The following is a 60,948-nucleotide window of genomic DNA, read 5'->3' as shown; positions in this document are numbered from 1 at the left end:
TAATTATTTCCTAGGTAACATCTTGTTGGAAGTCCTTTCTTTAGAATAAGTGCTTTTCTGGGTTTTTTTTTTTTATACTCATGTATTGTTTCAATTTTTTTCCTCAATGAAACTTGTTGATAGATATATAGACACACACACTTTTAGCCTCTCTTTTTTTCCTTTTCCCCCTCTAAATACGTTTTTTTGTTATTGTTAGTGTTAAGGTTTGTTAGTTTACTTTGAACAATTATAAAAATTATACTTAATTAAGCTTCATCATTTTTATCATATCAAAATTAAATTTAAAATTTTATTTCACTTATTTTAAATTAATTAATAGACATTAACATCCAAAGTAAGTATTTAATGAAAAATCAAAGTTAAAACTTAAAAAGTGCAAAATTTTGAAACTTAGGGACCAAATTGAAATCAAATTCAAAACTTAAGAACTAAATGTGTTACATTTGAAAACTTAGGGATCAAACGTGGACTAAAAAGGTATTTTTTTCTAATCATAAAACACATCTACCTAATTATATTTAGGGATATTTTTCTAAGGGCTGACAAGAAAAATAACAATTTTTAAAGTTTCATTTAGAAAAATGACAAAAAGGTTTCAAAATTATAAAAATAGCAAAACGAGTCTAGATAATAAAAAATACTAATTAGTAGATGACCAAATATCCTAAAGACAACCAAATTGAGTATAAACGAAAATGCAGAGGGATAACTTAAAAAATAATTCGATACCACAAATACACTAAATCTAAACATTCGAGAAGCAAAAATTAAAAATCACCCACTTGTAGTAGGTGTGTTCAAATAACTCAATAATGCAAACAACCCGGACTACTCAACCCAAATTGTAAGGATTGATTGGGTTAATTTTTAAAAATTTGGATTGACTCCGTCCAATCCAAATTAGTAATAATAACAATAATAATAATAATAATAATAATATTATTATTATTATTATTATTATTATTATTGAAAGTTTCATTTTAGGGTTTCTACTTTTAGCCGCAACTTCCTTCATACAAGCGTGGAAATTGGAAAGATAGCTTCTCCTTCGTGGTCTATTTCGTTCAACCTCTTTTTATTTCTTTCTCGTTTTCTCTCGACCTTCGCGGCTCTCTCTTCCTCTTATCACTTGTCTCTCTCACCGTCGTCTCCCAGTCATCATCGTTACGATCTCTGTCGTCACCATCGTCTACTTTTTTGCCGTCTTTCACCATCACCATCGCCTCCTTCGTTGCAATCTATCATTGTCACCGTCGTCTCCTTCGTTTCTCTCAACAATCCATTTCTTGCTCAGTTACCGATAGCACACTCTAGATCTCTTCGTTGTTACCATCGCTGCACAGTCATCGATCTTGAAAATCGATTTTTATCTTCTTAAAAAAATATTTAATAAAAAGAAAAACCATCAAATAACCCAACAACTCAATCTAACCCAACTCGAATTGAGGGTTGGATTGGGTTAGAGACCTTATTCAGATGTAGCCAATCCGATCAATCTAAATTTTCGTTTTGATCTAAAAAGTCCTCCCACCAAACCTAACCCGAATACACATCTAGTAATAGGAAGTTTCATTCTCTTCATTCTATGTGATTAGCTTATTTAAAGAATCTCGAAGATCAACTTCAAACACTATCAATTTCAAAATCAAATTTAAATATTATTAATCCCAAAACGGTATCGTTGAGAACGGTATCCAAAGCCAAAACGAAAGAAGGGAAGGAGGAAGAAGGTGAAGAAAGTGGGGGAGGGGGGAGGGTTCTGTGCGGCGCTGTAGCTATAAGTTATTTATTTATTTATTTTTAATTTTTAACTTACAAAACTAATTATCTTGACCCTCAAACTTCTTTTTTTACTCTTAAATTCCAAATATTCCAATACATTAAATTAAAATTAAAAGAAGTATATTAATTACCATAACATACCGTTGGAGAAAATCAAGAAGATATAATATTTTATTATAATCAATAATCACCAAAAATGATGATTAAAACATCATAACTTTACATTACAAGTACAATATATATAAACGTAGATTAGTTAAATATCATAGTTTCATATTACTTATTAGCACATCCAGATATTGATGGAGAAAAATCAATAAGGTACAATATTCTGTTATAACTAGGAATCACAAAAATTATGTTTATTTCATATGTATAAATAAATAAAGAACAAACACTTAGGTCTCCTTTGATAACCATTTTGTTTTTGAAAATTAAGTCTATGGACAACTTTTTCCTTTGTTATCTATTTTTCACCAATAATTTAAAAAACAAAGTCAAATTTTGAGAACTTTGTTTTTTTTTTTTTGAAATTTGGCTAATGAAATAAGCTTAATTTTAAAAAACAAAAACAAAAGAAACCAAATGACTACCAAAACGGGGCCTTAATAATGGTATAAAAATATCATAATATAATATAAAATAAAGCGTGATAAGAATATAAATAACAATATGTATAAACAAATGAAAAAAATATTTAGATAAAAATTGAATATTATAACAAAAATCTAAAGAAATTGAAAATAGTTAGATAAAACCAAATATGTAAAGAAAAGATAGATAACTAAGAGATATTTGGAGAGAAAAATCAGTAAGGATTATTTGTTTAAATGAAAAAATATTTATCCTTTTTTTTTATTGAATCAGTATGTTTGAACTTTGAATTTTACAATTACACTATATATATAAGTGTAAGTAACTCAAACTTTAACAATTATAGTGAGGAAAAACCATTAAACAGAAGTTTAATTAGTTATAGAGCCATAACAAAAATTGAAATTGATAAACAAAAAAAAAAAAAAAACAAAAAAAAACAAAAATGTATAAATTGATGCTTGCTTATGCAAGAACAAACACTTGAAAATGGTTAACAATAATATAATAATATAATGATGTAATATGTAATATCTTGAATTTCAAGTGAATTTAAATTAATTATTGAATTTTAGTTTTGGTTTTTAAAGCTAAATTTGAAAAGATAATTAATTTAGATTAAGTTGATAAGAGAAATTGAAATTAATTTAGTAGCATTTGGGAATTAATTTGATTGTGGTTTGTGTTAGGGATTTCATCCAAGGTTCTAGCTAAGCCAAGACAAACATTAATTTGCTCGAGGTAAGTGATGTTGTTATCATAGTGCTTTTGTGCTAGGTGCCCTATTTAGAATTATCAAGTTGTTATTAGATTTTAGAAGCATGATTTGGACTTGGCTTGTGTTAGTTTCTATAATTCATGAAAGTTGAGCATGTGAACTTATGATATTTTGTGATTTTTGTGGAACCCTGTTCATATAGATATAATATATGTACGCGTTGCATGTTAGACAAGTAGAGGTGATCTACCCGAAGGGATGGAATTCCGGAAGCGGAAGCATGTGAATGCATCGTGTCTCTAATTTTGTTTTACAGAACTTTAAATATGCAGAGTGAAGGAAACAACAGGATAAACAATAGACTCCTATGCATGCTTCTACTAAGAAAATACAAAGAGAAAAGGGAAGGGATATCACATACCTTTGAAGAGTCGTCTTCTCGCTTCCTCTCCACAACAAGATCACGAACTGATCTCCTCTTCTTCTCCTGTTCACAGCAATAGAACACAATGTACAATGTAACAATGACACCATCACATTCCTCTTTATTCTCAAGGTGAGAATCAACAAAGAGTTATGGGCTTCTGTTTGTTAATTTTTTGTATAAAGGAGAGTTAGGATGCGTTTTTCCTTGAGAGAAGATTGCAGGGAAGATTAAGGAGCAAGATGAGAGAAAAGAGCATAGAACACTTTTGTATGAGATCTTGAATATCACGTACAAAAGCTTCTCCCCAAATAACTCCCTACTCCATCAAAATAACTCCCTAAGGAATTATTGTTTATTCAAAATTCAAAAGCAATTTTAATTATATTAACCAACTAATATAATTAAACTATACATTGATATTGTTGGGTTTTATGCCTTAAAACTCATAGATAGTAAAAGTTATCAATTGACCATCATCAATAAAGAGTTATCGATATTAATTCAATAAATGTTATTGATTGTAATGTATTCTATTTTGTCGTAATAACCCTAAATCCAATAAACCAACATCCAAGGATACCTTATGTGTCTTGAACTATATGTGGAGACATACAGGGATCAATGTTCAAGAAACAATTTAAAGGGTCTATAGTATAGAGATAAGATTGGGTACCTTATCCTAGTGACATTATGGATACGACCCACTTTATATTTGACACAAACGCAATGATCCAACGCGTTCGTGCAGGTGACACGTGAGTGGGGGATCCTATGAAATGAGCTTGCATAGGATAGGACCATGAAATAGTAACCACTAGATATAACAACATTAACTAGTTTGGTTCCTATTTCAATTGTATGACCTAGGCAACTTAGTTTTAATCCTGATTGTATCATGAACTCTTGTTCACGAGAGATTGTTCTTTCATTTGTATGAGTGAGAGTGGTCAGTTTTTCGACTCAATAAGCCTACTATTTTGAGGACAAGACTGAATGAGGAGCTAAAAACATACTAATACAAGATGGAATTCACTCATTCCCGACTTTAGGGTAAGTAGATGAGCGTTCCTTTAAGTGGTATTTTCGAGACTTGAGTAAAGAGTCCTACCATCTCATTGGTTCGAGAGGGGTTTCTGTTTATTGGTTGGATCATAAATAGATTGTTCACTAGAGGAGCACTGGTACTTAAGGATACAGAGGTAACCCAAAGGTAAAACGGTAATTTGACTTAGTTGGTGTTATGGACACCCATGAAGGACTAACTTGCTATTATTGGTCTATATTCGTGGAAATATAAATATATTTGTAGTGAGAAGAGTTTAGTTGTGGGTATTTAGTGGAGTATACCCACAGTTAACGAATATTGATTAATTTAATTAATGAGTTTAACCAATTAATCTAATATCGTTGGAGCTTCTGTTTCACAGGTCCACTAGGTCCCCTTGTTAGCTCACTAAAATATATCAAAGTGGAATGATTTGAATTGTGCAAATCAAATTGAGGAAATTGTATATTAATGTGATTAATATGTAATTGATTATGGATGTGAACTATAATTTAAATTAAGTTAGAGAGAAGTATTTGAATAAGATTCAAATATTTAATTCAAGGAATTAGATTCATAAAGAATTTATCAATTAAATTAATAAAGAGGTGGTGCAAATAAGTGTACGATGTTGATTTACGTTAATTAAATATATACGTTAAATTGGATTTAATGTATAGATGGCTATTTAATTAATGTACTAATTAATTAAATAAACGGAGCATGAGGATAAATTGGAAAAGACATGGAGAAGGGGTTGCCCCTTCTCCAATATAAATTCTTCCTTATGGCCCTTTTAGGGCAAGAATTCATTTGGTGAATTTTAACCTAGCCACCAAAAGAAAATCCTCTCTACTCTCTCAAAAGAAATCTATCTACATCTTCCTCTTCTAACAGTTGGATACCATATATCCTTCTATTGGAATCCTTGAGAATAACAAGGTTATTCTCATGATTATGTTCAAGTTCGATTTAGAAGAAGTTCATGCCAAGATCGAGAGATTTTTTCATGGAGCTCAAGAATCTTCAAAACTAAGAATGGTTCTCTCTTAGTTTCCTTTCTCCAAAGCATGCTATTTCAAATGTTTATCCTTCATATGTTCTGTTTTAGAACACTGTTTTTGTTTCTTTAAAAATCGATTTTCCAGATGCAAGGCGTTCACACGCTTTCACTCGAGATTCAATCCTTACATATATCTCATATAATATATAAACTATAGTTTATTATATCACATATAATAGAACCTATAATTTACAATCTCTCAATATAACATATAGTATTAATATGAATCATATTCATATTAATTTTAACCTATAGTTTTTATATAAATCACATTCATATAATCAATATTTGAATCATATTCAAATATTTGTTTCTTTTATTAAAACTTTATATTATAATATATCACATACATTATATTAATTTTATCACATACAATTAATTCTCTTTAATTAATTTGAACAATTCCAATTAATCCAAAATTAATTTGATTCTCGTTAATCCTTATTGAGCTAATAGGGAGACCTTATAGGCCTATAGATTGAAGCTCCGATGATAAGAAATTAATTAATTAAACTATTTAATTAAATTAATCAACCTTCATTAATTGTCGATCACTCCACTTAAAGACTGACAGCTGCACTTTTTGTATTATAGATGTATTTCTGTGTTCATTGGATATAACTAACCAATAATGTGTTGACCCTTCACAAATTGCTCGTATACAGCTGGGTCAAAATTACCGTTTTACCCTTGTAGTTACATCTAACTCCTTAGGTACCATCGATCCCTCTACTAAATAATTAGTCCTAGTCCAACTATAACTAAACCTCTATCGGGCCAGGAGAGGGTGTGACACCATAAAAGATCCGGAATCAACCCTTAAGGGAGCAATTTATCTACTTACTCTAACAAAGGGAAAGAATGAATTCCTTTTTTTGTAGTTGTGTTTCCAACTCCCTAATCAGACGAATCCCTAAAATGGTAGACATATTGAGTCGGTGAATCTGGCCACCCTCACCCATGCAGATCAAAGGACCACCCTTATAGGCAGGAGTTCATAACTTACTTAGGAATAAGGTCAAGTCACCTATGGTTATCCTGGTGAAATGTAAGTCTCGTCTAGCAACGGTGTTATAAAGAGAGACTATTCATTTTGTTGTCTGATCTTATACAAACTCTTTGTATATGATACCTCCGCTTGCAGTCTTCACATGAATGATTAGGATCAGATCATTTGTAACACTTTACAACAATTGTAACAATTATAAAATGGGTCGTATCCGTAGTGTTACCAGGATAAGATACCCAACCTTATTCACATATCACAGACCATTCAGGTTGTTACTTAAATATGATCCACCTGTATATCTCCACATACATCCAATAACCTTGGATCTTAATTTATTGTTTTTGGGTTAATACAACTAAATGTCAAATAACACTTATTTTATTACATAAATAATATGTTTGTAAAAATACAGTGTACAAACTAAAAGACCATGAAATTTAGGGCATTAACTCCAACACTATTGTCCCATCACATCCCATGTTATGATATTGTGACCAAACGAGTTCACTTCCATATTTGAAAATGTGTCATCAGGCCACTAGACATGTGTGAATTGACAGGATCACTTCCATGTTATGATAATGTGCACTCATGGGTTCATTTGCATGTTTTAATGGTGTGTCATCAGGTCACTAAACATGCATGATAGGACGAAACAAATTATCCACATAGATGGCCATCCAGGATCAGTTACAATATGCATGTCCCACAAACCCAAGAATTCACTGTATGTGATTGCTTAGTCTGATCCCAGTAATGGGGTCATTTACTAAGTATTTTATACTCATCTAGGTAAGAGTAAGGACATCCCAACGAATGGCAAGGGGAAACCGTGATCATGCCATATAGGATTCGAGAGTCACTTCTGCCCAGTTTTACATCTTCAAGATATTTGATATTTTGATTTAGAATTTAATGTTAGATAGAAAGTTTTATGTTTCTAGCGTTAACTTTATGACCATTTTAGGGGACCCCGAACAAAAGCTTTATTTGTTTATGTATTTATTTATTTTATAAATTGCTTTGAAATTGTCGTGTTTGTTTACATAAATTTTACATCAAAGGTCATAATGTTTTTTTGTTTAAACTTTCATTCATGAAGTAATGACATTAATTAGAGATCTCAAAAAGTCAGGTCGTTATGGTTGGTATCAATGCCTGAGTTTTTAGGCTCTGTAGATTGACTTACATCGTAAGTCCAAAATGTCTCTCATGACTCACTAACGGATTCTTCTTCATTGCCAGGTACATTTGATCGGTAAAATATTATGAAAAGCTTTACATTGAATTATTTGTTTAGTTTAATAGCACAAGTTATGTTCCACTACTTGTTTTATGCCTTTATGGAAGTTAGCATGAGATGGTTATTATGTTATGACTTAATAAGAAATCGATGAATGTTAAACGTCACTTGATACTATTTGATCTTATGAAAGGACTGCTAAGAAATAATAGATGTTCCAGTTCAAAGATCTTAAAATATGATGAAACTATGTAGTGTTATGATATAACAATGAAGATAATAAATGATGTATCTGTTTAAGCAAAAGAATAAAGTAGACTAGTTGAGAATTCACTAAGGAATGGTGTTACATTTTGTATTAGGTAATAAAATTGGTAGTAGAACGAATAAATTCTCTCACAAGGCACGTACTCAGGTATAAGGTTAAAGTTGCTTTATAAATAAGAGAAAGAGAAGAGACTATAACTCTATTAAAAGTTAGTAAATATTAAAGTCAAAATGTTTCAAGAGGAATTTTGAAAGGGTCAATAGGTCATGATCATTTTTGTGGTGTTGAAGATTGGTGGATTGAATAAGGTGTTGTGTTCTACTTCTTTGTGTAACGTGCCTAAAAAAGAAAAAAAAAACTATTTCTAGTGGAGTTATTAGCAACAATAGATGTTCAAGAACTATTGACATGGAATGTTGAGAATTCATTAGTTAAGAGGTGAATCGTAGAAGGTATTAGCATGTTTTAAGAGATGTTGACTTTTGTGCGCAAGTTGGAAACATAAACTAATAAGACCGTTAATTTGATTGAAGAAGGAGAATAATCCAGCTTGATGTAGATAAAAGTTGTACAATCATTGAAATAAGTAAGCTAGATCTTCCAAGATCACCATTGGCACAAGGGATAAACTTGGTAATAAAGTTGAGTTAATAGCAAAAATTTGCAATAGATGGGATGAAGTAGCTTAAGTCATAGAAACGTGAACTATTTAGCAAAGTTCTTTATATGCCATTATGTTTCGCTTTGGAGTACACCAGTTTTGTTTATTAAGAAAGAAAGATAGATACAAGCAACTATGTTCCAACTGTTATGAATGGATTATAGTAGTATAACCATGTCACAAAGAACGTAAGGGATTACCAGGGCCGTTAAGAGTCGAATCCATGTCCGAATCCTGGACTTACCGAGCACTATAGATAGCATCTTTTTTCTTGCATGGGCAATTTTTTTACCAACTCTATAGAGTATGGACATTCTCAATATAGATGTATGAATCAGGAAGGTTTTTATCTTAAAAACTATCTTCAAGGAGTGGATACAGTTATTATAGGGTTATGGTGGTGTGTTATTTAACTGATACTCTATATGTAGGAGTATATCAGCATGCAGTGGAAGCAACAAGGATCAATAAGCATTCCAATTCATTAATTTTGACTATAACTAAAGCATGCTCATACAATAATAAGAGGGTTTCAAGTAATACCTTTGTATAACCACTTTGAATCACAAATTCAGCTGCAAATCTTCTCCAATTCTTCTTATGAACCACCTCAAGATCTTCCCTACTATTCTCTTGGAGCTTTAGATTGAGTTGTAAGCTTGAATAAAGGGAATTTGGAGTACACACTGCTGCACCCACTTGAAGAACACCTTCTTCAACTCAAATTTTTCTATAAAAATTCAACTGATGCATGCCTCAATTCCACTTCAAACTTCTCTATTTATTGCAGAACATTCATGCAAAAAAGAAGGTTGCATGAGATGCAGCTCATACTCGGTGAATTGAAGCAAGTGGGATTGTCGTGAGCAACTTGAAGGTGTTAGTGGAGAAATCCACCTTTTCTCTTTTTTTGTGTGTGTTTTTCCCAATTTTGATTTTCAAAATGATTTCTAAAAATCAATTTTGTTTTTCAAAATTGAAAATATTTATTAATTTTACAAAATTAATTCATAAATTAACTTTACAATAAAATTAATAATAAATAATTAATTAAACAATTTAATTAATTCTAATGAATTTAATATCAAATATTAAATTAATTTTACACAAATTCCACCTTCAAGAATTTAATATTTAAATCATATTTAAATATTAATTAAATTCTCCAATTTCGTTTAATTCCAAAATTAAACGCATATTTATATCTCATATAATTACTCTTTTCTTTAATTCTAATTTGAATGTTTCAAATTAACTTATCACGCTACTCTAAAACTAATCCATTTACGAGCTAATAGGGGGACCTTGTGGACCTACAGATTATGGGCTCCAACGATCCGAGATTAATTGGCTAAACTCTTTATACTAAATTAACCCCCATTCGTTAACTAATGGGTCACTCCACTTAACCCATAATTGCACTCCCTTCACTGCAGATATATTATGTCCACTTGATATAACCATGATTAGTAAGTTAACCTGTCAAAGGTTGTCCGTAATAATGGTTGGGTCAAATGTATGTTTTACCTCCAAGATTACGTCTTGTTCCTTAAGTTTCTACTTATCCTCTAATAAACAATTGGTTTATGATCCAGTCACTAAACCAGATCCCTCTCAGCCCAATGAGAAGTGGGGCTATATGTTCAAGACCTGGATTTAGTACTTAAGAGAACAACCTTTCTCCTATCCTTAAATCAGGTAGACATGAATTTCGTCTTGCACCTTATGTCCCCAACTATCTACCCGACCTTATGTCACACCCGCATCAGATTACCCTCCTAACCTGGACGGAATGGTGACTGCAATAGTTACCAACCTTTTTACTGGCTCTTACTGCCTATCTTACCTGCAAGTAATACTCAAACCCTGAATACATACATATTAACTCAGAACTTAACACATTTACATTACAGAGTTTCATAGCATCGTTTATAGATGGATATTACAACCTAGTGAGCCCCATCAAGAGTACTAATCACTAGACAGACACATGTATACTAACTAATACAGGTCTTCAATTACGCTTCCTTCAACTTGTTTCTTTGAGTGGCAGAGTAGCAGCAGAATAGTCCTTTGGGAACTGACCGCTACCTAAAAAAGAAAAACATTCGAAAACGTGAACTAGAAACCCAGTGAGTGACTTAATAAAAATATAAATCTCATGCTTAAAACCGAAAGCTTGAGAACATAATACTGAAACTAGAGTATACCAAACAAACGTGTACATATAACCTTTAAAACCACCATTAACATCATTATTCCTCCATTGAGAATGAGCATACATCGCTTTAGCTCCCAACGTCTGTTATCGGCTAAGAGACCCATACCTCGGCCTCTCATTCAGACCTGTCTACGTGCTCACGGAGTTTTCTATGTACCATCAACACCTTAGGTACATTTATTCAGATTCCTTCCTTACCTTTGGTATCTGGCTCACTCAAGCTATCAAGTTCTCGAAAAGTATTTAAAGAATAGTTCTCAAATATAGCATAGAAAACTCTTTAGGATACCTTCCCTACCTTCAGTATCCCTTTCAGTATATTTAGGAATAGTAATGCATGTACTTTGACAATCTTAGGTATTTAAAACATAGTACATCAAGCTTCATACGACCTTCGCTTTAACCCTAACGCATGCTTCATACTTTGCGAAATAAGTTGGTTTAAATCATGTTGAAGTAGCTTGTAAAACTATTAACATGTGTTAGATATGGAAAACATACTTGGAAAACTCATACATTAGTAACATCATGCGTTGATAAACATTCATAAGCATTAACATTTCCAAATTATCCTTCTAGCCAAAAAGAAGATATGACTACCATTATCCTTAGTTGAGAGTGAACTATTAGATCTAACCCTCAATGCCAACCTTAGTCAGGGAGAACCCTTTTGCTCAATCCCTCGACGTCGTATTACCTACGTGCATGTGGTTATAACTGAGTACCGTCATACCTTAGGTACTTGACTAGGATACCTTCTCATTGTCCTTCAGTACCCTTAGGAAACCTTCTCATTGTTCTTCAGTATCCTTAGGATACCTTCTCATTGTCCTTCAGTATCCGTCATATAACTAGTCATAAACATTTAGTAAAAGGATACCTTCTCATTATCCTTCAGTATCCATCATATAACTAGTCATAAACCTTTAGTTGAAAGGACATCTTCTCATTGTCCTTCAGTATCCGTCATATAACTAGTCATAAACCTTTAGTTGAAAGAATACCTTCTCATTGTCCTTCAGTATCCGTCATATAACTAGTCATAAACCTTTAGTTGAATACTAAGGCTTAGTGCTCAAATCATCATACTAGTTCATCCATCATACTGGTTCATCATAAAATGGAGTTACTTAAACATACTGATAGTATTTGGACAAGATAACATATATAAATCATGTCAATTCCATGGAAAACAGGCTTTACTTAGCATGAGAAACAGTTTCACAAATATGTTGCTTGGCACATCATTTAAACACTTAGTATGAGAAATATCTTCAAAGAGATCATAGTTTCTAAATCATTAAAACAGTAAGTCATCATATAGTCACTCACAACTCGTTGGCCTCTTAACGGATTATACGCCTCTTCTAGCTCCTCTTGGCCTGAAAGGACATAATTCTCAGTTAAACTACTTAGAATTCTTAGTAAAATACCTCAATTAATTTATTTATTAAAGGAACTTTCATCAACAAAGATAGCTTTACTGGCGAGATCCCCATGAGCGAGGACAGTGAGATCATCTAGAGCGATATCAGCAAGATCCTTTAGAGCGATACCAGCGAGATCCTCTAGAGCGAGACCAGCGAGATCCTCTAGAACGATACCAGTGAGATCCTCTAGAGCGAGATCAGCAATACTAGCGATACTCACCTTACCAGCGATACTTAGCCCAATTTCTAGTGAGATCTAGCCCAATTTCTAGCGAGATCCTCATCACAAAATTAGCGAGATTTCCTTCATTAGCGAGATCCTCATCATAAAATCTCGCTATAATCTCCACGGTGAGCTGTTTGTTTGTTCTTCCCAAGCAGCTGTCTGCTTATGCACATATTCTCTGTTACAAATTTAAAAATTCATAACTCAAAATCCAGACCTCTTTTGAAGAAACTTATTTCTACAAACATGTTTAGAATTGAGTTAGAAATATTTCCTTAAAATTAAGCTCAAAATTCCCCGTCGTTTAATCTGAAGATTCAAAACTTCATCGTTGGCCCCAATTCAAGCAGCTACCTGCTTGTTCAACAATTTCCAGTTCAAACTTCAAAATTATATAACTCGATTTCCATGCCTCATCTTAAAAAGTTCTATTCTACAAATTTGTTGATAATTGAGTTAACAATATTATCTAAAATTTTAGCTCAAAACGCTTCGTAATTTGTCCTAGAACTTCAATTCTTCACTGATGGCCCAAATTCACCCGAGAAACGAATCCTTTATCTTTATTTTGCCCCTCCGACTTTATTCCAACGAGTTTTCCTTCCAACAACCTAGCTATAGAAAATAGACACACAGAGCTTTCGAATGCCATTGGAATTACACAAAAGTAGTTTGTCCAAAACCGACCCAATGAATTCGACCTTCTTACTTATATTACCGCACAAAATCCAACATGAACCCTCCTTGTGCCACCTGGCCCATTATTGGTGATGAAGGCTAGGATTTAGCAAAACTCCTTTTTCTAACTTCACTCACAATATTACTTCAGCACTACATCTTATTAGATGACATTATCTCATTCATATATTTATTATGCATTTCATCATCAAGCATGACCTTCCTTAGCCTAGCCGAGTTTTGTCTTACTTTTACACTCAGGTACCTAAGAGCCTATTTCTTCTTGCTTCCTTCTTCTACCCTTCCTAAGGCATGGCTTCATTTAGCTCATTAGAAGACATCACATTACTTACTCTTACTTGAAGTAATTAGGGTTTGGGTTTTACACCTTACCCCTAAAATAGAAGGCTTATTGAGCCCGCGCTATTGAGCCAACCCTCACCTATGCAAATCTTAGGATAATCTCAAATAAACAGGAGTTCATAGTTAGCTTAGAATTAAGATCGAGTTACCTAGGTCATCTATATGAAATAGTCAGTCTTATACAGTAAACAACGTTATAAAGTAAGAGTGACTTATTTCTTGATTCGGTCTTATGCAAACTCATTGTATAGGACACCCCCGCTTCTCATGTTAGTACATGAATGAATCTAGATCACTTCATTTGTAGTATCTTTACAACAACTTGTAACAACTACAAAGTAGGCCGCATCCAATAGTGTTACCAGAATAAGGTACCCAACCTTAATCATGTACTATAGACCGTTTTGGCTATTTACTCAAACTTGATCCATCTCTATGTCTCTACATAAAGTTCAAGTATTCATATAATAGCCATGGATCTTAGTTGATTGGATTTAGACTTTTACGTATGCAATTTATAGAATCAATAATAAGTTTATTGATTATAGAATATGTTTATCTTTTAGAAACTGCAAGTTTTAGGACATAAAACCCAACAATACTCCCACTTGGACTAAAACTCCAGTTGATCAATATATACAAATGTATACAATGTTGAGTTACACTTAGAGAACAAAATGTATAAATACAATAAACTAGGACAATAGATACCCATAAATTCTTCCACTTGCCCTAGTGATAAATATCTTGTAGACCTAGTCCTACTAGGTGATCCTCAAACACTTTAGCCGAGAGGGCTTTGTAAATGGATTAGCTAAGTTGTCTTGTGAGACTATCTGCGTGACAATCACGTCTCCTCTGTGTACAATCTCCCTAATGACATGGAACTTCCGTTTGATGTGCTTTCATCTTTTATGGCTTCGAGGTCCCTTTGAATTTGCAATTGCTCCACTGTTGTCACTATAGAGGGTGACAGGCAAGTGCATATTAAGAATTACTTCCAAGTCAGTCAGCAACTTTCTGAGCCACACTGCTTCTTTTGCTGTTTCACTCGCAGCTACATACTTAGCTTCCATTGTGGAGTCAACAATACAACTTTGCTTGATGCTTCTCCACACAACAACTCCTTTGTTCAGAGTGAATATTGATCCCGAAGTTGATTTCTTAGAATCAATATCAGTTTGGAAGTCAAAATTAGTGTATCCAGTAAGGATCAGATCCTCAGCAATATACACGAGCATATAATCTCTCGTTCTTCGAAGATACTTGAGAATGTTCTTAACGGTAGTCCAATGATCATATCCAAGATTTGATTGAAATCTGTTGACTATTCCAACAACATAGCATATATCGGGACGAGTATACAACATTGCATATATTAAACTCCCTATTGCTGATGCATATGGAATTCGTTTTATATCCTCAACCTCTTGAGGTGTCTTAGGACTTTGTTTCTTAAACAGATGAATTCCATGTCTAAAAGACAACATTCATTTATTGGAATTTTACATTTTATACCTAGACAACATCTTGTCTATATAAGATGTTTGAGACACTGCTAATGTTTTGTTCTTGCGATTCCAAACTATTTGGATCCCAAGAACATACTGTGCTTCTCCCAAATCTTTCATTTGGAATTGCGTAGCCAGCCATCTCTTAATGTCATCTAGAAATTCTACTTCATTCCCAATGAATAGAATTTGTCAACATACAACACCAGAAAAGTGACAGTTTTGTTAACGATTTTCTTGTATACACAAGGTTTGTCAATGTTTGTTTCAAAGCCATAAGATTTGATCGCAGTGTCAAATCTCATATTCCAAGATCTAGATGCTTGTTTCAACCAACAAATGGATCAATTAAGTTTGCAAACTTTTTGCTCTTGACCCTGATCAATAAACCCTTCTGGTTGAGACATACAAATACTCTCTTCAAGATAGCCATTCAGAAAGGCTATCTTGACATCCATTTGCCATATTTCATAATCATAAAATGTAGCTATGGATAAGAGTATTCTAATTGACTTTATCATGGCAACCGGAGAGAAGGTTTCTTCATAATCTACCCCTACTTTGGGTAAACCCTTTTGCTACAAGTCTTGCTTTGTAGGTCTGTACCTTACTAGCTTGGTCCTTGTAGATCCATTTGCAACCGATGGGTTTTACCCCTTCAGGTTGATCTACAAGATCCCAGACAAAATTGAAATACATAAATTACATGTCCATGGCGTCAATCTATTGGTCTTTATCCACATCATTCATTGTTTGTTTGAAAGTTAATGGATCCTCTAAGCCATCATCTTGTATGATGACTTGAGTTTCAATTAAATCCATGTACTGGTCAGGCTGTTGCACGACCCTCCCACTACGATGAGACATTCTTAACTCTTGATAAGGATGTGAAGTACCAGTTCCATCCTTTTATGACCATTTTAGGGGATCCTGAACAAAAGCTTATTTATTTATTTTATAAATTATTTTAAAATTGTCGTGTTTGCTTACATAAATTTTACATCAAAGGTTGTAATGTTTTTGGTTTAAACTTGCATTCATGAAGTAGTGATGCTAGTTAAAGATCTCGAAAAGTCGGTTCGTCACATAATATTAGATAAAACTTGATAAAAATACACTCTAAAAACTTGAAAAAAAAAAAAAATCTAATATGAAATAAAATGTGATAAGAAGGTAAGATGAAAAAAGATAAACATATAAACAAATGAAAAAGATTTAGATAAAACTGAATCTTGTAACAAATAGTTAAAGAAATTAAAAAAAAATGATTAGATGAAAAATCAGTTTTATAGACTAAAAACTAGAAAAAAAAAAAAAAAGAAAAAAAAAAAAAGATGAACAAATATAAAACTAGATCTAATACGAAACAAAACGTGATAAACATGAAAACAAGGTAGACTAAGGAATAAAAAAAACACGTAAATGTATAAAGAAATGAAAAAACATTGAGATAAAACTTATTTAAAAAAAACAATAAATGGTTGGATAAAACTAAATATGCACAAAAAAAAAAAAAAATATCGATATCAAACAAATATTTGGAGAGAAAAATTAGGATTATTTGTTTAAATGAAAAAATATTGAGAATCTAGGATTGTATTTATTTACCGTTAAAAACTTATAACTCAAGGATTTACAATTATACTGTGTTTAAATGTTAGTAAATCGAACTTCAATAATTACATGTATATGTTACAAATCCAAGGCAGCTCACCTGACCTCCATTGATTTTGCTAAAAATCTTATTAGTTTTCACTTTTTCCATTTTTCCAATTGAAACCTAAATAGGAAAATTGGATAATATAGCAAAATTTTTGGTTTTGTTTGAATATTTGGCACAATTCAAAATTAATAAGATTTTTGACAAATCACACATACTCCAAGTGTAGATTGAATATTGTATTCCAAAAAATACCCTCGAAATAGAATCTAACTAAATTTTTTTAAGAAAAAAATCTTTATGTATCTAAATCTGATATTCTAGTTTTCAAAAATTCCTTCATTTTCAATCTTCTTTCTTCTCTTGCTCTCCTCCTTCTTTTCCGTCTTCTTCCACATCCCATATAACACACCGCCTATCATGAAACCGAGACCCACCAATGCAGGTAATATCATGACTACGTTTATTTATCTTTAGATTCTAATACCTTAGGGTTTCTTTCTAAACTCATACCTCATTGCTTATAGATTTTTCTTCAATTTTCTGTAGATTTTTCTTAAATTTTCTATAGATTTTTCTTAATTTCTTTCCTAGATTGTTGATTATAAATTTGAGATTTTTTTCAATTTTGTTGTCCTTTAATCTTAGTGATTTTGTTTTGACATGAACATTAGGCAGTTTCACATGGCCATGATTTATTTTTCTTATTTTGGTTCATATTTCAATTTTTAAGAAAATACGTGAAAATTATGCTTCTTTCATAGGAGTTTATAATATTTTAAATCGTAAATGATTGGTTTGAATATTAAAAAATTTTCTAATTTTACTTATATTTTTAAATTTTCCATTTTAATCTTATGCTTTTATTTATGTTTTCTACACATTGAGTTGTAATAAACTCTTAAAATATAGTTTATGATTTTTTTATTTTATTATTTTTTTGGCAAATGTAAATCTAATTTATGCATATAGAATATTTGCAGAAGTGTTTGCAATATAATAACACTATATTTCTTATATTTTTTAGAGTTTGCAATTTCTATAATGTATTTGTTATATTTTCTAGAGTTTACAATATTCCTACGTTATATTTGTTATATTTCTAAAGTTTGCAATATACCTATACTATATTTCTTATCGATTGCCTTTGAATAATATTAGTTTTTAAAAATAATCAATTGCAAATTATATGCAAATACTTTAAATACCCATTAGTTTTGTGAATTTAAGTTAAAAGCATATTTTTCTTTTTTTCTTTTTTTAAAAAAATGTTAGATTTCTATTTCATGCCTACTAATAGATGGTTACATGATTGGTTTAGATTTTTTCTAATAATTTAATTAAATAGTTTTAAAATATTATATATGTTTTATTTTTTTTTCCTTTTAATGGCAATGAAATTAGGTAGTTAGGATTTTAATTTTATCTCTTACTAGTAAGTAAGATTTGATAGGGTTGTTTTGGTCAATTAAAAATTTAAAATTAATAATTTAGAAAATATTTTTGCCATTTATCTAATTTCAAAACTTTTTTTTGTTATTTATTAAAATGAAATTTCCTATTTTGCTATTTGTTTTGTTAGATCTTTTAAATAAGTTGGGTCAGTTTTGGGCCACTCGTAAATAGGCGTTCAATGGGCCAATCATCTACCAATCCAAGGTGAAACATTTTGGGCCACTTGTAAATAGGCATCCAATGGGCCACTATTAGTCGTTGGCCCAAAACGTTTTTCCTTTTTAAAAAATATCGTTAAAAGCTAGAGAATGGGAGAGCAGAACCATAAAGTCACAATTAATTACATCAACTAATCACTTGGAGATTTTAAACAAAAGAATCTCAAAGATCTTATGAACTAGAAGAGCCAAAACTATAAAGTAAAATTAAAACGATTCTCAAAGCCAAAGCAAATCAAACAATAAAACGAGCTAAAATTTTTTTGACGTGATTATAAGAGTTAACAAATGAAACATTACTTTCAATTTAGATTAGATTTTAATTTTCAAAATAAGTATAATTTAACTCATATAAACTATGTGTTATCAAGTTTGAAGTAAGGAACTTCTATCTATTGATTCTCCAATTTTATACTAAATAAATAAATTAAATTTAAGTACTCACCAATAGGTATTTGAATTAACCATGAAAGATACTAAAATAATAGTAGAAATATATATATATATATATATAAAGAGAGATGATATAATCTTCTATGGTTGGAGTCTTCTCACAATAGAGTTGTGTATTTCATTTATTTATTACAATTAGAAATTCAAATATATAAACAAAATTGATCTTCATTTAACAAGGTATGGTAAATTATTTAGAAAATAAAATGTTGGTGCCTAGTCTTTAAGAAATATATAAATTTGATAAGATAAAGCTTAAAAAATGAATGGTCAAAAGTTAAGTTAGAGCTAAAATTGATGACGACATTAGGTTAGCCACCTTTATTTCTCTGACTTAACAATTAAGTAATATCTTTGGAAACTTTCCTAGCACATTCTTGAGTTATATATATATATTATTATTGTATTACAAATTTCTTAATTGTTTTGTAAATAACTCTTATATCCCTAAATAAATATTTCTTTACAATCTTTTCAATGGAGAAAGTAGCCAATATGTGATTGACAAATTCAACTTTTTTAAAAGCAATATTAATTGATCTATTTGTTATAAATTTCAATTTTATATTTATTGGAAATTTAAACTTTCAATTTTATATACAATAAATCCATGAATTAAAAAAAAAACAAAGTTAAAGTATTAAGTTTAGGTCTCTTTGATAACCATTTAATTTTTAATTTTTCGTATTGGAAAATTACTATTTTTTCTTATAACTTATTTATTATAAATCATAATTTTCACATTTCCTAATTAAACACTTAAATTCTCAGTTAACTTCTAGAAAAAAAGAAAATTTAAAAATTATTTTTTTAAATTGTAATGATTGGTTTGATTTTGGAAAACAATCTTATAAAGCAAATAACATAACAAAAAAAAATTATGGGTGAAGATAAAGTTTACCAACTTAATTTAAAAAAACGAAAAACAAAATGGTAATTGTTAGAATCAAATAAGCACAATTCTAAGAATTTTAGAATTAAATATGTAATTTAACTGATTAATAACTTTTTTAATTAGAAGTGTAATTATATTGAGAAAATATTTAGGTGTTAGTCCGACCGTGCCTATTTATTTTATGTCGCCTTTATTATTTTTAATAAAAAATTATCATGTGACAATTTTTAATTTTTTTTTTAAAAAGTAATTAAAATAAATTTATTTGTGCATATGGAGAAAGAGACTATTAGAATTAAGTTATTTGGCTGTGTTTCAATTAAAATTTTGTAAAAGCGCAATTTAGATAAGTTTTGACGTTAAATAACAACCCTTGGATTGCTGGTACATTTGATCTGGTGACGAAGATTAATCTGACGGATGCAATTACGTCACAGTGAAATTACCGATTCTCAACTGACCACGTGTAAGAAACTGATTGCTAGCCTTCCAACCAAAGCCTTCCCACCACCAGCCATAGGCGATACGTTTACTTGGAAAGTGTGACAGACGGGTGATTTTAGGCTACGTTAATTCCCGAACCTTCTTAATTGTTTAAGACTCTTAAAAGAGCCCTTGACGAATAACAGGAGAAAATATGGACTTCTATTTTGGCAATGGTTCCGCTTTGTTCTTCCTCAGTCTGCTGATTCTTTCATCCATATGATTCTGATTCTGATTCTGATTGATTGAAAATCAAAGGATTAATTCCTGAAGATAGATTTGGAAATCTTGTTTTCAATCACAGTTCAAATTTTGCGCTTCGATTTTTGAGTTCGTAATTCGGTTAAACCCTAATCGTTCTTCGATTTTTCTGGTTGTTTTGCTTATGGGCTCTGATTCTACTACATCTCTTGCTCCGGGGTTTCGATTTCACCCCACTGACGAGGAAATTGTGCGCTATTACCTTAGGCGCAAGGTTTCTGGCAAATCTCTTCGTTTTGATCCTATCTCCGTTACTGAAATATATAAATCGGAGCCTTGGGACCTTCCTGGTAAGATGCCTTAGATTTTTCATTTTGATTTTTGTATGTTTTGTTGGGAATTCAGGTGATGGAGGTGTTATTTGTTGGGAATTTTGTTTTTAGGGAAGTCCAAGTTGAAGACCAGGGACTTGGAGTGGTACTTTTTTAGTCCTTTGGATAAGAAGTATGGTAACAGTTCGAGGACGAACAGAGCTACTGAGAATGGGTACTGGAAGACGACTGGGAAGGACCGGCCGGTTCGACATAACTCCCGAGTGGTTGGAATGAAGAAGACTCTTGTTTACCACAGCGGGCGGGCGCCTCGTGGGACTCGAAGCAATTGGGTGATGCACGAATACAGACTTACGGATGAGGACTTGGAGAAAGCTGGGGTTGTGCAGGTGAGGAAATTTGGTTTTCTCTTCTTGGGGTTCTTGTGTTTATGTACTTGCTTTTCTTATGAGTTGTAACTGAATTGTTTGGGTATTGTTTTGGATGGGCAGGATGCTTATGTGCTTTGCAGGATATTTCAAAAGAGTGGTTCAGGCCCTAAGAATGGAGAACAATATGGAGCTCCATTTATTGAAGAGGAGTGGGAGGATGATGAAGAGTTATCTCTGCCTGGGGAGGAGGTTGTGGCCAATGAAGGGGTAGTGGATGTCGATGATGATATGCATTTTGAAGTGGATGATATTGCTCAGGTTTGTGCTATGTTCAATATATCGACATTCTATTTGCTACTCAATTTCGCAGATGGATTTTCGGGTATCAAATTCTTGTGTTGCTGTAATGAAAAAGAAATATAATTTTTGTCATCGGTAAAGTCGCAAAGGATTATCTACACCGGTATCCTCTTACTGATTGCTGACTGCTGCTTAGTGAGTTTGAAATGAGCTCAGATTTTCCTTTAGGTTTTTCTAGTGAACCCTACAATTAGAAAATAGGGTGGTCCATTATTTGCGAATTGAATATGAAACATATGTAAATGGAAGGGTAAGGATCAAGAATGAGTGGAAGCATGATTATGAACTAAATTGCCTTCTCAAGGTGTACTCTATCCCATTAATAGTGAATTGAAGAGCGCTTTGAGAGTCATGTTTTCAGCAAAACCTTTCTTTCTAGCATTTATAGGAGGAGAAAAAGTTATTCAACATTTTAAAAGGGGCTTAAGCATTTTCCACCCCACATTATTTTTATTTATTTATTTATTTTGGGTATAACAAATGTGGGGCATGCAAATTTTACCTCAATCTCAAGGAAATTAGTTATGTTAATTACCATGTGCTATGTTTATGTTGGCAGCCTTTAGGTGAAAATTGTAATGAAAGAACACTCAACGTATTAGAAGAAAACCACTTCTAAATTCTTGAATCATGTTATGATCTGTTGGGAAGTGTGTTGCTTTAACTAATTTATTCCATCATGTCCTTATGCATAGAACTTTCAAGCTAATTAAGATGTTTTTTTCTCCTTTTTGGACAGCAGTATTTTGATGGAGAGCTTCCATCTGAATATGCTCAACCTCAATCAAATTATCTTCAAGATGCTACCAATCATGTTGAGCTACCCAATGTGCTTGTTGAAAATGATAATAAACCAGAAGTATGCGCAGGCAACACATTTGAGCTACAGCAAAGTGACGATTTCTTTCAATTACCAGAGCAATATGGGATGGGTGGGAACTCCGAAAAGGATGGGTGTTTTGCCGAATCAAGTGGTAATTTTGCTGAATCAAGCGACAATTTTAAGCACGAGGATATTGATTACTTACTTGATGAGCCTTATCCAAGTATTCTGGATGATTTTGCCCTCAATGAGGAATTATTCCTCGAGGCCAATGATCTTTCAAATCCAGTTGAATCTGATCCAACTGGTGTCGACGTGCTTGAAGAGTATCTTACATTCTTTGATGCAGATGACAACTTACAGCTGGCTTTTGACCCGTCAGATATTTTGGGTAGTGAAGAACCTATTTCTGGCCAAGCAACTCTTGAAGAGGTAATTTTAGCTTCCAAGTATTGCTGTTGTGATCTTGGGATTTCTAATATTGATTTTTTCTATCTAACTTCAATAAAACTACTAAATCTCTGAACAGAAAGTGAATGGGGTAGCAGAAGAAGAGTTCATGGCTACAAAACAATCGTCCATGGCATCCATAAATGATGCATCTACTTCAAAGCAAAACCCTGCGGCCATTGAAACAGGTTCAGGTAGAAATTCTCAAGACAAAAATTTAAACATTAATATTTAGAATAGAATCATGATGTTAGATACTCTTTTGCGATAAAATACATAAAGGAGATTTTGTTGTTTCAGATTCAAAATCACCATTCTTCAAACGTGCCAGCTACATGTTAGGAAACATCCCTGCTCCTCCTGCATTTGCTTCAGAGTATCCATCAAAAGATATGGCCATTAGGCTGAACTCAGCAGCACAAACTTCCAGTTCAGTTCATGTAACTGCTGGAATGATCCATATAAGAAACTTAACATCAAGTGGCGATCTCGGGAATACCTTATATGGAAAGAACGCAGATGTCAACCTCAACCTCATCCTTTCTCTTGCCCCCCGTCGACATCAAGGTGAAAGTGATGACATGATCTCCCAGTTGCCATTATTTGGTGCACAATCTGAGAAGAATGGAACTATGGGGCCAAGAGGCTTCTTGTTCTTCTTTCTGCTTTTCTGGGTCCTAATACTTTCAGTGAGCTTTAAAGTTGGGAGTTGCATATATTCACATTGATGAAGAAAGAAGAATCAAGCATTAGCTGTGGTAATGAATAAAAGCTTGACTGGCTGCAAATCTCCCTCTCAAGCAGCCAAGAACAGCAATCTTGCATATTTGTTATCGCCACCGAAACACTATTTAAACCGAGGTGGACTGGAACTTGCCCCCCTTCTCACCCCCGCCCCGATCTCCAGGGTTTGCCTTTTTAACTTTATATTCTTTTGTTTACAGAGCTGTTTGCACACGATAGTTGGATGGGCGGTGAAAGGCTCTAGCAATAGCCCCACACACACTATAGGGAGAAGGGAACATTTATACTGCGTATATATTACTTTAGGTTATATTTGGGTTTCTTTTTGGTGTTTTGATCTCAAAACCCCTACTTTCTTTAATCGTTATTATAGATATATATGAAAAAAGGGAATAGAAGAAGCTTTCATTGCCTCTGAATTTGTTGATTTTTTTCCAGCGGGTGAGGGATGTGGCCATTAGGTTGAATATTATTAGACCAGAATCTGTTCAGTTTTGGTTGATTTAAATCTAGTTTGTGGTTCAGCCTCATCAACTGGTCTAAAAGCTAGGTTGGTTTAAATCCAAACCAGACCCAATCTAAATTTGGTCCAAAGTTAACGTTTGATCCATCCAGGCATTTATTTATTGGATTCACCCTTTTGAAAATCAGGCTGGCTCATGGGCTGATCTAATTGAGCCATATTTAGATCGGTCATAGGGCTGGCTCAATAAACTTATTATTGAATCAATTTAAATATGTATATATGTATAATTTCATATATTATATTTTCTATATTAAAAAGAGAATGTTTTTAAATTCTTCTTTAGATATACTTAAATATATGTAGTTTTTAGTTAACTTTTTTTAAAGTGTTAAAAATTAATAAATTTTTTAAAGACAGTTAAACACTAAATAAAACCTTGCAATATCAATAATTTTGTAAAAAAAAATAAATAATAAATAAAATTAAATAACTAATACTAATTCTTGGACTTGACTTGACAAACCCAAACAATGCCTTAAATCCTTTGGACAGTCTGGATTTAGATTTAGATTTGGATCAAGCATTTTTTACTTTAATACTATTGGTTTAATACCATAAATATAAATCTTAAATTTGGTTTGTAGTTTTATTTTTCAAGACTTTTATTATTGGTTAAATATCGTACTTATGTTGAATTTTAAATCGATTAAATAATAATAATTTTTATGTAAGGAAATATAATGTGATTATGCCTAAATTTATCATGAAAATACTGACAAGAAAATGATATATATATATTCTTTTGAAAAATCAACCATATTTAATTTTGTGACAGACTAAAATTGAAAAAATATTCATGAAACTTTTTGTTATTATTTAATCATAAAAAATTAACTTCGAAAGAATTAACTTTAAGATGTATTTAAAATACATGAATTAAAATCAAACATTTAAATATATAGAGATTAAAATCATCCAAAAAAGTATGGACCAAGGTATTTTAACCAATTGATAAATTATCTATAAATGTGGAACAGAAATCAAACAGCCATCTATGAGATTGATCAGTAACTTTCATACAGTTGTCATCAATTAAGGGAATTTCCATAATGCCAGAATGCTACAAAATCGAATTACAAAATAAATCATTTTCATGATAGCCAGATGAAGAACACTCCCACATTTCAATGAAGTATTGACGAGGAACAGAAAGAGAACTAAACAAAATCAAAGAAGACACTCCAAAGAATTAAGTATAACAACAAATGTTGGAGAAAAAGAATACAAGTCTAATTACCTGTAGAGTTTCCAAAGACAACAGTACAACTTCATCTTTCGTACCGACTGTCAAATTCGTGTACCTTTTTGCACAATAAGGGTCACCTCTGGTACCTGCCAATCTAAGAGATTGATACCAAAAATTTTCTAATTGAGCTTAATTTCAGTGTTACGGTGGTTTAAAGGCGGTCGTCTTGCCAGTGCGAGATTATTGAACAGGGTTTCAAGGCCTAGCTGCTGTTACCGCCTGCGATCCACCGCCACACCCCACCAGAACCTTGTCTCTGAACTGATGAGGCAGCTTCCATATGTTTCTCCAGAGCAGATTTTTGTTCCCTCAGGAGTTGGATCTCATTCTCAATGGACTGCATTGATTCAAGCATCTTTTGTAGTTCAGCTATTTGCGCCTGTTGGTCAAAGAAAAAAAAAAACTCAGAAAAGGATGCACCAGTTGAGATCTTTCAATCAATATGATTTTCAAAAGATAGTTTCTGATGCATTGTCCCAGCTTGTCAAGAGATGGGAAGGGGGAATGTAGATGTCTTTTAGTTTTAGGTTAAATTGCAAATTTGGTCCCTATGGTTTACAAATAGAACTTACAGGGAGGACGCTGAATTGAGTTTTGAAGTCTGGAGTTAATATATTAGAGTTAGGAAGTCTATGTTTGAAGTGCAGAATTGTGAAGATGGAGTTCTTTGATAATGTGCAAAAGAGTAAAAGAGAAGTGCAAAATTATGAAGATGGAGTTCTTCGATAATGTGCAAAAGAGGAAAAAAAGGGAAAGATGAAGATTCTTAATAAATATGCAAACTTCAATAGTGAACACTATTAAAGTTGGTGGAGTTGAGTTATTTAACACCGACTTCAGAAGTCGATGGGCCAAAAATTCCCCTTAATTTCTATGGTGTGATAAAACTCTCATAAATAGTCCATACACTAGGAACTATATATGAGGATTTTATTATGGACCATTTATGAGATTTCAACTAACTTTTAAACTCCAGAGACTAAATTCTAGCTTTTCCAAATTAGTGAACTAAATTTGTAATTTCAACTTAATTTTATTATGAAATACAACCTCCAATTTAAAGCATCTTGATCGTTCAGCAATTAATTGGCCTTGCACTGACTGTAATTCCTGAGATAAAAAGTAAAAAAAGCCATAGATTTCAGAACGAAATATGAAAAAAATAATATCTCAAGACGTACATTTTTACCTTAACGTCATACCTTAGACAGCTCTGCATGAGTGCTGTTTACTTCATCAATCTCTTGTTTAAGTTTAGAATTTTCACCTTGAACTTCAGAAAGTGTTAGCTCTAACTTAGTTTTCTCTTCTCTAATGGCCTCAAGTTCAATAGCACCATTTGGTTGAGAATGCTTTTCTTGTCTACCATTAGAGACACCATCTTCTATTATTGAAAAGTCCAATTTTTCAGTCTTGGCTAAGGCATATGCAGCAGTAACAGAAGCTGCCGCTGCCGCTGCCGCTGGTGATTGAAATATCTTGGGACGCAATGAGTCTCTTGGTTTGGGTCTCATGACAAAAACCTACAAGGACACATAACGGCACTAAAATAAGTCAAGGGTTCAGATAAACATAGGAGGAGATGTATTACCTAGAACATACCTCATTGTTATACTTTCCGTTGTAACCGCCAAAAGCAACCAAATATTTCTCTTGATCAATTGTAGCCGAACTAATACTAATTCCCTGTTCCCAAGTTGAAGTGGTTAGTAAAATATCAAGACGACCACATACATTAATGAAGACAGAGACACTTAGTTACGTTGCTGCACAATGGAAATCTTAATTAACAAATTCAATGACACTTTGAACCACCTAAAGTAAATAGAAAGAAAACACTTCCCGTGTAGGCATGTACACATCTGATCAGTAGATTATGATGACATTATTTTTGGACCCTTTGTCTACCTACAAAAATCTAAACTTCAAGAAATAAAATCATATCACGCCAAGAGCATAAAAAGAATGAAAACACTTCTTTAAGTGTACATGTAATATTTATATATGACTCCTTTTAAAAATCAAAACGTTATTTGATTGGAAATAGTAATAGCTTCTTTCTGTCATATTTACAAGGATATATACTTGGACTTCATAAAATTTCATTACGACACTACATGGTATGTTTTGCTTCTAGGGTTACAACTTGTCTTCACAGAAGCTGCATAAGTGCCCAATCAAAACTCCTTCCATAAAAATAACAAAATTTTCATCAGTAACAAAAACAAAAGTTTTCAAAATGCTTCTCAAGTCCTAGATTCTTCGCTGATACAAGAAATACCAGTACTTGGATATCAATGCAAATTCCAGGCCAGTACTTTTTTCTTTGAGGACTGACCATGGTTGCATTGCGTGTGCCCTATGTCTAGGGAATAAAAATAAGTCAAATATATTTCATGTTTACCAGTAAATTAAAGGCATACAACAAACACAAAGGGTGCTGCAACGAAAGAGAAGAAAAAGGACGAGAACAGTTGCACATTACACACCATGTCCAATCAAAGTGATTTCAAGATGTTATCATCAAAACTAGTATCAAGTATTTGCAACCATCAGATAAAGTTCAACGTATGATCATGATAAAATGGAAAAATCCATATGAAATAGTCTAGGCAGGAATGTACTCTGCAATCACCTCGCTAGCAAGGGGTTCTCTTTGCTTTACGCTTGTCAAAGCTAACCAAGAAAGCTTGGACATATTTAGCACAATTGTCTCTGGGCAACCTGTAAAGGAATGTCCACAAATTCATAATAATCTTTTAGTAAATTAATTTGTTAAAGCTTATATAATAATTTAAGAAACTCCAAATACCATTTTTATTATCACCACCACCGACTATATACCAGTTCTCATCAATGGTTATACCAGCATGACCTGCCCTAGGAGTCACCAAATCACCCTGTAATTGTGGCTGGGACCACTCCATCTGCAGCATGCATAAAATTATAATGCTTATTATTTATTGCTCATCAGCATTCCTACTTCGACCCCAACTCATTTTCCTTCCACGGGAAAATATACTTTTTAGGTCTATTATGAGAAAAATAGAAATTTACTTCGAATGGTTAAAGGGGAACAGAATCATTATAATTACAACCTCTGAACCATTAAAAATAAACACCATTAGTGGAGCTCTACAGTCTACCTGGGCAAAATGAGACAAAGAATAGCCCAAGGACCTATCAAAGGTAAGTTCTATAACAAACAAGTGAGAGGAGGGCGACACTATGCAATACTTCTAGCAGAGGTCTGGGTTGTAGTTTCTAACATATGATAAGATCAAATACTGAAGGCAGTGAGGGATAGCCAGGAGAGATTCAAAGTCACTTATAAATAAGCAGATAGTGACAGTAGATTCTGGCCATGGACGATTACAAGTGGTTTAAAACCATAAAGTTCCATGCCACCAACAAAAGGAGAATTGGATAGCTTGACCAAAAATGTTAAGCAAAGGAAGGCTACAACCTTGTGCTGGATCTTGAGCGCCAGCTTTCAATTTTCCAGTAATGAAGCAACCTTGTGCTGAAATAGTTGATGCTCTAGCATTCCAACCATGAACTTCGAGGCAAAGCTAAGAGTATGGTTTCTTTATTACAGTTGACTCGTCATGATAAATATCTTGGAAAGTCAGTTGGGTGGTACAGATATATTTGGAAATGACCCTAACTTCTATGACACTGAGTTAAAATCTGTGGCTCAAGAGACCTCATGTTCTTCTATTCCAGAAGAATCATAATCACTCATTAAACAGATAATACCACAACAACTACAAAACTTCAGTTCAATCATTATTCCTGCCAAAAGTAAAGCACCAACCACAGTAGTTCCAGATTATAAACATATCAAGACTAGTATTGACTAACATGATTTCTATATAGGACATTGCACTTTACAAGTATAATACTTGGTATGCAAAGGTGTTACAATAAAAACTCATAGTATCAATATTGACAGATATTCTTATCTTTTTCTTTATGTAAACAAATTGACAGACAAGCCAAGGGAACAATGGGTCGAGTCATACACACAATCAATTCAATGAGGAAAACATATGAATGCCAAAAGGAAATAGAAGAGGAAATACTCACGGTATGAAAATCCAGCACATGAAGATCACTAAAAAAGGCTGAACGAGAACAACCACCAAAAACTAGGAGGTAGTGTTCTGCATGCATTGCTGCTGTATGATCAAATCTTGGAGCCGGTGGTGACTGCCTATCAAAACCCAAGGAAAATGATGAAGCGGTCTCAAAAAGTAGACAAATACTTAACCAGACAAGCAGAATGAATACTTACTTTGCCTCCAGCTCATCCCAGGTTAATGTCTCTAAATCAAGAACGTGGATGTCGTTTAGAAGCCTCCTGCTACTGTCTTCTCCACCAAACATTATGATCTTGGAACCAAAAAGAGTTGCTGAATGTCCAGCACGAGCAATCTGAAATATTAACAACTTCATAAGCAATACGATCAAGAGCATTTTGAAGGGTGGGGTATAAGCAAAAGTTTTTGAAATGTTAACACAGCATCAGAATTGAATCTACACCACATCATTAAAAAGTTTGGTAAAATACCGGAATGTTTCCAGCAGTCTCCATAACACTCCATGTGTGTGTTTCTAGATCAATGCAATGAACTGCAAGGACCATACAAAGCGAACACGGTTCCAGAATCCAATTAAAAAACATATTGCAGTGTAGAAACACCACATTATTCATAGCAGCACAACATTAAGAAATATTATAAAGGTAGGTCATAGAGCACAAACCCAAAATTCTATCAGATGATCCTTTTAAATTTCCACCAAGTATGATGAGTTTCTTATCCCATTTGACCTGCCAATTTAAATTAACCAAGCAGTCCATCAGATGACCATTGACATGAATCAACATAGGTATGGTATGAGGAATGTAATAACTGTACCAATAAGCACGCCTAAGAATCCTTACCATACTATGCCCTGCAATGGGTGGAAGAGCCTCAACTAGGCTACCATTGCCATCAGAATTCTCGACACCGGGATTCATTTGAAGTTTAACACTGGACCACGACAAATTGCTGAGGTCCAAGACCTGTTTATAGACAAACGCCCATCAATCCAATGAAGATGAACAAAAACCAAAGTAGACTACCACGTTTAATACCTGAACATCAGAGAGATACCGGCCATTACGGCTTCCACCGACAATGTAAAGTTTCTGATCAACAACCGCTGCAGCATGCTATTGTAAACAGATGAAATCACCGAAATTAGCTTGCACAATCAAGACTGCCCCGAGAATCTACAACACTTACAAAATTGTAACAAAGGCAAAGAAATACCAACACAGTCCGACATGGAATCATAGAATTTACCTTATATCGAGCTGGCGGTCGAGAACCAGCCACCGGTAATTCTACCCACTGATCAAACGCCAATCCCCAGCGCCAACTGTCGACATCCATTTCCTATCTGCAAATCATTCGAGGGCGCAAAATTCGCAATTGAAAACACAATTTCCATGACTACAATAGCGGAAGTTGACGTAATTGCAGAAGAGAACAGGAATCGAGAAGAAGAAGAAGAAATTGAAGTACCTGAGGATGATTGGTGGTGAATTACGGGTACCGGCGAGATGAATGAGAGTTTCGCCGACAAGATCTGCAAAAGCGATTAAGGACAACAATGCGGAGATGATAATGAAGCGGATCAAGCAAAAAACAAGAATTACGCCGTCCGATCTGGTTCTTCAGAATTCGGACAAGTCCTTCTCTGAGTCTCTTGAGAGAGAGAGAGAGAGTGAGAAGGATGCGTATGCGAAGCGGACCACCGTAAAAGGTCAAAGTCGTCGTCTTTGCTTCCTTGTTCCTGTTAGAATTAACATCTCACCGACGTCTCAATGTAATTTTATTTTATTTTTTTGCAAAAATGGCAAAAACTCCTTAATTTACTATTATAGTTACAAATATACCCTCGAATTTTTAAATTTAAAAATTGAGTCTTTGCCTTTATCTAAATATTAAAATTAAACCCTTAAATTAACATAACCGTATAAATTGTAATAATTGTATAAGTTTGAGGTTCAATTTTAAAAATTATTGTAGGTTTGATGACTCAATTTTAACGTTTTTAGAAATTTAGGGGCATAATTGTTACTATTAAAGGTTTAAGGGTATAATTACAACTACCATAATACTTTAAGATAGTTTTTGCAATTTGCTCTTTTATTTTTTCTAAAAAAATAATATTCCTTCGATGATTAATAAAGAGATTTTGAAAATTGTTAAAAAAACAATCGTTCCTCAATTTTTATCAAAGTGACTATTTAGTTTCTAATCTTTAATTGGTAATAATTTAGTCATTGAACTTTAACAGGTAACGATTTCATCCTCGTACTTTACAATTTGTTATGATTTAATCTATACCATGAAAAATATTAGTATGATATGACCAAATGTTGTAAGATTATTTGATAGATTGGCCAAAAAATTAGACAAAATGTTATTTAATGTAATTTTTCATTTTTTTAATATTTCATTTTCTTCCTCTCTCTCAATCCTCGTTTTACTTCTCTCTTTAAATATTATCCTCGTTATTTTATTCTTCTAAATCCACAACGACCAAGCACCATTCCTTGTATTTCGTCCCTGACGATGACAAGTGGAGTTCTTTTCTTCATATGACAAATCGTGACGATTGATGGAATATATCATGGTAAGAAAAATCTCACCTGCAAGAATTGTATCATTTTGTTTTGTTTTTTTTTTTTTTTTATAATACTAATTTATCATATAATTGAACATTTTATTAGACCTCTTTTAAAGTTGAAAAATAGTTAGATTACTAAAAACTAAAAATTTCTACTTAAAAAACATGCTTTTTAAAAAAAAATTGTTCAACATTTTGAGAAGTGAAATTCTATTTTTACTCGCGTTAAAAGATGCAAATAATGCCGATAAAAATTTTCTTTCCAATCTCTTTTCATTCAACCATTTCTTCTATCTCCTCTGTTTATGTTGTACATTCATATAAGCGAATGGATATAAAAAAATTTAAATCATCATATAACTTTAAAGCGGTAGTTTCATAGTTCAAGAATATGAGATGTTGAAGAAAACATTGTGCAATCCAAGTTGAGAGCCAAAATGGTCGTTTTTGGGTTAAAGGATCGAACAAGCTACCAACATACACAACGCATACGCGCGCACACATGCATTCTTTGATGGGAAGTTAGTTCACATATCCCCATTCTTTGATGGGAAGTTGGTTCTATGCTTAAAAAGAAAAAAGTACACATGTTGATGTCGAATTTTGGATAGGAAAAAATAAATCTGATTTTCATGTGACATCAACATGCTTAAAAAGAAAAGGTATACGTGTTGATACCAAATTTTGGACAAGGGAAAACACATATGACATTCAGATGACATCAACTGTAAATTTGTAATTCTCCATCCCCAGAGTTGTGGTCGCTTCTTGGCTTAATTCTTCGTCCTCAGAACAAAGTTGTGATCGCTTCTCCTTTTCATTGTAGCTTGATCATCAGTTTCGTAGCTTCTTTTCTTATCTCACCTGGATAAGGTTAATCTGCCTATCTTTTGTTACAGATTTTTAATTTGGTTAGTTGACTGTGGGGTGGTCAACCCTTAGTTTTTCACCCAGTATCTTTACTGAGAAAATTGTTTAAGTCCCATTTGGGTTTCTCATAGCAACTTTCTCTTTTGTAGGTAATTAAGTCTTGTTTTAAGGTTCCTCAGTTGTCTTTATAAAATCTTGCATCCAAATAATTATATGTAGTTGTATTGCTTCCAAAATTTTTCATAAATGTTTCTTTTGTAAGTTTTTCGTGATACTTTAACCAATAACTTGATATATGTATAATACAATGGGAGAGTTAAACGTATCTTGTGTTTTGCAATTTTGTAGAGATTCTCTAGATTGTTGCTTCGAATTTTGCTTTTTCTGTAAAACTTCTATTGATGCAAAACAGGCAGTAAAGTATTCAGTCATCAAATCCTTTTTAAGTAATGATTGTGAAATCTTGCTTGTGAAGGCGATCATTTGATCTGCATGGTTGAGAGTGGTCAGATTCGCCGACTCAATATGCATACCATTTTGGAGATTCATCTGATTGAGGAGTTAAGAACGCAGCAACACAAGAAGGAATTTACTCCTTCCCTATTTATAGGACAAGTAGAGACACTGCTCTCTTAAAGGTTCGGGACTTGAACAATGTGGCACCACACCCTCTCCTGATCAGAGAGGGGTTCAATTCTAGTTGGTCTATAACTAATTATTCATTAGAAGGATCGATGGTACTTAAGAAGTTAGAGATAACTACAAGGGCAAAACGATAATTTTGGCCCAGCTGTACTTACGAGCAATTTGTGAAGGGTTAATGTACTATTGATTGGTTATATGCAATGGACACAAAAATATATTTGTAATGTGAAGAGTGCAGCTGTCGGTCTTTAGTGGAGTGACCGACAGTTAATAGTGTTGGGGTTGATGTCTTAAATCTTGTAGGGTCCTTTAGTTTGTAAACAAGTGTATGGGCAAACATTTGTGATGTAATAATATGAGATATTTTATTCACTACTGTATATGAAATATGAGATATTTTAGTTGCATTAACTACAAACCAATAAACTAAGATCCCTGGTTATTGTTGTAACTTAAGCATGTATGTGGAGACATACAAGTGGATCGTGTTTTAAGTGATAACCTAAATGGTTTGTAGTATATGGATAAAGAAGGGAAACCTTATCTTGGGACGCTACGAGTGTGGCCCGCTTTGTAAGTATTACAAGTGTTGTAAAGTACTACAAATGGTTTGATCCTGACCATTGATATATTAAACATACGAGCAGGGATACTCTATACAAAGGATTTTGTATAAGACCGGACCACAAAATGTTTAGTCTCGTTATATAACACCGTTCATGACAAAGACTTTCATTTCATTAGGATGACCATAGGTAACATGACCTTAATCCTGAGTTAGTTGAGAACTCCTGCCTATGAGGGCGATTCTTTGATTTGCATGGGTGTGAGTAGCCAGATCGCCAACTCAAATCTACCACTTTGAGGATTCGTCTTATTGGGGAGCTAGGAACTCAGCTACACAAGACGAAATTCACTCCTTCCCCCAAACATGAGTAAGTAAATAAATTGCTCCCTTAAGGGTTGATTCTGGGGCTTGAACAATGTGGCGCCATAACCTTTTCATGGCCCAAAAAGAGTTCACTCATAGTGGGACTTTGATGTATTGTTCATTAGAGGAATATGTGGTACTTAAGGAGTTAGATGTAACTACAGGGGCAAAACGGTAAATTGGCCCAACTGTACTTACAAGCGATTTGTGAAGGGTCATCGTACTGTTGATTGGTTATATTCGATGGACACAGAAATATATCTATAGTGCGAAGAGTGCAACTGTCGATCTTTAGTGGATTGACCGGCAATTAATGGATGGTGGATATCGTGATTAAAGAGTTTAGTCAGTTATTCACATACCGTTGGAGCTTTAAGCTACAGGTCCATAAGGTCCCTTTGTAGCTCAATGGTTTCATGTTGAGAATCAATTTTTGGGTCAGTTTGAAATGTTCAAATTAACAAAAGGGAATTTAATTATATATGATATAATTAAATTAATTAAATTATATGTGATATAATTGATTTGATGTATTAGATACATTAATTGGAGGATTTAATATAAATATGATTTATATTAAATGTCATAAAGGAGAAACAGGACTATGGTTTAAATATTACATATGATGTGATATTAAAACTATAGGTTATAAATATAGTGTGATAAATTAGTTATTATATTTATTTATAACAAAAACAATTATGAGATAATTGTGGTTGGTTATTTTTCTCTATTAATCGATCAAATGGGAAGTTATTATCAGTTTTAATAACTAAAGGATAAAAATGAAAATTGTTTTTATTTTTCAGAATCGCATCACATTCAATCGGGTAGAGAAAAGCTACATGATAGCCTTTGAGAGAGTGTATCCTCTTGGTAGTGTCGAGTTTGCTGTTCGAGGATCTAACAGTTCGTGTTATTCATTGGTTGTTCGTTGCATTCGTGCACTTGATCGAGTTTGCTTGGACACTTGACTGGTGTTGAACGAGGGAATACTCAAAGAATAGTTCTTCAAAGGTATGTCACTCGATTCCTTTTTTTAAAAAAAAACTTAAAAGCATGTTGTAATTTACTTGATGATGCATAACTAGTCTTGTTTGATTGTAAATGTGTTGTTCTTTCACAATGGGTTCGGAACGTTCTGTTTCCGCTCAACAGTTCTCTTGTTTAAGAGTTCCTTCAAATGAAAGTTGATTGATTTAATTAAAAAGTTCAATTAATTATTCAAGTACCATTAAAGCTTCAATCTATTAGTCCATAAGGTCCCCTCGTTAGCTCAATTAGGATTAATAAGAATCTGATTAACTTTGGATTAGTTTGAATTGTTCAAATTAATTAAAGGTAATTAATTATATAAGATATAATTAATATAATGTATATGTTACATTATAAAGTTTTAATGAGAGAAATAAATATTTGAATATGATTCAAATTTCAATTATATGAATATGATTTATATAAGATTGAATTAATATAATGTATATGATACATTAAAATATAAAGTTTTAATGGAGAAAGAAATATTCCAATATGATTCAAATATTAATTATATGAATATGATTCATATAAAAACATATTCATATTAATTCTATAGGTTATATGAAAGATTAATAAACTATAAGTTATATTATATGTGATATAATATAAACTATAAGTTATATGTTAGGTGTGATATAACATGTAGATTTATTAATATATAAATTTTATTTAAATTTTAAAATATTTTTTATTTAATATATTTTTAAAAATAAGTAAGGAGGAAATTATTTTTATAACTTCTCCTCATTAATCTCTCAACTTCAATACATGAAAACTGTTCCACGTTTTTAACAGAGAGTGAGATCTCTTTCTTCCTCCTACGCCTCCCCCCTACACAGAGGTTGCCTATGAATTTCTCTGGTGAATTTCTCTCACAAATATCTTCTACTCTCTTTCTCCCAAAACTAATCAAAACGAGCCCACAACTCCGCTTTGGTTCTCATCCTAGAGAATAACGAGCAAGCCCTCGTGGTGGTGTCCAAAGGAGTTCCAATTTCATTGGATTTGGATTGCTGTGTTTTTCATGTTGGTGAACCAGGGAAAGATTGTTCTTGAGGCGAATAGAGAAGTAGCGTGAAGAGTAATCGTCTACAAGGGTAAGTATTAATTCTCTTCCTTTTGTCCTCTCAAGCATGCTATATATATTGTGTTTATCCTGTAAAATAACTTTACATGTTCTTCTCTTTATTTTCTGTCTTGTTTCAAATGAAAATTGAAATCATACGACATTTACGCGCTTTCACTTGGGATTCAATCCCTTTAGCCTCATTCTCGACTTCAACTTGGCGTCAGTCTTGGCATTGATAGCCTTGACTTTTGTCTTGAATCTTTGCTTCAACTTGGTCTCCTCGACCTAAGCATTGGTAGTCCATGCCTTGCTGATAACTTGTAGAAATACAAGTTATTGTCTCTTAAAAGTTGGAACAATTAGATTTTTAATGACAAAATAACATTTATGTTAAGGGAAAAAAACATGGAATTCTTCAAACACCACTAATCCTCACAAAAGCATACTTCTTGGTAAAACTGCTTCATTAACGCATCTTATTATAGGATTTCAAGAAAATTCACTAAGTGTTACAGGCTAAGCTAACGCAAGAGCATGGTCCAAAGTTTTCCAACGCAGAGAAGATACATTGGTTCGCGTTGTTCCTATTAATCACTACTTGCAAGTATGGGCATTTGACTGTCGGCATCTGAAAAACATCTAAACTGGCAGACGACTGACCAGGGCATGGAAATTAATGTTGTTTTATCACAAGTTGCTGAGAAAAACGTCTATAAATAAGAAGACTTACAACAAAGAAGATATACCATTCTTAAAGAAATCATAAAACTTAGATCATAGTTGCTCTGTTGTTGCAAGAAGAAGATAGGAGGAAAAAAATCATTGTGATTATTTATCAAAGAGAATTGTTGAAGACCAAGCTCGAAAGAGAATTCTTCTTCATTTCTTCACCAATTTGGTTGCACACGCATTTGAATCAAACCAAAGAGGACAAGAGATTGAACTTTGTAGCTTGACTCCTTCCTTTTCTTTCACTTCATTTCCATTTTTCATTTCATGCAATTAAGTGTGATCGTTGTAAAGACAATTTTGAATTTCAAAATTCAATCCTACATTTGATCCATCTACTTTTGCCTTTCTATTTACATTCTATTGTATGTGATTGACACGTTCTTGACTTGTTGCATGCTTAATTTTCAAGCTTTAATCATCTTGATCATCTGGTTGAAGTTATAACTCAGTTAACTATTCGAGAGAATAGGATAATTAGAAACGCATTGAGTCAGAATACACAGTAGATTTAGAGATAAAAATACTTGTGCTTCACTACATTTTGTGACCAATACATGCACCTTAGAAATAGGAGCATATGTGACATTCACATTGAGAAATGTTGAATAATATGATCAGAGGAACAAAAACCTAACACATCTACATACATTTGGTTTGTAAACAAGCATTCCTGCCATCTTCATTTCACCTTCACGCCTTCACACACATGTTCATCTTACTTAGAATCAACGCATACCCTTAGCGTTTAGCACCACTCATTCATAAATCCCTCCGTTTCACTTGAACTCTTATGTTCTCTTGCATACATGCTGTAACACCCCGCACATTTTTATTTAATAATAATGTAATTTTCAGTAACTTTATTATTTGGAAATTCAGTAATTGTCCTTAGTTGAAGAGCATTTTTTTTGAAATTTTGGATTTGAAGTATAAGTGCGAGAATTTAAGTGTTGGCATGAAAACTATCCAATTTTAAAATTAATGGCAGGAATTAATTTTCTTTGGAAAAGGAAAGGAATTAAATAGTATAAAGTGGAATAAATAAATGATTTAATTATAGTTATACTATTTTCCTTTTTAGTTATTATTATTATTATTATCATCATCATCATTATAAAATAAAAAAGGAGTTGTCCTCTCCCTCACGCACGAGATCTCTCTCTCCCTCCAAATTTCTTCCTGCCACTCACGTGTCGCCGCTGCCTCCCTCACTGCCTAGATCTGACCTCGCCGCCGCTCGCTCAGCCGGTTTCTCCACGCCCGTCGCACCACTTGCCCAGTAGGAGAGCCGTCTGAGTCGCTGCCGATCCAGCCCTCTAACCACCACGTGCCACACCGTCTTCCAGCAGCTTGACTTTTAGTTTTTGGTAAGATCTATTTTTTTGGTGGTTAGGTTTCTTGAAAGACTTTGAATGCCCACTAAGTTGGATAAAGGATTAAATTAGTCGCATTATTTAATTTCAGATTTGAACTTGGGAAATCGCAGCAGCAACTGTCTAGTGGATTCAAAATCGTTCGGCAAGAGTATTGGTAAGAATTATGGTCCTTATTGTTGGTTTGTGGGCAAGCTTCGATTACTGAATTAAATTTGACATAACCCTTGTATCTTTCAGGTTCCAAGTCATCGTCTATTAGGATTTAAAATCTGTTAGCAAGAGATTTTGGAGTCGAAATCTTGGGAGTGGTTGTTAATCAAGTTCTTTGGGGCCGTTACTTCAAACCACAATCACCGTTTAGTTGTCTGATTTTATCTGTGGAATTTCAATTAAGGTAAGTAATCTTACTACTAGAATCGCTTTTGTGCCAGGCGATACACTGTAGATTTAAAATTGAGGATCCTGCAACAGTTTTTCTTTGAATAATTTTGATTGTTTTGAGGTTGGATGGACTGCTTATGAAGGATATATGAGCATGTGATAATATATTGGAATATGATTGCGTATGAGCTTGATTTGGAATCTTATAAGTTATATTAAATGAAGATTGAGTATGACCCTTAAATTATGAGTTAAGTAGCACTCCTATTGGAGTGCCTTCTAGATGAGCATTAGACATTTGATGATCTATATAGTTATGCGATTTATTATGAGAATGTGTAGACTGTATGATATATTACGAAATCCCAAATACTGTATTGTTTACATGATTTAGTGCATGAAAGTGATGTGCTACAGTTGATCCATTTAAAACTAGATTAAATACGTATGTTGAGGTTAATTAATATGAGGTTGACGATGAGGAGATTTTAGAGGATTGATGATTAGGTGAATGTTATATGTAATATGAAGTTAGATGCAATCTTCTTTCCTTTCCAGACTATGTGATTGCATGAAAGTAATGCACGTCCAAGGGCCCTAGTACATGAAAGAGATGTACTAGGGCTGGTGTGTATGAAAGTGATACATACCCAAAGGGTACTAGGGTGTACGAAAGAGGTGCATACTCAGTGGGTTATGTGTATACTAATGAGGTGTATGCCTAACCATGCGTATGAAAGAGGTACGCATCCATACATTTATAGAGAGGATCTGGGGTGTACGAAAGTGGTACATACTCAGTGGGTTATATGTATATGAAAGAGGTGTAAACATAACTAGATGTACGAAAGAGGTACATACTTAGTAGGTTAGATGTATACGAAAGAGGTGTATACTTAACTAGGTGTACGAAAGAGGTACACCTTCAGTGGGTTATGTGTATACAAAAGGGGTGTATACATAACCATGTGTACGAAAGAGGTACACATTAAGTGGGTTTATGAGTATACGAAAGAGGCGTATGCATAACCATGCGTATGTAAGAGATTGTGTTTCCTTCGGGATTCACCAGAGGTTGTGGGTCCTACGGGACTTACTAAAGATAGTGGACATACTCAACTACAGTAGGATAGAAATAAGTTTTTCATGTACATATGTGTCCCATGAGGATTAGAGCAGTTTATATGTTCTACTAGAGGTAGGCATCTAGAGGACATAGATGCCTAGTTTGACCCCAGTACTGGGGTTACTTACTGAGTATTTTATACTCACCCTTTTTTCATGTTTATGTTTCAGGTAAGAGTAGTGACGCGCCGATGAATGACAAACGGATTCGTGATCGAGTCATTGAGTCCAATTTTATGCTTCCGCTCATGAGATTTAAACTTCTTTTCATGTTTTTCTTAGCTTTCAGTGTTGATGTTTAAAACCTTATATTTAGATTCGCTTCCAGATTTATTTATTTTTATTTATGATTTATGGGTACCCTACCGTTGTTTTTAATATTTGAAATTAAATGCATAAGTCTTTTAAATTTATCTTATTTAATTAGCATTTATTTCACCACAATAGAGTGTCGTTTTAAGTTCCACACATGCATGTGTTTAGTAACGGCCTAACTCAAGTAGGGGGTCGGGTCATTACAGTTGGTATCAGAGCCCATGTTTTGGGTTCTATAGACTGACTTACTACGTAAGTCTAGACAGTCCTTGTGGTTCAGTAACGAATCCCTCGCCATCGCTAGGTACGTCCTACTAATGAAAGTTTCAATGCATATATGAGAATAGTGATGTAGTGTTTTAAATGCATGATTTCTGAGAAATACCCAGAGATAGTTAATGTACGAGTTTATGACAGGACATGGCACTTAAACCTGGAACAAGAAAGACAGTTGGAGAAAAAGTGCAGGAAGAGGGAGCTGAAAGTAACCAGACTATCCCGACAGCTCCAAATTCACCTATGGCCCAAGTTGATGAAAAGGCAATGGAAGCCAGAATTAGTGAAGCTGTTGCATCCTCCCTAATGGAAAAACTGCAAGAGTTAATCCGTAGCGCGATGGCAGGACAGACTAACCAAACCCAGGCTCAGGAGGAACCAGTGCCACTCAAGCAGTTACAGCAGACCCGACCGCAAAATAGAGACATGCAGGGCCTATCTCTTGAGGCTAAACATCTGAAGGATTTCAGGAAGTATGACCCTCACTCATTTAATGGATCGTTAGGGGACCCCACCAAAACAGAGATGTGGTTGTCATCTATTGAGACGATATTCCATTTTATGAGGTGTTCGAAAGAGCACAAGCTTCAATGCGTAGTTTTCATGTTGACTGGTAATGCGAAAATTTGGTTGCGTTCAGCAGAAAAGATGAATGATACCAGTGAGAAGCTTGCAACCGGGGAGCAGTTCAAGGAGCGCTTTTATGAGAAGTATTTTTTGGCCAACACCGGTACAAAAAGCAGACAGAATTCTTGAACTTGAAATAGGGAGCTATGTCAGTGGAGGAGTATGAACAGGAATTTGATAAGCTGTCCCACTTTGCTCCTAAACTATTAGCCACCGAAGCAGCAAGAACTAAGAGATTCATCCAGGGTCTGAGGAGTGGACTGCGAGGCATGGTACGTGCCTTGGACCTCAAGACGTATGTTGCGACACTGCGGGCCGCTGTGAGGATTGATGCTGACTTTCAAGTGGGAGAGGATTACAGGAGGTCGCTCGGGATTGGGACCTCCGCAAATCAGAAAAGGAAAGCAGACCAGAAGACTTCTGAATCTCAGCAAAAGAAACCGGTAACTATTAAAGAGGAAAAGCCGATCTGTAACTCATGTGAAAGCGTCACTGGGGTCGTTGCTTGGCTGGAGCAGGGGTGTGTTATCGTTGTGGACAGAAAGGGCATATGGCATATGAGTGCCCTAGTAGAAGCACTACAGATGGTAGGGACCGACCTTCGGGTCAAGATCAGGTGGGTTCAAGTGGACAACAACAATGGAACAGAAACAGTGCCACAACCTGACATGAGGTGGGGAGGCCGGACACTGTAGTTATAGATAAATTTACATTTTAGACCCTGACACTCTAGGTTTATTTGAGACTATGTTTGCCTGCCTTCTTTTCTATGCTTAGTTAGTATAAGAAACCATGTATGTTTCATTATCCCTATGCAAGAGTTTTATTTTATTTTATTTTATTTTTCCAGAAATGAACTTTCGAGGACGAAAGTTCTTTAAGAGGGGAAGAATGTAACACCCCGCACATTTTTATTTAATAATAATGTAATTTCAGTAACTTTATTATTTGACAATTCAGTAATTGTCCTTAGTTGGAGGGCATTTTTTTGGAATTTTGGATTTGAAGTATAAGTGTGAGAATTTAAGTGTTGGCGTGAAAATTATTCAATTTTAAAATTAATGACAGGAATTAATTTTCTTTGGAAAAGGAAAGGAATTAAATAGTATAAAGTGGAATAAGAAAATGATTTAATTATAGTTATACTATTTTCCTTTTTAGTTATTATTATTATTATTATTATTATTATCATCATCATCATCATCATTATAAAATAAAAAGGGAGTTGTCCTTTCCCTCACGCACGAGATCTCTCTCCCCCAAAATTTCTTCCTACCATTCACGTGCCACCGCCACCGCCACCTCCCTCACTGCTCATTTCTGAACGTCACCGCTGCCTCCCTCACTGCCCGGACCCGACCTCGTCGCCGCTCGCCCAGCCGGTTTCTCCACCGCCTGTCGCACCGCTCGCCCAGCAGGATAGCTGTTTGAGCCACCGCCGATCCAGCACTCTGACCACCACGCGCCACGCCGTCTTCTAGCAACTTGACTTTTAGTTTTTGGTAAGATCTATTTTTTTGGTGGTTGGGTTTCTTGAAAGACTTTGGATGCCCACTAAGTTGGATAAAGGATTAAATTAGTCGCATTATTTAATTTCATATTTGAACTTGGGAAATCACAGTAGCGACTGTCCAGCGGATTCAAGATCGTTCAGCAAGAGTGTTGGTAAGAGTTATGGTCCTTATTGTTGGTTTGTGGGCACGCTTCGATTACTGAATTAATTTTGACTTAACTCTTGTATCTTTAAGGTTCCAAGTCGTCGTCCATTGGGATTTAAAATCTGTTAGCAAGAGATTTTGGAGTCGAAATCTTGGGAGTGGTTGTTGATCAAGTTCTTTGGGGCCGTTACTTTAAAACTCGATCACCGTTTGGTTGTCTGATTTTATCTGTAGATTAAGTAATCTTACTACTGGAATCACTTTTGTGTCAGACGATACACTGTAGATTTAACATTGAGAATCCTACAACAGTTTTTCTTTGAATAATTTTGATTGTTTTGAGGTTAGATGGACTACTTATGAAGGATATATGGGCAAGTGGTAATATATCAGAATATGATTATGTATGAGCTTGTTTTGGAATCTTATGAGTTATATTAAATGAAGATTGAGTATGACCCTTAAATTATGAGTTAAGTAGCACTCCTATTGGAGTGCCTTAAAGTTAGATGAGCATTAGACATTTGCTGATCTATATAGTTATTCGATTTATTATGAGAATGTGTAGACTGTATGATATATTACGAAATCTCGAATACTGTATTGTTTACATGATTTAGTGCATGAAAGTGATGTGCTACAGTTGATCCATTTAAAACTAGATTAAATACGTATGTTGAGGTTAATTAACATGAGGTTGAAGATGAGGAGATTTTAGAGGATTGATGATTAGGTGAATGTTATATGTAATATGAAGTTAGATGCAATCTCCTTTCCTTTCCAGACTATGTGACTGCATGAAAGTAATGCACGTCTAAGGGCTCTAGTACATGAAAGAGATGTACTAGGGCTGGTGTGTATGAAAGTGATACATACCCAGAGGGTACTGGGGTGTACGAAAGAGGTACATACTCTGTGGGTTATGTATATACGAAAGAGGTGTATGCCTAACCATGCGTACGAAAGAGGTACGCATCCCTACATTTATAGAGAGGATCTGGGGTGTACGAAAGAGGTACATACTCAGTGGGTTATGTGTATAGGAAAGAGGTGTATACATAACTAGATGTACGAAAGAGGTACATACTTAGTAGGTTAAGTGTATACGAAAGAGGTGTATACTTAACTAGGTGTACGAAAGAGGTACACCTTCAGTGGGTTATATGTATATGAAAGAGGTGTATACGCAACCAAGTGTATGAAAGAGGTACACAATAATTGGGTTTATGTGTATACGAAAGAGTAGGGGTGGTCATTCAAACCGCAAAAAGTGAACCGTTTCTAAAAACCGAGCCGAACCGAACCGAAAACTCAGTGAAATCGAAAAATTTGGTTCGGTTCAATTTCACTTTCGAAAACTGAATTTAAAACCGAACCGAACCGTTTTTAACTAATATATATATATATATATATATATATATATATATATATATATATATATTTAAAAAAAGAGTAAGACCGAATTTAAAACTGAACCGCTTTTAATTTAAAGAACAAAATCAAATTTAAAACCGAACCATACCGAACCGCTTTTAATTAAAAAAAGAATATAACATGGATCTTTTAAAAATGCCAAAACCAAATTTGAAACCGAACCGAATTGCATATATGCGGTTCGATTTGAACCAATAAATCAGTTCGATTCGGTTTGACTACTAAACCGAACCGAACCGAACCGTTTCCACCCCTACGAAAGAGGTGTATGCATAACCATGCGTATGTAAAAGATTGTGTTTCCTTCGGGATTCACCAGAGGTTGTGGGTCCTACGGGACTTACTAGAGGTAGTGGACATACTCAACTACAGTAGGATAGAAATAAGTTTTTCATGTACATATGTGTCCCATGAGGACTAGAGCAGTTTATATGTTCCAATAGAGGTAGACATCTAGAGGACATAGATGCCTAGCCTAACCCCAGTAGTGGAGTTACTTACTGAGTATTTTATACTCACCCTTTTCTCATGTTTCTGTTTCAGGTAAGAGTAGGGACGCGCCAACGAATGACAAGCGGATTCGTGATCGAGCCACTGGGACCAGTTTTATGCTTCCGCTCATGAGATTTAAACTTCTTTTCATGTTTTTCTTAGCTTTCAGCGTTGATGTTTAAAACTTACTATTTAGAATCGCTTCCAGATTTATTTATTATCATTTATGATTTATGGGTACCCCACCATTGTTTTTAATACTTGAAATTAAATGCATAAGTCTTTTAAATTTACCTTATTTAATTAGCATTTATTTCACCACAACAGAGTGTCGTTTTAAGTTCCACGCATGTATGTGTTTAGTAACGGCCTAACTTAAGTCCTAGGGGGTCAGGTCGTTACACATGTATTGAGATTAGTGTAGATAAACCTCTCCCACATTTATCTAAGATCTTTCTACAACTAAAGCAATGCAAGGCCTACGCTAGTCTGTCATAAAATTCTTATGTTCGACCCTGGCCTCACCAAGAACCTAAGTTAGATTTATACTTAGATCTGGTTTAGGAAAAGCTTGTACGCATTATAGAAAGTGTAACACATCACCTCAATGCATCAACTAATCTTCTCACCTAGAGAAGTGATTCACCATTCATATTCTTTCATCCCAATCTTGCTTTTCACCTTTACTTATATACATTTTTAAATGCAAATCATGACGCACGAACACTCGCCCTCAGCCTTCACCTCGACATTGGTCACCTCGGCCTCTGCTCGATCTAAGACGTCTTCAACTCTACTTCGACTCTTCAACTTATTAGCTTCCTTCCTTTGATTTTGGTTATGAGGATCTAATTCACCCACAACTTCTGCCTTTAAAATTTCTTCTTTAACATGATTGTGGGAACTAAGCTATCATGGCCTTTATTACCTTAATTTTGTAAATATTCTCAATTTTGTATTGGTAGATCACTTTCGTCTCTACAAACGACACCAACTGTTGATGCTAAATTTTGGCTAAAGGAAAATGCATTTGACCTTCACGTGACATCAACAGTAAATTTGTAATTTTAGGAAGAAAGGACTTGCAAAACAAAGAAAAATGGCTCTGATGCTTAAGTTAATAAGAGAATTCTAGAATAGAGTAGAAGTCAAGAGTTCTTAATTTCCTCATATGGAGCCATAAGGGTGCATTTATAGAGAGAATGAGACATAGATTACCTTTTCCTGTTATGATAAGGGTGATATCAATCTTTCTTAATCTTAATAAATTGGAATTAGATATGATTAGATAAATCCTTTTTATCTACTATTTCTCTTTCCTTATCTTATTAAGGTTCTACATTGAGCAGAACGAGTGCGAGTCTTACTCAAGTCTAGGCCAATCGACCCACCATTCTACCTAGGCAAGCTCGGGTTCCTAACCGTTAAGACCTAATCATGTTGGGTCTTTGGATATTGGACCAATCTTGGAAGCTTGACCTCGGTTGGGTCGAGTTCAACCAAGCTCAATTCGTCCAATGGCCTATCCTTTTGATCTTCTCTTGCTTCTTCTGGACTCTATTACCCGTAATTCCAGAATCCAGCGGTAACAAAGAAACTAATGATATAAAGATATAAGTACAATTACAATGGGAGAATCGGACAAATAACTATTTTAATGGGGCTATTTGAAAAATGACTAACCATTTTTTCTTAGAAAAATATCAACTTACTAAATTTACATAGAAATTAAAAATCCATAGTGGACTAAAACACCGCTCAATTTAAAAATTTGAATCTACAGCAAACAAAGATCGTAAAAACTCTAGAAAATATAATTGTTATAAAATTTAAATATAAATTAAGAGATAATTCGTATAACAAAATGTACGTGTAACAAATACTATCAATAATCTCCAGCAATGGTTTTAATAATCTATTAAATTGATTTTTTAAGGAAAAAAAATATATGAAAAATTCGACAAACAAAATAGCATTAACCTGATAAAGCAGCATCTCCATGATATATAGTCATGATTTTGCAAATACATTTTGTCCATAACCTTAAAAAAAAAAAAAGAAAAAATTACACCAACATTTTTTTAAAGAAAGAAAACGTCCATGTAAAGTTGCCATAACCGAATTTCCAAAGTAAAAAGGTAAGGAATTTTGATACACTACAACAGAATAATCTCTTTTTAAAGTGCGTGAAATAGCTGCCGAACAGAAGAATAAGTTGAAAGCAATAACTTGAAACCCAACTCAATTTTGAAATCTGAGATTGAAGATGAAAAAGTTCACAATTGCAACAAAAAAAATCTAGATTTTTTAAAGTTCAAATGATGAAAATATTAAAGACTAGATCTCCAATTCGAAACATAAATATAAGATAGATTCCTAAATGTAAAAGGAGTTGGCAAGAATTTGAAAAAAAATTGTTTTTCAAAATATTCATTTTTATTTAACCTCTTTTAATAAAAATCATTTAAAATGAACTCTGAAACACTTTCCAAAGTTATTTCGAGCGGTTGTCAAATACTTTAATCTTGTCTAAAACGACTTATTTTCAAAATTAAAATACTTAAAAAATAATCCAAACGTATAAAACACCAGACATAAATCCAGGAGGTGAGGACGAGAGATGAGGGTTATAAAAGTAAAAAGCAACCCAAAAAATTGAGTTTCCCTCCACAAACATATGAAATCTGACCGTCTGCTTACATCAAAGCACACTACATTTTATTACGTATCACATTAGGAATGACCATGTGTAGCTGTTAAGTATCAATGTCCCTGCACACGTAGAATTCACAACACTTCCAAAATAGATACTTAACTTTCACAGAAATAGGGTAAATCGGCTTCCCCTGTATTACAATTATATATTAACAAAATGGATAACCAGAGCTAAGATTAGTAAGTTCACATGAATAAGCAAAATACGCAAGAACATAAAGAGAAAGCAAGGGAAATGAAAAGATCACAAGTCGTCAACTATTCGAGAGAGACGTCTCTCCTACTATGAGCTCTTCACTCACAAAATATTCCCCCTCCTCACACTAATTCCCAAAACCCTATAAATATTCATTTAGCTAGTCCCCTCCTTCATATATTACTCCCAAATGCACCCCCAACAGTCAGCAGGTCAGTTGGTCCCCTCTAGAGATGTTCAATTTCCCCACGGGACGGGGCCCAGTAGGGCCTCGCCCCGAACGGGGCGGGAATTCCCCGATTAGGCGGGGAATGGGGGGAAAATTTTCCATGAGCTAAACGGGGATGGGGACAGGGAATGCATTCCCCATCCCCGCCCCCGCCCCCGACCCCAACCCCGCCTCGTTCCCCGTCCTCGCCCCGATTAGCTTTTATATATTTATTTAGTATAGTTATCTAATGTTATGTTATTATTATTATTATATAAATATTACATTTAAATTTCAAATTTGATTATTTTTTGGGAAAGATAATGAATATGTTTAAATCTAGATTATATATGTAAATAATTTGATTTATATTTATTTCTTTCTACTAAAAAAATTAATTAAATTTTTTAAGCCAAAATTTGAGTAATTTATCTTTAAATTCAAATTTTCATATAAAACTAACCATAATAAACAATTTAGTGATATAGTTAGTTATTTAATTAAAATTTGCTCACATTAGTGATTTAAATTAATTGACTTTTTACAAAAAAAAAATAATAATAATAATAATGGGGAAAAATTCCCTGAGTTCCCCGTGAATTCCCCGTGGGGAATCCTCACTCCGATCTGCATGGGAAATTTCACGAGGATGGGGAATGAAATGGGGAGTGGGGATGGGGATGGGGAATGACATCCCCGCCCCCGCCCCGCCCGCGGACATCTCTAGTCCTCTCTCCCATTTTTGCTCGGGCAATTCATTTCTTACCCTTCTTTCTTTCATAAACTTACATAATAGGAGGCTTTACAGTAACACTAATGCAATGGTTATCTCTATCGCGATCTTCACTTTTCTCACCTAAAAACACAACAAACTAAGAGAAAAAAGGGGAATACACAACAAAGAAAATAGAGATTACCATAGAGATGGTCATCGTGTTAGGGCTACAATAAACATGATCATCTCTAACGCGACAACGCTATAAATGCGGCAGTGGACTATGAGGTAAGTATAAGATTAGCTTTCATACACTTGTAAGAGATGGGTCATTAATCATAAAAGTGTTTGTGAATGGATCATCTGTATAAGAAATACAACTCCGATAAATTCTAAAATCAAACCGGTTTAGCTATATTTGAAGAATTTTTATTTTTGGTTATTTATCAAAACAAAAACTTGTGTGGAGCCGTTCCTCACAATTTCAAGAGACCAACAAACTAGTCCAACAAAAAATGGGCCAATTAGAAAGAAAGTCCAAAAAGGAGCCGAACGAAACGAAAAAGAGATTATCCTATCCAATAGAAGAAGACCAATTTAGTAACCACAAATTCCAATAAGACACTAAACAAACAAATGGGAAATTTCTAATATCTACTGACATTATAAATTTATCTTCTATCAATAGACCTCATTCTACTCTTTAAAACATGTGACGTGTCATGTAACAGATAGAAGGAATATGAAAATTTTTTCATACTCTCGTACTATAGAGAAATTTTCTATGACTAATAGCATGTTTGATAATGATTTTAAAATAATTAAAATAACTTTTTTTTTTCATTTTTAAAATCACTTGAAAAATGCTTTTAATCATTTCAAATCTACTTTAATAGTACGGAAAATGTGAATAAAAGTGTAAATTTAAATATTGAATTGATTTTGAGTGATTAAAGGTGATAAGATAATCCTAATCCTCAACCCAAAAATCCAAGCTTTGTTGAAGCAAAACCTATAACTCTAAGAAACCACCACATCTTTATATAAAATTTAAATCAACCCAAAGAAAAATGCTAGAATTAGATTATCTCTTAGATCGAAGATCTAGAAGTAAGATTTGGAATTTGTTCTAGATCGAGTCACTCCACAATCAAAGTTGATCAAGGCTTGATTGAATAGCTCACATGCATTCTATCTCAAGAATTGGGGAAAAAAAAAACCTAAAAATGCAAAGATAGTTGCTCAAATTTCTAAGGAAAAAGTCTCAACGAGCTCAAATTTCATTCATAAATTTTTTTATTATAATTGAAAGGATAAAAGACTTTATATAGCCTTTTAGAGATTGTAATCTATTTAATCTAAAGAAACTAAAAGTGAAAATAAAACATTAAAGAAAGAAGTCATCTTTTCAACCACTATCTTGAATGCATATTCACTAAAGAAAGCAGCTTCCATTTTTTCAACTACCTTCTTTAATGGATCTCCATTAAAGAAAGCAACTATCATCTTTCCAACTACCATGTTTAATGTATCTTCTAAAAACGTTGCATAAAAAAAAAAAGAAACTAAAATAAAAATGTTATGAGAATTAAAAAAAGACTTCAAAGTGCTTGGACTCCATGATTCTTATTAGAGATGTCCAATTTTTCCACGAGGATGGCCCCGAGGCCCATCCCGAACAGGCGAGGATTCTCTGATTAGGTGGGAAAGGGGAGAGGGAGTGGAGAAAAAAATTCCCCATGAGCTAAACGGGGACGGGGAATGCATTCCCCATCCCTGCCCCCGCCCCCGGCCCCACCCTGTTCCCCGTCCCTGCCCCGATTAGGTTTTATATATTTATTTAGTATAGTTATCTAATATTATGTTATTATTATTATTATATAAATATTACATTTAAATTTCAAATTTGATTATTTATTGTGAAACATAATGAATATGTTTAAATTGAATCTTTAAATTTAGATTATATATGTGAATAATTTGATTTATATTTATTTCTTTCTACTAAAAACTAATTAACTTTTTTAGACCAAAATTTGAGTAATTTATAAAAAAAATTCAAATTGTTATATAAAACTAACTCTAATAAACAATTTAGTGATAAAGTTAATTATTTAATAAAATTTGCCCACATTAGTGATTTAAATTAATTGGTTTTTTTAAAAAAAAGTAACAGGGAAAAATTTCCCGTGGAGAATCCTGGCCCGATCCCCATGGAAAATTTCAGGGGATGGGGAATGAAATGGGGAGCGGGGATGGGATGAGGAATGGCATCCTCGGCCCCGTCCCGCTTCGTAGACATCTCTAATTCTTATCAACTACATCATGATCCATGTCAAAAAGTATGCTTCAAAATGATTTTAACGTGACAAAAACAATTTTAACTACTTTAAGATCACTTCATCTCTATTTCATGTTATACAAACACCGAAAACTACAACCAATAATCTCAAATCAATTGACTATCTCGACAGGTAAAAAGAGAACCTGTTGAGTTTAAAATCTAAAAACAAAAATAAAATAAAAAAATCCAACTTCCAAGGAGAGCGTAGAAAGTCCACCATACAAAATTCTGAAAAAAAAAAAAAAAAATAGAAACATGATATCCCATGTTTTCCAATTTTCAAATTTAGCACATATTCTTCAAATGAATTCCTTTCGGTATATCTTTCAATCCTCGATTTCAATAACATTAGATCAAGAAACTATTCAATAACATAAAAAGACATCGTAATGTTTATAAGATACATGAACTATTTCATTCATTGTCTATTAATTTTGTGATGGAACTGCATTTTATCTAATATGATATCAAAGACCATAAAATTCAAATAGAATGGTGAACCTAAAGAGGTATCATCTTGAAGAATATGTTGAGGATCTTACATTAGAAAAATCAAGAGACGTCGCAATATTTATAAAATATATAGAATATTATTTCTATTGCCAATTGATTTTGAGACGGATGTCATGTAATTTAATAGTTACATATATGTCTAATAAAGATATATTTGAATTGATTTTTTAAATACGTAAAAAAAAAAAAAAATGTTAGGACAAGAAAGAATATGATTTTGGGTAGCAATTTCCAACTTAGTGCATATTTGCTGTCTTTCCTCCACATCAACTTCCAGAACCATCTTAGTGCTTGCTGCCTCTCAATCTGTTCGATGCATTATTTTTAGAGGGTTTAAAAGATTAAACAATATCCTCTAATTAATGGCCATTTACATAAGTGTTTTTACATTTTTTTTAAATAAAAACCTGCCGACTATTAATATTAAAAAAAAATTGTTATCTAGTCAAATAGGCAAAAAGCACTCTAATTACTTATAGAGAACTTAAATCCTTAATATTATAATAAACTTAAACTAATTTTAATCGTTCTATAAATAATTCAAGGTATAAGAAATGAAGTTTTTTGAAATTAATAATTTAATAATGGAAAGAAACTCACCAAAGTAAACCACTATCTATCCCTATAGACAACTGATAAGCATGATGAGCATGATTCTAATGAAAAAATTAATCAAGTTTAAAGCTAAGCAATGGCAATTAGAATTTTCACACCAGAAGTAAAATTGAATTAGAGAGTAAGTGGAGAATCATGATTGCAACCAAGCTATGATTAAAGGCAGAGAGCATGCAAGTAAGGAAGACTGAAGTGAATATGATGCCATTTGTCACACCAAGCTTGGTTTTGAAGAAAGACAAGTTTGAGTTGGATTTTGACAGGGTTGGTGAGTCAACTGGATTTTGTGGTCTAGGAAGCATAGGCCATAAGAGAAACAAAGCTTTGCAATACAAGTGGCAATCTCAGATGTTTTGTTTTTCTTTCCTTCCTTTTAAAAATATATCATCAAACCATTTAAAGTGCTATCAAGCTAATATGGGACTGCATTTCATTAAAAGATGCACAAACTTGTCAAGCTATTGGGTATTCGCATGACATTCATCCCACCCTTTTTCGATGTCGTTTAATTCTCAAAAAGAGCTACAAATCAAAAGAAATTTATAATATCGAACTACTCTTATCACTATAAAAATGATGTAATAGTGGTAAGTTTGAGTCGATCTATAGGGAAGCGCAATTTATTTTATTAAGCCAATTTCTTAACTAGAGCAGTAGATGTAGGGGTTTTGGTGTGTAAGAGATAAACGTGTGAAACATAAAATGCAAGGGTAAATGTAATTTAGGATAATGATCTATCTAATTTTTAGAGTATGAGAGAGAAGTCTATGCAATTTCTATCATGGAATTTAATAATTAAACAAACATTCTATTCTATGCATGCACGACTATTAAATCATTCGATTTAACTAGTCTCTACAAAGGTCGACAACTAATTAAAACCAAATCAATCATGCATCCTAAACATTAATTAAGGTTAGAAACTCAACCCTAACTAAACTATATGCTATTAATTCTATTGGGTTCTTAGTGATCATATAGAATTAAAAATCATATGCATGTAGATCAAGGATTCAATTGTGTTGACTAATTGATTGGATAACCTAATTCAATTAATCATTTTGTTCTTTGAACCTAGGTTGAACATGCATTGTTAAGATTCAAGTCCAGCCTATAAATCTAAGCATTCACATTCAATCCTATGCTACCGGGGTAAATTCAAGTATAGACGAACACAAGAAAACGTGTGAGCTCGAAATTAACTAGCAAAAACATGCAATTATGATAGGGTCGTCAATCCAACACGTAAACGCAATCTAAATTACATCAAGATTCAAAGAAAGCATAGAGTTGAAGAAAATCAAACTCAATCAAGGAAATCTCAAGAAATTGAACATAGGGACTCTTGCTCAAAGAAATTAGATAGGAATTACTTCAAAAATTCATAGACAAACTCGAGATAAAGATCCGATCCATCGATTACAACCCAAAATAAAATGTAAAACCTAAACTAAGATGCTAAAATCTGAAGGGAGAAGAAGGAAATTGAAGCTCCACTTCAACCTCCATGAAATCAGCCTCTCATCGTGACCTAAATTGAAGAGAAATATATATAGAAAACAGGCGTAGTGTTGTAACGCTACTTTGCATCCATGTGTTCTACCTTTCAACGTTGCACTGGAGTGTTGAACGAGGGTTTCAACGCTCCAATCAGGAACATTTTGATCATTTCTCCTCATTTGAAGCCTGGATGCTCAAATCACCTCTAAATTATTTTAAATTAACTCCGTTCGACTTCAATTGCTCGGTTTTACCTCTTCAATGCTCAATACCTCTAAAATAGGATAATTAACATTAAAAATCTATTAACGAACCTAAATTAAGCTAGAAATTATAACTCTTTTTTAGAGCTATCAACATCTAAAAATAACCATAAGGTGGAAGTGTGTGTAACAATTAAAAATTAAGATATTAACAAATTTTCAAAGGAGTAAGTGTGGTTTATCTTTCAGTTTTAGTATGATCTTTGATCAGCTCACTACACTACAATATTGTCATCATATCATTTTAATTCTGATATTGTGTTTGATTTAATTTTGTTACTATAATTTAAAGACTTTAACATAACTCCTGTATAATTTGATTAAATCTTTCTAAATGTTTCTACCATTATTAAATGTTAACTATTGTTTTACATGCAATGCTTTCTTTAGACATGTTAAAGAGAAGAAGCAATGAAATGGCATCTAAAGAAAACATGTTGCATATTAGAAAATTGCAAGATTTAACTAAGGTCCTGTTTGATAATCATTTGGTTTTTTTTTTTTTTTTTTTTTTTGAAAATTAAGCCGACGGACACTATTTATACCATCAAATTTATTCATTGTTATCTACTTTTTATTAATGGTTTAAAAAACTAAACCAAATATTGAAAACTAAAAAAAAAGTAGTTTTTAAAAAGGGTTGTATTTAAATATAAAAAAAATTGACCAAAATATTTATAAAATTTAGCAAAAATTTTTAATTATCAATGATAGATGCTGATAGACACTGATAGACTTTTATTAGTGATATTGATAGACACTGATAGACTTCTATCAGTGTCTATCAACGTCAAATTTTACTATATCTTATAAATATTTTCAACAGTTTTACAATTTGAAATAATTTTCCTTTTAAAAACTTGTTTTTGTTTTTGGAATTTGGTTATTTAACCATTGTACTCAACAAAGATGCAAATTATTATAAGCAATGGGAAGAAAATAGACTTAGGGACATTTGGGGCAAGGATTATCATCAAAATATAATAATCATCTCTTGCTACATAAAGACTATTTCAAAACCTCCAATTAGCTACAGTCAACACTACTTCAAAACCCTCATTTACTACCATATTTACTATTTACTACAATTTTTACTATTTTACATTCATCATTTTTTTTATTGTTTGCTACAGTGTTTACTATTTCCTTGTCAAACTAAAATAGTTTATACCCCAAACATATACTATTATAACCAAAACTAAAATAATCTACACCCAAAACATAAATTATCATAACCCATATATAATACTTAGGATTATAATAACTAATTTATTGCCCCAAACACCCCCTTAGTTTTCAAAAACTAAAAACAAAAAACGAAATGATTATCCAATGAAGCCTAAATTATAAGATTGCTAACATCTGGTAAATAGAAAAAAGGCATCAGACTAACATTGAACAAAAATGTTTAGTAACAACAAAGACGTTATATTATTAATATATATATATATTAAAGATATTATAATTAAAGTGTGGGATAGGAAAATCGAATCTTAGATCTCGAAGTCGATAGTACAAGCACTATGCGAATTGAGCGTTGATTAATATATATATTATAACTCTGGATAATGAACCTTGGACATTGATTATAATTCATACAATGCTACAAGAGGTTGAGAATCCAAACATGAAACGTAAAGAAACAGTATGATATCTCATCTCATTGGTCCCATTTCCAATGTCTCTTTTTAAGGTTCTCCACAAGTCAAAAGTGGGAGCATCATGATTATATTATTTATTTATATACATATTCATAAGTCAATTGTGGTGCCAGTATCTACCTACTACCATACTTTATATGCAATGCCATTGTTTTCATATTTTCTATTGCACAATGTTTCTATTATAATACCTTCTAAACATGTATGCATGCTTCTCAACTAATTGTTTCACACAATTCAAACATAAAATCATACGAATTCAGAGCTCAGGCATTTGAAACTATGAACCCTAGCACATTGTGTTATTTTATGCACACACAGATCAATTCTACTTTCATTATCCATTAATTAATAATACTTGTGGACATTTTTGCCCACTAAAACTGTCACTAGCAACAGCACCACCGTCCACCGGCGACCCCACCACCAAAAACAGAGACACGTTTTTCAATCATAATCACAGTGTGAAATATAATACGAATTGCGATCATGTTTTCAGAAGCTTACCTTTTCGAATTCCTATATAAAGGGAAGCTCCCGTTCCAAATCTTCTCATCAATCGACGAATCGAATCACCATCTGAGTTCTTTCGGGTAAAGAGAGTGAATATCATTTTCAATTCACGGGTAGTACAATTATTCTGATCAAAAGCCCTCTGGTTTGGGATTTGAAAATGGCGTGCAGCGGAGCGATTGGGGCTACATTGTTGGCTTTGTTCCTCGTGGACCTCGCCTTCGCCGCCCGATCGCCAAGGAGAGGGTTTGGTGAAGGAGGAGGCTGGGGAGGCGGTGGCGGAAGCGGCGGAGGAGGAGGACTGTATCCTGGTTCAGGTTACGGCTCCGGTTTTGGTTCGGGCGTAGGCGAAGGATATGGTGAGGGAGAAGGCGACGGAGCGTTCGGCAGAGGCGGCGGCGGAGGAGGAGGAGGAGGCGGAGGGAGCGGTGGTGGAGGTGGGGGTGGAACAGGGTCCGGATCTGGATTCGGGTCGGGATTCGGATCTGGAAGCGGCCCAGGGTTTGGAAGAGGCGGTGGAGGCGGAGGGGGCGGGGGCAGAGGAGGAGGCGGAGGTTCCGGAGGCGGAAATGGATCAGGCTACGGCTCGGGATATGGCAGTGGAGGTGGATATGGAAGTGGGAGCGGTAGAGGAGGCGGAGGAGGAGGAGGCGGCGGCGGCGGTGGTGGCGGCGGAGGTTCCACGGGGAGTGGCTCTGGGTTTGGTTCGGGCTACGGATCGGGCTACGGATCCGGACGCGGAGGATGGGACGAAAACTCGCCATGAAAGCAAATGTTGGATAGAAATAAGCACATCATTTCATTACCAATAACTGTAGTTAGTTGTATTTGGCGTCGGATTGAAGAAGAAATGCAAATAAAGGCGGCGGTGCCGCCATTGACGGCTTCCATTGGAGGTTGAGAGCGGTGAGGCTGTCATTGAATATAATAGAATATAATAGAATATATATGTAATATGTGTAGTGCTTGTGTTATTTTTGCATGTATGTTGCATATTTATATATTAAATGTCACGTAACGTTGTTGTAGTAGACCTCTCTAAAGCTAGTGTCATGTTATGTACCATACTAATGTTTCTCTTCAATTATCCTATATTTTAGTCTATATAATTAGTGAGCATAGCTTAACTCAAAAAAATATCTTCTCTAAAAAAACTCAAATAATAATAAATAAAGTGAACATAACTAAACAATGTCATCAACTATCATATATTATCTTATCAAAAAATAAAATAAAATGAAAAGGAAAACTACTCTCTATTACATCTTTTGAAGTCTTATTTGACATCTAAGCCGACGAACATATTTTATACTAGTAAAATAATTTTGAAATAAACAAATTGAACAAGCGAATAAATGTTAATATTTAAAATCTATATACATATATATACAATTTCATTTCAAAACAAGACAAGTGGTAAGTTAAATTATTAATCTAATTATAATACATTATACTGTGATCAAAAGTTAGAGGTTTAAATTCGTTCACTCACATTATTTACCAATTAAAATTTTGGTCTAAATGATTTAAACATAGTTTCAATTTGGTCCTATAATTTTAAAAGTTTTAATTTAGTTTACATAATTTTAAAATTTTAAAATTTGGTTAAATCTGATAAATGGTCTCTAAACTATATTTTACCCACCCAAAACACATCATTGTTAACTGTATTTTTTTTACTTTGTTGTAAACTATGATATATTAAGGTTAAATTACAGGTTAAATGATACACGTTTACTGTACTTTCAGTTTATTTTCTTTTTTCTTTCTTTTTCCCTATTTTTATGCATAGTGAATGTGTTATAGAAGAAGATACATTAAAGATAATGGTTAAGAAATAAAGGGATTGTTCTCTTTAATAGAGATATATTAAAGATAGTGGTGGATGTTACTCTTTTAATGAAGATGGATTAAAGATTTTTACTTAGAAATTTAGGGCTTGTTTGGTAAGCAATCTAAAAACAGAAATTTGAAAATAAGAAATTCAATGACAAATAGTTGTATTTCATGTTTTCATATATGTCTTTAATAGCATATTCGAAAATTAAATTCTAATTTAAATAAATTTTTAAAATGTGATTGAAAATATATTTAGTTATTCTCTAAATATTAGGTTGAATATGAGCCATTACTAATTTATTTATAAACTTATATTAAAATTTTGAGGAATTGTCAAAAGTGGAAAAAAAAAATACAAACTATTTACATGCTATACTATAGCAAAAAAATAATATGAATGGAAACTTTTTAAAAAATTTCAAAACTACCTTCGCCGATTTTCTATGCGATTTTCTCTTCTTCTTCTTCTTCGCTTCACACTTTCCTTCAATTCCTCGCTGATTTCAATTCATTTTCTTCTTCTTCATTGATCTATTTCATTGTTCTTCACCACACAGCTCAGAGGTTTTCATTCTTCTTCGTTGATTCCATCGATCATAGGTAGAGTTCTTCTTCTCCATTTTTTTCTTCTCCTTCCTCTACAGACAACTGAAATGTGAAATAGTGAGGAAGCATTAATACTTTGTAGATTCAGTTTCAAATCAATTTCTTAGTTGTTTTTTTTTTCTTTTGGATTTTTTGACTCTGTTTCTTTTTCTTCTTCACATTTCGTTTCCTGGTAATGTCTATACGAATGAATTACGATGGTAATGTCTTTGTTGATCGTGTTCAAAATCTTCTTCATAATTTCTTCCCAAGCAACGGAAAATGATTGATTCTCATAAACACATAGATATTACCGAAAGTGCATAAATGATTGATGATGTATTGTGTTATTATCTGTCTATCTTAGATAGACAAAGATAGTGTTCTATCTCTGTCTATCTCAAATAGACAGATATAGACGTTGATCTTTGTCTATCAAGGATAGACAAAAATAGAACTCTACCTTTGATTGATCTTCACTCGATTTATAATAGCTTATATGGTTGGAACATCCAATTCTTAAAATTTGAACACGATCAACATCTTATTCAACTGTTATAAAAAAGAAGATATGCATATCTATAACGCAACTTACACAAACTCCTCGTTCCAATCAGCACCAGAATCCTACGAGTAAATCAAATTTAATTAATAGGCACATGATATGTTTATAAAAACTCGTAAAATATACAAACAAGCAAACAATAATCTGCAATTTGTTTTGGCTTGATTCAACCCAAAATTAACTCTAAATCTTCATTTAATATTTAGTTGACAAATTCAAAGGTTTACCAAAGAGACAAAGTGATAGGCAATGTAGAAGTCTATATTTGTCTATCATTGATAGACAGAGATGGAAGTCTATCTTTGTTTATCACTAGAACTTTATCTTTGTCTATCAGTGATAGACAAATATAGAACTCTATCTCTGACTAGCACAGATAGACAGAGATAGATGCCTAACTTTGTTTATCGTTGATAGACAGAGATAGATGTCTATCCATGTCCATCACTGATAGACAGAGATAGACACCTATATTTGTCTATTTCTTTCTTTTTTCCTTATTTTGTTTTGAATTTAATTCACTACTTTGTATTGTATTGTATTAGCAAGATAGAACAATTCATTGATAGACAACAATTGTTGTTTATCACTCATCATTGTGATTGGGTGTATCGGTGATAGACAAAGATAGAAGCCTATCTATGTCTATCATTGATAGACAGAGATAGATATCTATCTCTAACTATCCCAAGTAGATAGAGATAGATGTCTATCTCTAATATCCCAGATTGACAGAGATAGAACTCTATCTTTATCTATCTCTTTGCTTTTTTCCTATTTGTTTTGAATTGAACTCATTACTTTGTATTTTGTTATATCAACGAGATAGAACTATACATTGTGATTGAGTGATGATAGACAGATATCTTTGCCTATCATTATCTTTGTCCTTCACTTGTCTATCGGTGATAGACAAAGATAGAACTCTATCAGAGTCTATCAGATAGACAGTGATAAAGTTCTATAAATGTCTATCACTTATAGACAAAGATATAACTCTATTTATATCTATCACTATTGGATGTTTTCATTATGAGTTTCTTACAAAATCTTAGTAATATTTTCATTATGAGTTTCTTATATAACCTTTTTTTTCATTTTGCAAAATACCATGACTATTCCTATAGTTTTCTTATGAAGGATAGTGGAATGACTATCACTGTTATGAGTATTATGAGGTTGGTGATGTTGGGGTTGATACCTTAAACTCTCGTAGAGTCTTGTAGTTTGTAAACATCTGTATGAACAAACGCTTGTGATGTAATAATATGAGATATTTTCTTTACTATTGTCTATGAAATATGAGATATTTTATTTGCTTTACCACAAACCAATAAACTAAGATTCCTGGTTGTTGTTGTAACTTAAGCATGTATGTGGAGATATATAAGTGGATCATGCCTAAAGTGATAACCTAAATGGTTTGTAGTATACGGATATAGGAGGGAAACCTTATCCTGGTGACACTACGGATACGACATGCATTGTAGATAGTTACAAGTGTTGTGACGTGCTACATATGGTCTGATCCTGACCATTCATGTGGAAACATACAAGCGGGGTGTTCTATACAAAGGAGTTTGTATAAGACCGGACTACGA

General features: G+C 33.4%; 3 protein-coding genes across 7 annotated transcripts; 2 read left to right on the top strand and 1 right to left on the bottom strand.

Moving 5' to 3' along the window:
• The first annotated feature begins 20,448 nt into the window (after positions 1-20,448).
• LOC120076678 (NAC domain-containing protein 78-like) lies at positions 20,449-24,106 on the top strand. Of its 4 annotated transcripts, none has more exons than XR_016528910.1 (7): positions 20,468-20,957; positions 21,051-21,328; positions 21,431-21,628; positions 22,413-22,925; positions 23,023-23,137; positions 23,244-23,804; positions 23,888-24,106. XR_016528910.1 is itself a non-coding variant. In XM_039030572.2 (6 exons), exons 1-6 carry the CDS (start codon positions 20,792-20,794, stop codon positions 23,669-23,671), a joined length of 1,698 nt encoding a protein of 565 aa, XP_038886500.1. In that variant the 5' UTR covers positions 20,449-20,791; the 3' UTR covers positions 23,672-24,106. The 4 variants fall into 4 exon arrangements, 2 of the variants coding, with proteins under 2 accessions (XP_038886500.1, XP_038886499.1); XR_005481603.2 differs by having other exon boundaries at positions 20,479-20,957; positions 22,410-22,925; XM_039030572.2 differs by having other exon boundaries at positions 20,449-20,957; positions 23,244-24,106.
• A 1,107-nt stretch (positions 24,107-25,213) lies between these two features.
• Positions 25,214-31,336, bottom strand: LOC120076679 (Galactose oxidase/kelch repeat superfamily protein). Of its 2 annotated transcripts, none has more exons than XM_039030574.2 (14): positions 31,036-31,336; positions 30,814-30,910; positions 30,603-30,680; positions 30,408-30,530; positions 30,227-30,293; positions 30,033-30,094; positions 29,757-29,896; positions 29,549-29,675; positions 28,272-28,386; positions 28,095-28,183; positions 27,062-27,145; positions 26,662-26,982; positions 26,510-26,569; positions 25,214-25,838 (listed from the first exon to the last, which is right to left on the bottom strand). In XM_039030574.2, exons 2-14 carry the CDS (start codon positions 30,901-30,903, stop codon positions 25,662-25,664), a joined length of 1,533 nt encoding a protein of 510 aa, XP_038886502.1. In that variant the 5' UTR covers positions 30,904-30,910; positions 31,036-31,336; the 3' UTR covers positions 25,214-25,661. The 2 variants fall into 2 exon arrangements, with proteins under 2 accessions (XP_038886502.1, XP_038886503.1); XM_039030575.2 differs by having other exon boundaries at positions 30,603-30,740; positions 31,036-31,266.
• A 25,029-nt stretch (positions 31,337-56,365) lies between these two features.
• Positions 56,366-57,389, top strand: LOC120076168 (uncharacterized). The gene has a single exon (XM_039029936.2). It carries the CDS (start codon positions 56,519-56,521, stop codon positions 57,122-57,124), a length of 606 nt encoding a protein of 201 aa, XP_038885864.2. The 5' UTR covers positions 56,366-56,518; the 3' UTR covers positions 57,125-57,389.
• Positions 57,390-60,948: the final 3,559 nt, after the last annotated feature.

The sequence above is a fragment of the Benincasa hispida genome, chromosome 4 (genome assembly GCF_027475165.1).
Source record: "Benincasa hispida cultivar pf3 chromosome 4, pf3_genome.v1.1, whole genome shotgun sequence".
NCBI lineage: Eukaryota > Viridiplantae > Streptophyta > Magnoliopsida > Cucurbitales > Cucurbitaceae > Benincasa > Benincasa hispida.
The sequence above is the reverse complement of the archived record's forward strand: the minus strand, read 5'-3'. Positions and strand labels throughout refer to the sequence as shown.

Excerpts from the sequence above, each read along its gene's own strand:
- LOC120076678 (XM_039030571.2), top strand. The coding sequence starts at position 20,792 with ATGGGCTCTGATTCTACTACATCTCTTGCTCCGGGGTTTCGATTTCAC. Across the intron at positions 21,329-21,430 it reads AGAAAGCTGGGGTTGTGCAG|GATGCTTATGTGCTTTGCAG; the intron begins GTGAGGAAATTT and ends TTGGATGGGCAG. Across the intron at positions 22,926-23,022 it reads GCCAAGCAACTCTTGAAGAG|AAAGTGAATGGGGTAGCAGA; the intron begins GTAATTTTAGCT and ends ATCTCTGAACAG.
- LOC120076679 (XM_039030574.2), bottom strand. The coding sequence starts at position 30,903 with ATGGATGTCGACAGTTGGCGCTGGGGATTGGCGTTTGATCAGTGGGTA. Across the intron at positions 30,095-30,226 it reads ATCATCTGATAGAATTTTGG|TTCATTGCATTGATCTAGAA; the intron begins GTTTGTGCTCTA and ends TGGTCCTTGCAG. Across the intron at positions 29,676-29,756 it reads TGGGATGAGCTGGAGGCAAA|GCAGTCACCACCGGCTCCAA; the intron begins GTAAGTATTCAT and ends GGGTTTTGATAG.
- LOC120076168 (XM_039029936.2), top strand. The coding sequence starts at position 56,519 with ATGGCGTGCAGCGGAGCGATTGGGGCTACATTGTTGGCTTTGTTCCTC.